General features: G+C 44.7%; 4 protein-coding genes and 1 pseudogene across 4 annotated transcripts; all 5 read right to left on the bottom strand.

Moving 5' to 3' along the window:
- Window positions 1-8,656: 8,656 nt before the first annotated feature.
- Window positions 8,657-12,998, bottom strand: LOC119525864 (TBC1 domain family member 25-like). The gene is made up of 3 exons (XM_037824664.1): window positions 12,859-12,998; window positions 11,281-11,390; window positions 8,657-8,984 (listed from the first exon to the last, which is right to left on the bottom strand). The coding sequence occupies exons 1-3, from the start codon at window positions 12,976-12,978 to the stop codon at window positions 8,675-8,677; spliced, it is 540 nt and encodes a 179-aa protein (XP_037680592.1). The 5' UTR covers window positions 12,979-12,998; the 3' UTR covers window positions 8,657-8,674.
- An 11,501-nt stretch (window positions 12,999-24,499) lies between these two features.
- LOC119525870 (EBP cholestenol delta-isomerase) lies at window positions 24,500-27,640 on the bottom strand. Its single transcript, XM_037824667.1, is given in 4 exon segments — window positions 24,500-24,968; window positions 25,585-25,715; window positions 25,843-25,879; window positions 27,329-27,640. Coding segments are annotated over 4 exon segments (693 nt in total). The 5' UTR covers window positions 27,630-27,640; the 3' UTR covers window positions 24,500-24,744.
- Window positions 27,641-29,552: 1,912 nt separating this feature from the next.
- On the bottom strand, window positions 29,553-39,480 carry PORCN (porcupine O-acyltransferase). The gene is given in 15 exon segments (XM_037824666.1): window positions 29,553-29,918; window positions 32,206-32,316; window positions 33,304-33,389; window positions 33,497-33,560; window positions 33,666-33,742; window positions 34,856-34,956; window positions 35,128-35,253; window positions 35,352-35,366; window positions 36,782-36,912; window positions 37,005-37,165; window positions 37,556-37,599; window positions 38,067-38,149; window positions 38,151-38,260; window positions 38,493-38,665; window positions 39,348-39,480. Coding segments are annotated over 14 exon segments (1,347 nt in total). The 5' UTR covers window positions 38,629-38,665; window positions 39,348-39,480; the 3' UTR covers window positions 29,553-29,816.
- Window positions 39,481-51,950: 12,470 nt separating this feature from the next.
- Window positions 51,951-52,473, bottom strand: LOC119525865 (annotated as a pseudogene).
- Window positions 52,474-62,065: 9,592 nt separating this feature from the next.
- FTSJ1 (FtsJ RNA 2'-O-methyltransferase 1) lies at window positions 62,066-70,643 on the bottom strand. Its single transcript, XM_037824665.1, is given in 15 exon segments — window positions 62,066-62,621; window positions 64,431-64,481; window positions 64,694-64,765; window positions 64,767-64,892; window positions 64,986-65,089; window positions 65,717-65,771; window positions 65,773-65,801; window positions 65,903-66,005; window positions 66,092-66,145; window positions 66,231-66,283; window positions 67,723-67,801; window positions 68,158-68,248; window positions 68,347-68,416; window positions 68,692-68,852; window positions 70,493-70,643. Coding segments are annotated over 14 exon segments (1,128 nt in total). The 5' UTR covers window positions 70,591-70,643; the 3' UTR covers window positions 62,066-62,621; window positions 64,431-64,448.
- Window positions 70,644-71,564: the final 921 nt, after the last annotated feature.

A 71,564-nucleotide genomic window follows, 5' to 3' on the forward strand; every position in this document is an offset into this window, starting at 1 on the left:
TTCCTACTACATCCATCAGAAATTAACAGACCATAGTCATTTCTGGGCATCCCCAGAACGTTAAATAGCTTATCTGTTCTTCTTGGATTATTGTTCCCCCTTCCTTAATTGCTCTCTACTGCTAGTTCCCCTACATTCTACATTATAAACCATTTGTTTTACATTTTTCAAAGTTCACATTAGTGGTAGCATATAATATTTCTTTTTGTGCCTGGCTTATTTCGGTCAGCATTATGTCTTCAAGGTTCATCCATGTTGTCATATGTTTCACCAGATCGTTCCTTCTTACTGCCGCGTAGTATTCCATCGTGTGTATATACCACATTTTATTTATCCACTCATCTGTTGAAGGACATTTGGGTTGTTTCCATCTCTTGGCAATTGTGAATAATGCTGCTATGAACATTGGCGTGCAGATATCTGTTCGTGTCACTGCTTTCCGATCTTCCGGGTATATACCGAGAAGTGCAATCGCTGGATCGAATGGTAGCTCTATATCTAGTTTTCTAAGGAACTGCCAGACTGACTTCCAGAGTGGCTGAACCATTATACAGTCCCACCAACAATGATAAGAGTTCCAATTTCTCCACATCCCCTCCAGCATTTGTAGTTTCCTGTTTGTTTAATGGCAGCCATTCTAACCGGTGTTAGATGGTATCTCATTGTGGTCTTAATTTGCATCTCTCTAATAGCTAGTGAAGCTGAACATTTTTTCATGTGTTTCTTGGCCATTTGTATTTCCTCTTCAGAGAACTGTCTTTTCATATCTTTTGCCCATTTTATAATTGGGCTGTCTGTACTATTGTCATTGAGTTGTAGGATTTCTTTGTATATGCAAGATATCAGTCTTTTGTCAGATACATGGTTTCCAAAAATTTTTTCCCATTGAGTTGGCTGCCTCTTTACCTTTTTGAAATTCCTTTGAGGTGCAGAAACTTCTAAGCTTGAGGAGTTCCCATTTATCTATTTTCTCTTTTGTTGCTTGTGCTTTGGGTGTAAAGTCTAGGAAGTGGCCTCCTAATACAAGGTCTTGAAGATGTTTTCCTACATTATCTTCTAGGAGTTTATGGTACTTTCTTTTATATTGAGATCTTTGGTCCATTTGAGTTATTTTTGTGTAGGGGGTGAGGTAGGGGTCCTCTTTCATTCTTTGGATATGGATATCCAACTCTCCCAGCCCCATTTGTGAAAAGACCATTATGGCTCAGTTCGGTGACTTTGGGGGCCTTATCAAAGATCAGTCGGCCATAGATCTGAGGGTCTATCTCTGAATTCTCAATTCGATTCCATTGATCTATATGTCTATCTTTGTGCCAGTACCATCCTGTTTTGGCAACTGTGGCTTTATAATAAGCTTCAAAGTCAGGGAGTGTAAGTCCTCCCACTTTGTTTTTCTTTTTTAGAGTGTCTTTAGCAATTCGAGGCATCTTCCCTTTCCAAATAAATTTGATAACTAGCTTTTCCAAGTCTGTAAAGTAGGTTGTTGGAATTTTGATTGGGATTGCATTGAATCTGTAGATGAGTTTGGGTAGAATTGACATCTTAATGACATTTAGCCTTCCTATCCATGAACATGGAATATTTTTCCATCTTTTAAGGTCCCTTCTATTTCTTTTAGTAGAGTTATGTAGTTTTCTTTGTATAGGTCTTTTACATCTTTGGTTAAGTTTATTCCTAGGTACTTGATTTTTTTAGTTGCTATTGAAAATGGTATCTTTTTCTTGAGTGTCTCTTCAGTTTGTTCATTTCTAGCATATAGAAACATTACTGACTTATGTGCATTAATCTTGTATCCCGCTACTTTGCTAAATTTGTTTATTAGCTCTAGTAGGTGTATCGTTGATTTCTCAGGGTTTCTAGATATAAGATCATATCATCTGCAAACAATGACAGTTTTACTTCTTCTTTTCCAATTTGGATGCCTTTTATTTCTTTGTCTTGCCAGATTGCCCTGGCTAGCACTTCCAGCACAATGTTGAATAACAGTGGTGACAGCGGGCATCCTTGTCTTGTTCCTGATCTTAGAGGGAAGGCTTTCAGTCTCTCACCATTGAGTACTATGCTGGCTGTGGGTTTTTCATATATGCTCTTTATCATGTTGAGGAAGTTTCCTTCAATTCCTACCTTTTGAAGTGTTTTATCAAAAGGGATGTTGGATTTTGTCAAATGCTTTTCAGCATCTATTGAGATGATCAATTGATTTTTCCCTTTCGAGTTTTTAATGTGTTGTAATACATTGATTGTTTTTCTTATGTTGAACCATCCTTGCCTGCCTGGAATGAACCCCACTTGGTCATGGTGTATGATTTTTTAATGTGTCTTTGGATTCGATTTGCAAGTATTTTGTTGAGGATTTTTGCATCTATATTCATTAGGGAGATTGGCCGGTAGTTCTCCTTTTTTGTAGCATCTTTGCCTGGTTTTGGTATTAGATTGATGTTAGCTTCATAAAATGAGTTAGGTAGTGTTCCATTTTTTTCAATGTTTTGAAAGAGTTTGAGTAAGATTGGTGTCAGTTCTTTCTGGAAAGTTTGGTAGAATTCCCCTGTGAAGCCATCTGGCCCTGGGCATTTATTTGTGGGAAGATTTTTGATGACTGATTGGATCTCTTTGCTTGTGATGGGTTGGTTGAGGTCTTCTATTTCTTCTCTGGTCAGTCTAGGTTGTTCATATGTTTCCAGGAAATTGTCCATTTCTTCTACATTATCCAGTTTGTTGCCATACAGTTGTTCATAATATCCTCTTATAATTTTTTTAATTTCTTCAGGATCTGCAGTTATGTCACCTTTTTCATTCATTATTTTGTTTATATGGGTCTTCTCTCTTTTGATTTTGTCAGTCTAGCTAGGGGCTTGTCAATCTTGTTGATCTTCTCAAAGAACCAACTTTTGGTGATATTTATCCTTTCTATTGTTTTTTTGTTCTCGATGTCATTTATTTCTGCTTTTTAATCCTGTTATTTCTTTTCTTCTATTGGTTTAGGATTGGTTTGCTGTTCATTTTCTAGCTTCTTCAGTTGATCCATTAGTTCTCTGATTTTGGCTCTTTCTTCCTTTTTAATATATGCGTTTAGTGCTATAAATTTCCCCTCAGCAGTGCTTTTGCTGCATCCCATAGGTTTTGGTATGTTGTGTTCTCATTTTCATTCGTCTCTATATATTAGCGATTTCTCTTGCTATATTTCTTCTTTAACCCACTGATTTTTTAGGAGTGTGTTGTTTAACCTCCAGCTGTTTGTGAATTTTCTAAGTCTCTGATGGTTATTGACTTCTAATTTTATTCCATTGTGGTCAGAGAATGTGCTTTGAATAATTTCAATCTTTTTAAATTTACTAAGGCTTGTTTTATGTCCCAGCATGTGATCTATTCTGGAGAAAGTTCCGTGAGCACTAGAAAAGTATGTGTATCCTGGTGATTTGGGATGTAATGTCCTGTATATGTCTGTTAAACCTAATTCATTTATCAGATTGTTTAGGTTTTCAATTTCCTTATTGGTCTTCTGTCTGGTTGATCTATCTATAGGAGAGAGTGATGTGTTGAAGTCTCCCACAATTATTGTGGAAACATCCATTGCTTCCTTTAGTTTTGCCAGTGTTTCTCTTATGTATTTTGTGCCACCTTGATTGGGTGCATAGACATTTACGATTGTTATTTCTTCTTGTTGAACTGCCCCTTTTATTAGTATGTAGTGGCCTTCTTTGTCTCTCAAAACATCCCTGCATTTAAAGTCTATTTTATCTGAGATCAATATTGCTACACCTGCTTTTTTTTGGCTGTAGCTTGCATGAAATATTTTTTCCATCCTTCACTTTCAGTTTCTTTGTGTCCCTGTGTCTAAGATGAGTCTCTTGTATGCAACATATTGATGGTTCATTTTTTTTGATCCATTCTGCGAATCTATATCTTTTAATTGGGGAGTTTAATCCATTTACATTCAATGTTATAACCGTGAAGGCATTTCTTGAATCAGCCATCTTATCCTTGGTTTATGTTTGTCATATTTTTCCCCTGTCTCTATTAATATCCTGTATTGTACCCATACCAAATCTCTTTAGTACTGAACCTTTCTCCAAGTCTGTCTGTCCTTTCTTTGTTTCTCTGTCTACAGGGCTTCCTTTGGTATCTCCAGTAGGGCAGGTCTCTTGTTAGCAAATTCTCTCAGCATTTGTTTGTCTGTGAAAAATTTAAGCTCTCCTTCAAATTTGAGGGAGAGCTTAAATTTTTCACACTCAGAATTTTAAATATATCGTGCCACTGCCTTCTCGCCTCCATGGTGGCTGCTGAGTAGTCACTACTTAGTCTTATGCTGTTTCCTTTGTATGTGGTGAATTGCTTTTCTCTTACTGCTTTCAGAACTTGCTCCTTCTCTTCCGTGTTTGATAGTGTGATCAGAATATGTCTCAGAGTGGGTTTATTTGTATTTATTCTATTTGGAGTTCGCTGAGCATTTATGATTTGTGTATTTATGTTGTTTAGAAGATTTGGGAAGTTTTCCCCAACAATTTCTTTGAATACTCCTCCTAGACCTTTACCCTTTTCTTCCCCTTCTGGAACACCAATGAGTCTTATATTAGGACGTTTTATATTATCTATCATATCCCTGAGGTCCGTTTCGATTTTTTCAATTTTTTTCCCCATTCTTTCTTTTATGCTTTCATTTTCCATTCTGTCATCTTCCAGGTCACTGATTTGTTGTTCAACTTCCTCTAGTCTTGTACTATGAGTGTCCAGAATCTTTTTAATGTGGTCAACAGTTTCTTTAATTTCCATAAGATCATCTGTTTTTTTATTTAGTCTTGCAGTGTCTTCTTTATGCTCTTCTAGGGTCTTCTTGATTTCCTTTGTATCCCATACTATGGTCTCATTGTTCATCTTTAGTTCTTTGAGTAGCTGCTCTAGGTGCTGGGTGTCTTCTGATCTTCTGATTTGGGTGCTTGGGCTTGGGTTATCCATATCGTCTGGTTTTTTCATATGCTTTATAATTTTCTGTTGTTTTTGGCCTCTTGGCATTTGCTTAAGTTGTTAGGGTTCTTTTAGGATTTGTAGACCAATTGAAGTCCTTATCTCTAATTTATCAGATCTACAGCTTCGTGGAGTACACTTTCTCTAATTAATCAATACAGTGGCTTTAAATTTTGATTGTTAGCGGCAGAACCAGATTTTCAAAGGCATTCTAATAGAACTGTAATACTCTAAATTTCTAAAACAGATGAGAGTAGCTCTGTTTGTTTGTTTGTTTGTTTGTTTGTTTATTTTTAGTTGAAGCAGAGCTGGAGCCTGAAAGCCCACTGTTCAGCCTCCACTTGATTCTTGTCAAGTTTCCATGGGCACTTCCATAAAACCCTACGTTTTCAAAAACATGGTTAAAATTATTAAATCTCTGCTTTAGATACAGCAGGAAGAGGCAATGGAATCTATACTCTGTACGTATCTACAATCACTTGTGTGTTTGTGTGTGTATTCTCATGAAGAGACTTGAGAGAATGGAATATATTTTTTAAAAAGTAGGAGGAAGAGTATTTCTAATATGCCAAAATCTTTTACCATTTGACTTAAGGCACAGAAACGTCCTAGGAACTTAGATGTTTTTGGTTGTCTCACCTGTAAAATTGGTCAATAACTGTTTGAGAACAGAAATGTAGACCAGAGGATCTATATATGTCTTTTCCATTTCACTAACCTTTGATTCTAAATGTACCTCAAAGGGATATTCTTCTGAAGTAAAATGTTTTTGATAAAGTAAATCACTTTCTCATTAACTTATACCTTTGAAGTTATTACCAATAATACAATTTTGATACTAAACCAAAAAAGTAATAATATGGTGTTAGCACAGCAATAGACAAATATATCCAATAAGTGGAATGCAATTGAAATCCTATAAATAAATTCAAGTATATTTGGAAACTTAATGTATGACAAAAGTGGCAATTCAAATCAGTGTAGAAAAGGTGGTTTATTTAATAAATGATGTTGGCATAATTGACTATCTGGAATTTAAAAAAAACTAGGTCCTCTATCACAATGTTGATGGTGTAGGGATTTAAATGTAAAAAAAAATAATAATTTCATTAGTAGAAAATTTAGGAGAATATTTGTATAAGCTTGTGAACAGGAAGATGTTCCAAAGTGAAATGAGAAACTCAGAAATCATAAAGGAAAAGACAGATAAATGTATGACTGCGTACAAATTTCAAATTTTGATATGACAATAAAAGATATGATAAAAAAGTAAAAAAAAAACACAAAAAATATATACTAGGAAAAATATTTGCAATATATATGACAGAAAGAGGATTACTATCACAAATGAACAAATTGATCAAAGATTTAAGCTTGGTAATTTTCACATTGTAGAGGTGACAGAAACTGGCTTCTTCCCAGAAGGAGGAACTGGGCCATCCAAGTGGTCAGAACATGCCAGTTGCTTTCAGAGCCATGAAAATGATCACAAGAATGACACAAATCATATTTATAACAACTCCCACCAGTAGACTCTCATTAACATCTCCTATGATAATACTTATGTTAAACATGTACTGTTGGGGACTGAATTGGGTCCCCCTCAAAAGGCATGTTTGGGTCCCAACCCCTGGGTCCTGTGGGTCTTGTGAGCCCATTTGTAAAGAGGACTTTTGACGATGTTTTTAGTTAAGGTGTGCCCAAACTAAAGGAGAGCAGGCCTTAATTCAGTATGGCTGAAGTCCTTATAAGCAAAGGAAATTGGTCACAGAAGGAGAAGCTATGGGGAGCAGCCAGAAGCCGAAATCACAGAACCCAGAAAAAAAAGAAGATGCAGCCATGTGCATTGCCATGTGACAGGAAAGCCAAGGAACTCCAAAGACTGCCGACCAGCCAGAAGATACCCACCCCAGGAAGAAGCAAGTCTCCTAGCCTCGGAACCTGTGAGCCAAGAAATTCCTGTTGCTAAGCCAACCCATTGTATGATATTTGTTTTATCAGCTAGGAAATTAAAACACATACAATTTGTGTATATGTATATGTATACACAAACAGAAATACACACAGGTATCTCTATATTTGGATACATTTCTGCATATGTCTGTATAATAATGTAATAATGTAAATAAAGGACCTGTAAGTTTACACATGAAACTGATCAAAGTGGTTCCTTCAGGGTAAAGGGGTAGGGGATCCAGATTAGGCACAGTTGTCCCAGGCGACTTCAACATTATTTGAAATGTTTTCATTTTTAATAAGGAAAGTGTATTTATTGGGTAATTAATATTAGTTTCTTTTAAAAAATGCAGCTCCAATCAAATTCCCATTGGGGTATGAATGGAATGATCAGGTAATTAAATTAAATGAAAAGAACAGTAAGTGTACAAGAATACTCGAGAATTTATAAAAGAAGATGACTAACATATCGTAAAGCTATAATGATTAAAACAACATGGAACTGGTGTAGGATTTAATAAAGAGATCAATGTAATAGAATCAGCAAGTCAGAAAGAGACTTGTGTATAGGCAGGGATTTGGTAACCAAAAGCTTCTTGTAAACAGTAGGGAAAAAATTGACTTATCAACTGAAAAGTTGACTTTCCATTTGGAAATAAGAATATAATTTTTTAAAAATTTATTTTTGCCAAACTGATGGGTGTCTGTCTCTGCCTACTAGCCTGCCTGCCTCTCTTTTTGCTTTCCTCTCAGTTGTTGTGCAATTGGGGTTTTCTTCACAAGTCTATTAGCGAGGCAGATTTGATTTCTTCACTGAAACAGTGCTACTGTGTCTATTTGACAGGTGAAGAAACTGAGGCTTGGGAATTAGTTACGTGACTGATCTAAGCACATATGGCTACTCAGTTGCAGAGGTTCTTCCATCTCTGGCCGCTGTCTTTTTCTGTTTCCCTGACTGCCTGTCTCTGTCACTGTCTTTCTCTCTGACTCTTGCTTTTCCCTCTTTGTGCCAATCTCTCTGACTCTCTTTCTCAAGGCTACTAACCTTATCAAGCCCCAAATTTTGTAGAGTTAGTTAAGAGCAAGGACTCTGGAGCCAGACTTCCTGGGTTCAAATCCTACTCTACCACTTCCTGTCTGTGTGACTTGGATAAGTCCCTTCACCTCTCTGAGCCACAGTTTCCTCATCTATAACAAGGGGATCACAATCCTTCCTACCCTGAAGGATTATTCTGACAATTCTGGGAATAAACATTATGTAACTAGAATGGTCCCCAGGTGTTCAATACATGTTAGCTATTCATATGTTATTATGACCTCAATGGAAATGCCTCAGTCATTCCAAGTAGGCATGTGAGTTCCCTGAGGCTGGGAACCATGTCTTCCATTCCAGGATTTTTTACTTAAAAAAATTTCATACCTACAATAAAGTTAAAAGAAGAATACTTTGATCACCCATACAACCTTCTTCTAGACATGACAAGACAGCAAGTGGCTGGAACATCAAGGGAACAAATGAGTGAGTGAGCAAGAGTGTAAACAAATGACCATGGGTGTAGAATGAATGAATGAATAAATACAACTACCATTATCATAAAAAGCATAGCTATATTTAGATAATTTTATAAGTAAAATATACAATACTACAGCTATATTGTTATATTACATTATATAATTATAACATACATGACTAGATTATATGCTATAATATTACAATATAATATAATTATTAGAGCTAACAATTTTTGAGCATTCACTATGTGAAAGAAATTGAGACCCAGTGGCCGAGCCAGGATTTGGATCTAGGATACCTTGCTCCCCAGTCCACCCTGAGGGAGTGTACTGCAATTGGTGGAGTCATGGGGAAAGTGTAGGTCCCAGAGCAGGGCTCCTGGGGCCCTGCGTACTCACTGTCCTCGCTGGGCCAGATGTCTACACGCAACTGCAGGTAAGGTTTGGAGGCAGTGGCAAAGGCTGTGCTGAGGTCCCAGTCAGAAAGTAGTGAGAAGTACGTTTCCTGCCCCAGCCGATCCCGGCCCAGGTAGCTGATCCCAAAGTTCTTCTTCCTGGACAGAGGAGACACAGGGAGGTCTCAGTGCCCCCAGTATCCTGGAAGCCCCGGGGACAGTTTCCAAAATGAGGTGGATAAGATAGAAAAGTGTTGGAAGCAACTCCCTCCTATATGCTGGATGTTGTGCCAAAGATTATGGGCAGCCTGAGGTTAAGTCATTTACACCCACTTTGTTACACAAACAGGGAAAAAGACACACATCTGCTTGTACCTGGGGGGCACACTGGAAACTGGTAAATATTGGTCCCCTCCGGGAAGGGTAACAGGATTAGTTGGGGATAAGAGTGGGAAGAAAGTGGTCTTCTTACAGCATAAAAAAACAAAATAGTCTGTATGTTTGTTATTTTTCACGACCAGAAATATTCATACAAAAGAGTCAAATAACAATTAAGAATTTAGTCTTAAACCAAGGGAATAGAATTGAGAGGCTGGAAATAATATAGCTATACAAACATAGCTATGGCTATTGACTTGCAAAAGGTATCAAGTCCACTCAGTGGGGAAAGAATAGTCTCTTCAACAAATAGTGCTGGGATCACTGGATAGCCACATGCAAAAGAATGAAGATGGACTCCTACTTCAGATCACATACAAAAATTAATTCAAAATGGATAAAAAATCTAAATCTAAGGGCTAAACCCATACAACTCTTAGAAGAAAACCTAGGAGAAAATCTTCAAGACCTGGATTCTTATATATGACACCAAAAGCACGAGCAAACAAATTTTAAAAAATAGACAAACTGGACTTCATTAAAATTAAGAACTTTCGTGCATCAAAGGATATTATCAAGAAAGTGAAAAGACAACCTACAGAATGGGAGAAAATACTTGGAAACCATATTTCAATCTGCAGAATATAAAAAGAACTCCTATAACTCAACAACAAAAAAGGCAACCCAATTACAAAATGAGCAAAGAACTTATATAGACATTCCTCCAAAGAAGATACACAAATGGCTAATAAACACAAGAGAAGACGCTTAACACCATTAAGTTATTAGGGCAATGCAACTCAAATGCACAATGAGATGCCACTTCACACCCACTAGGATGGCTATTATTTTAAAACTGGAAAATAAGTTTAATGAGGATGTGGAGAAATTGGAGCCCTCAGGCATTGCCAGTGGGAATGTAAAATAGTGCAGCCCCCTGTAGAAAACAGTTTGGCAGTTCTTCAGAAAGTTAAACATAGAATTACCATAAGACCCAATTCATTTCACTCCTAAGCATATACCCCAAAGAATTGAAAAGAGAGACACAAGCAGATCCTTGTAAGCCAATGTTTACAGCAGCATTACTCACAGTAGCCAAAAGGTGGAAGCAACCCAAATGTCCATCAACAGAGGAATGGATAAACAAAACGTGATAAATACACGCAATGAAATATTATTCAGTCATGAAAAGCAATGAAGTTCTGATACATGTTACAACATGGATGAACCTTGAAAACATTATGCTAAGTAAAATAATCCAAACAAATATTATATGATTTCACTTATATGAACTATCTAGAATAAGCAAAGTCAGAGAGACAGAAAATAGGCTAGAGGTAACCAGAGACTTGGGCGGGGGGGATGGGGAATTACTGCATCATGGGTACAAAGTTTCTGTTTGGGGTGAGGAAGAAGCTTTGGTACTGTATGTTGGTGATGGTTGCACAACATTCTGAAAATAATAAATACCACAATTCTACATATAAAAATGGTTAAAATTGGCAAATTTCTGTTATATACATGTTACCATGATAAAATTTTTAAAAAAAGAATGCATCGTAAGACATTTGCGAACTGTGCAAAGAAGTATATTGTGATGATCACTGAAACCACGGAAACATCCTAAAAACCCATCACTTTCGTAATGTTTGAGTTTGTTACCAAATGTGTGTACTCGTTCTCCAACAAAACCACCACAACAAAATATCACGCCTGCCCCCAAGAACCACCACTTTTCATCTATCAAAGTGGCAAATTTTACAGTGTTTTGTAATAACCAGTGTCTGTGAGGGTGTGATATGCTGCTGGTGAAAGTATAAATTGGTAAAACCTATCTGGGGAAGTATCTGGAAACATCCATGAATTTTTAAAATCACACACCCTTCATCTGGCAATACTACCACCAGGACTTTATCCTATGAGTAGACTTCCCCAAGTACTCCAAGTCACGCATACATGGTTGTTCACTGTGGGACTATCTGTAATAGTACAACAAACAAATGAACAAATACCCTACCAAACAACCTCTGCTGAGGTGGGTGGCCCACTGGCCAGTCCCCAGCATCCCCTTACTCACCCGTTCAAGTCAAAAGCTCGGATAAGGATGTGCTGTAACACGTCGAGTGAGGTGATCTGGGGGTCAACGGCAAAGGAGCGGAAGTCAGGTGGCAAGAAGCTCTCACATTTCTAGGGTGAGAAGACACAGGGTAAGCAGTCAGGGGCCACATCATCACGCTGATGCAGAGCGAGTGAGGAGCAGAATGGAGGGAGGCAAGGCCAAAGAGGTAGCAGGAGCAGATGGAGGGGGGCCTTTGGAGTGAGGACTCAGGTTTTTGCTCTGAATGAAGGGGGAGCCACTGGATGGTTCAGAGCAGGGGAGGGATGTGCCGTGACTTAGGATTTACCAGGATCCCTCTGGCTGCTCTGAGAACAGAGGAGGAGGCTACGCAGTAGTCCAGTCACCCACTCTTTCTTCTGCATCCCCTGAACTACCATTACCAGCAACATGATGATGTCCCGTGTAACCTCTATTAAAGCAGTCCTGTAGCCGCAACCAATCTAGCACATGGGTCTATAACACTCCCCTGCTTAAACCTCTTCAATGGCAACCCATCACCTGCAGGAGAAACCCCAGTGTCCTCAGCAGGTGGGCCTATAGGGCTCCAGATAGCTTTTCTCCAGTCTGCTTTTTAAACCTTAACACTCTAGTAGTACCAAACTGCTGGAAGTTACTTTGAACATATCAAGGCTCCAGGCCTCTGCTTGGACTGATCTCCCTGTCGATCATCCCCAATTTCTTCATCTGGCTCACTCACATCTCAGGTATCAGCTCTATTCTGAACCCCCCAAACCTCTACCTTAGCACTATTACACTAAAATGATCTGTTTACTTCTGCCCCAACCTGGTCTGAGCCATATCAAAGGCCCTTCACCCATCTACCCCACCACCCCTACCACCATCACCTTTAACCTCTCTGATTCACCTCCTTCCATTCTTCCCCCTCACTCTTTCCAGTTCAGCAATACGGGAACCTACAGAACTTGCCAAGCTCATCCCCACCTCCAGATATGCACATGACTGACTCCTTTTTATTTGGGTCTTTGTTCCTTCAATAACTCTTCTGAGGCTTTCCCTATACAACCTTCGCTAAAGCAACTCCCTAGCTCATCACTCTTCATTATTTCTTCAAGGCATTCATCAGTGTGCGAACATCTCATTTAGCTGTCTGTCTCCCCCGCCAAGCATGTCCGCTCATCCAAAGTAAGGACTTGCACAAAAGTCCACTCTCAACGCGGTGACTGACTTCAGAGCCCCTTTCTGACAGCAACAGCCGCCCTCTCCCTATCCCCCAATTTCTCAGGACCCCACCATTCAATTTCTACGGCCCCTCTTCTAACCCTACAGCCACTCCTCTCTACCCACAGTCTCCACTCATTTATTTCCTAGGCCCTGCCCCTCCATTTTCAATGTCCCCCGCCCCAAAATATGTCCCTAAGCCTACCAGCCATGGGGCCCGCCCCCACCACTCTGACCTCAGCCTCGCTTCTTAGGTAACGCCCCAAGCCTCAGGTCCCGCCTCCATTGTCGGAAAGCCATCGCCTTCCCCTCCCCTGGGATCCCCAAGAAGGCTGGCCGACCTGCCGCTGTCCTCACCTTGACTCGGAACCGCACTACCTCCCGCTCCTCCTCCTCGGCAGCCGCCTCCTGGGCCCCCCCGCAGGGCGGAGGCGCTCTGGAGCAGGCCAAGTCCGTGGACCCTAAGGGCATCGCCATCCCGCCGCCCGCCTCAGGACGACGGACCGTTGGCCCCCATCTCTCACACTGCGCGAACCCCAGAACGTAAGCTCCCGCGGCCCCACCTCGCGCCGGGGCGCAAGCACAGTGGGAGCGGCGCGACCCTGCCCCCCCCCACCGCCCCGCCCACTTGGCACGGTGAGGTGGGGGCGGGCTGTCACGTCTGTGCATGCGCCTAGGGTGCGGTTGTCACAGAAGTCAGGCGTTTAGCCTCACTTCACCTAGTGAGCAGGCGCCCAATGAGGTCCCGCCCGCCCTCATCCTGCCTTGGATTGTTTGGCCGCCTACTTCCGGACTCACCTACAGGTGTGTTAAAGTGACCACCTATTCTTCAGGCTACAGCAGTGGGCGGGGAAAGGGAGCTACCACGCGATGACGTCAGGCTCCAGGCCCCGCCCCTCTCGCTGAAGCTTCTGCTGCCGAATGATGTCATCTGTTTCAAATACCTATGGCCCTAACTTCAAATGAATCCGCTATACGGGGAGAAAAAAAAATCCTTTTTCTAGAGTTTTTTTTTTTTTTTAACAAAAAGTGAGCCCTATTGTGAACAATGACTGTGGTTAATTGTACAAATATAAGAATGTTCTTACATGAATTGGAACAAATGTACATCACAAGATGTTAATAATAGGGTGGTATATGGGAAAAAACCTAATACAAACTATGGACTAAACAGTAGTATTGTAATAATATTCTTTCATCAATTGTAACAAAGGTACTAAATCAGTGCTAAGTGTCAATAATAGGGGAATATAAGGGGAATGGGATTTTTTTGGAAGAAATGAGAATGTTCTTATATTGACTGTGGTGGTAAATGCATAACTATGTGATTATGCCAAGAGTCATTGATTTTACACTTTGAAAAAAAGATAATAAAAACATTGTGAGAACTCACGGAACTGTGCATTTATGATTTTTGTAGTTTCTGCAACTCTGTTATAGTTCATTAAGTAATTGACCAAAAAAAGCCATTTTTATGTTCTCTGGAAGCCCTACCTTCTTAAAGTTTGCCTTCATCTTGCTTAATCCTCACAGCGCTGAGGTTGGTCCTGTTACTAAATGGTATGTGTTCTGTAAATATCAGATGAATATAGTTTGGATGCCTTTGAGAAACTTTATGTATCTATCACAAAAATGCATAAAGGCATTATCTCCACTTTATTGCACAGTATCCATGCGGTTTGGACAAAATTCCCACAGCCTTTACAAATGTTATTTCTAACAAAGCAATCTTGTAAGATGCCTGGGGTTCAGCTACCGTTGCAGTGTTTTGCAGATGCTACCCTTAACGTCAACTTTCAAGAAAAGTCTGCAGTTCTATTTTGCTTTCTTTTAAAATAATTTGTTGCCTTGGTATTAATAAAGAGGCATCTCTGTTTTCTGGAAAGTATAAAAATAATGGGGAATTTTCCTCAAAAGCCAGAAGAGGGTTAATGGCATGTCTCTCCTCCTGTATGCCTGGAATAAACAACACCTATGGTTCTGCTGGATTTTCTGATGGCAACAAGGGGGTTGAGAGTCAGCTTCTCATTTCAATTATTATAGGGTGGGATGAGCAAACCATTAGTCTGGAGCTTGGAGTTTATCCTGAGGGCACAAGTTTTAGACAAGGGGTGTGTGTTGTGTCAGATGCCTCTGTCTTGGTTGGGGGTGAGACTTGGATGGAAAAATATGGAAGAGATCCAAAAGGAGCTCCTTGCTGTAGTCCTGGGGAGAAACTTCTTTTCATTTTTATTCATTCTTCCATTCCATAATACCAATCGTATGCCTAGTGATCTACATACATTCATTCATTTAATCCACATAACAACCCTATAACAGAGGTACTATTATTAGCATCTTACAGCTGAGAATAGGGAAGGCCAGGAACTTTAAAAATCACACGCAAGGTCAAAGGGGTAGTAAGTGGCAGAGAGGAGCCATTGCAATGGCTGGAAGGCAGGGCTGTCTTGGCATGTGAGGAACAGCAAGGAGGCCAGTATGCCATAAGTGGAGTAAACCAGGGGGTGAATCGTGGGATATGAGGTGAAATCGTAATTGGGGTGGCCTACATGGGACATGACTCCCAGGGGTGTAAGTCTCCCTGGCAAGGTGAGATATGACTCCCAGGGATGAGCCTGGCCCTGGCATTGTGGGATAGAGAAAGGCTTCTTGACCAAACGGGGAAGTGAAATGAAACAAAATAAAGTTTTAGTGGCTGAAAGATTTCAAATGGAGTTGAGAGGTCACTTTGGAAGGCATTCTTAAGTGCTAGCTAGAAGGAAATACCTGAAACTGTTGAACTGCAACCCATTAGCCTTGATTCTTAAAGACAATTGCATAACTATTGTCATGGCCCAAGTGGGCCTTTGCTGCTGAAAGGCCAAAGAGGATGCTGGGCACGTTCCAAAGCATGAACTTTTTATTCAGGGCTTACTTACAAGGAAATGGAAGTCGGTCACATTGCCTGGATTCAGGAGCTGCTCTGAATGGTGGTGGATTCAGAGCTAAATGTGAAGATACTCCGCCCTTTGGGGGGGTGGTGAACAAGCTGGTTTTAAGGGCTCAACATTCCAATGGGTATGAGAGCATAAGGTGGGAGCAGGGGTGTTGTAACATAGGAAGGGATCAATTGCAGTCAACAGGGAAGAGGGGAGGCTTTATAGATTATGTTGTACATAATAGTACCTCAGGGAGTTTCAGGGAGGAGGTAAGCTACAGATTACATTTAGCACTGGCAGCCTGATCCTACAAGGAGAGTAGGGTCAAACCTTAATTGTTCTAGGTCAAGCAAGCTGCTCTGTGCACAGGCTCCAAGGCCCTTGATGTAGGTCCTGGGCCCTGGGCTCCCACAATCCACCCTGTACCAGTTTGTATACATTATGTCCCCCCAGAAAAAGCCATGTGCCTTGATTCAATCTTGTGGCAGCAGACATATTAGTGTTGATTAGGTAGGAACCTTTGGATTAGGTTGTTTCCATGGACATGTGACCCATCTAACTGAGGTAACACCTTTGGTTAGGGTGTGACCTCTGATTGAATGTTTCCATGGAGGTGTGGCCTCGCCCATTCAATGTGGGGCCTTGATTAGTTCACTGGAGCCTATAAAACTCAGACAGAAGGAGCTCTAGTTAGCTGCAGCTGAGACACACATTTTGAAGACGTTAGGGCTGTTGGAAGCTGACACTGATATTTTGGGAACGCCATTTTGAAATGCAACCTGGGAGCAAGCAGATGCCAACATGTGCCTTCCCAGCTAACAGAGGTTTTCCAGGTGCCATCGGCCATCCTTCAGTGGGGATACCCTATTTCTGATGCCATAGCTAGGACACTTTTATGGCCTTAAGACTGTAACTTTGTAACCAAATAAATCACGTTTCTAAAAGCCAATCCATTTCTGGTGTTTTGCAAAAAGGCAGCATTAGCAAACCAGAACACATGCCTTCACAACAATTTCAATTGGCCATATGACAGACATTGAATCCACAGTCCATAGCAATACAGTGAACAGCAAAGTACAAGTAAACCAGTACATATGGACAGTAATCCTGTTAACAAGTGGCACATGGCCAAGTGTGCTGGTTTGAATGTATTATGTCCCCCAGAAAAAGCCATACTCATTGATGCAATCTTGTGGGTCAGACATATTAGCGGGGATTAAGTTGGAGGCATTTGGATTAGGCCTGTTTGCCATGGAACGCGCCCCACCCACTGTAGGTGGATAACTCTGATGAGCTAGTTCCATGGAAGCATGGCCCCACCCATTCAGGGTGGGCCTTGATCAGTGGAGCCATATAAATGAGCTGACAGACAGAGGGAACTCAGTGCAGCTGTGAGTGAAGTTTTGAAGAGGAGCTACAGCCAAGAGGGACACTTGGAAGAAAGCACAGGAGCTGCAGATGAGAGACAGTTTGAAGACGGCTGGAGAAGCTGAGAAGAGGACAAATATTCCAAGTGCAACTAAGCGTGACCATTTTTGAGGAACTGCAGCCTAGAGAGGGACGGTCCTGGGAGAAAAGCCGTTTTGGAAAACCAGAACTTTGGAGCAGATGCCAGCCAGGTGCCTTCCCAGCTAACAGAGGTTTTCTGGACACCACTGGCCATCCTCCAGTGAAGGTACCCGATTGCTGATGTGTTATCTTGGACACTTTATGGCCTTAAGACTGTAACTGTGTAAGCAAATAAGCCCCCTTTTATAAAAGCCAGTCCAGCTCTGGTGTTTTGCATTCCGGCAGCATTAGCAAACTAGAACACCAAGTTAAACAATTAAAACATTTGGACAAAGGATCATCAGGTAAATGCTTATTATTTTGTTTATGATCTTGCATGTGACTAAGGGCTTATGTTACATTTTGTGAGTTATCAGGTATATATACACAACACTGAATATTAATTAAAGCACAGGCACCAACTTATGCAGTGGTTACAATAACCAAAGCTATTCTGTTTCCTAAGACAACTTTCTTAAGTTGTGTAACTTCATCATTAAGCAATGATATAGCTAATTTTGACACATGGAGTGCTTGCACGGTATGATTAGCTAAAGCAGCTACTTGTTTTTCCATTACTATGGTGTCACCACCCGGGGCTAAAATTGCTAAAGGATAAAACCACCAGGCAGTCCATTTTATTCTGTATCTAGTTTTTACCATTTCCCAATTGCTGGGTGTATGTGGTAAAATGTCACAGAAGGTAGCAGGCATGTAGGGTTGCCCCCAGGTGCATCGTCCAATCCAGTCGTAGGGCAGGTAGGGCCAGCCATTCTGCCTGCAGGTCCAGAGCCATCCCTTAGGGGATGAACAAATTCCCGTGGCTAATGCTAACCATTTTGTCACTGAAAATAACTATTCTTTTGTAGGCTGATGGTCATGCCTCAGAGTTCAGGAGGCAGCCATCCCATTTATTTGTATCCTTCAATATGTTCCATACAAACTGGAGCCACTTTATCTCTGCTTACAGTCTTGGCAGTGAGCCATCCTAAACCATCATGTACTGAATACCCAAATATAGGCCAGGGCTTATTAATTTGTTCCTGGACCAGGGAATATATGTAAGAATAAGATTCAGTCTTGGAGGGAAAAATATTTGGTGATGCAGAGAAAGGGAAGAAGCCTTTCCACACTTGCCGTTGGTGAGTGTGTTGCCACATCAGCATGGTGTCCCAAGTCGTCTGGTTGGCAGGAGCAAGAGTCCACAGGAGGCCGGTGGTGCCAGACAATGGCAATTCAGTGCATACCCAGCATTGAGACCTTGTTATGTGTGGAGGTTACTGCAGATGCCCACTGTAGAAATGTATTTCCTACAGTGCCATGGACAAAAAGAAAGATGTTTATGGGGTACAATAAGAGGCAGAACTTGGTGGTCTAACGATATACAAGCTACATTTCCATCAGTGGATAACAGTGTCCTAGGTAAGGGGTCATTATTAGGGGGTCTTAAATACCATATCTTTTCCCCTTGGGGTTGCAAGGACTCCCAGGGTTTGCATCCATGGTTAACTTAGGCATAATAAGAGTCCATAATGTCATACATACAGTACTTTGAGGTATAGGGGGCCCCGGGTTAGCAATGTATAAAACCTTTGGCATTTTTTAAATAAATTGTGGTCTAATATTTAGGTTTGGGGTGATCCCAACCCCCCATAGGCTTAGGACACCCAGCCACTGAGGCTGCATTGGCCCAAACCAGGGCCAAACGACCTTATTTCCCCCAATTTCTAGTGCTTGTGGCACAGGCAAGAGTAAATTGTTACCGTTACCTTGCTGTTGTTGCAAGGTAAAGGTCCCTTTACCTGAATCCGCAAAGGTTGCATGGGCCCAGTGGTTACCATCTCAACTGGAGCACGGGCAGCTACCCTAGGCCTGGAGTTGATATTGATTAGTGTTGAATACAGTTGTTGAGTGTATTGCTGTAGGGAATTTTTATCATCCTTCAAGTGTTCTTTTAAAAGGCTGTTCATTCTCTCAATCAACCCTGCCAGTGGGCAGGTGGAATGTCCAGAGGACAACAATGCTCGTCAGCCCAGGCTTGGGTTAGGTGCTCAGGAAACGGGGTCCCTCTATCATTGTCCACATGTATGGGGACCCTGAAGAATGCACTCAATTTTTCTAGGCTATGTACTACAGCCCAATGGTTGGACTTGCCCACTGGGAAGTAGCAGTCCTGTAGCCATATCTACCATGGTGAAGGCAGATTTTGCCCCTTTGGACAGAGGAAGGGGGCCAATATAATCTACTTGCCACTAGGTGACAGGGATCTGGTCTTGGCCAATGTGTCCAAGTCAGTGAGGAAGCATTCTGGGCCATCAGAGAGAGTAGGAGGGGCAAGCATCCACTACTTCTTTTAATTGGTGTCTGGTGATGGGTAGTTGAAACTGCTGCACCAGCCTCCGCAGGGTCTGATATCCTCAGTGCCCTGTTTTCTGATGCAGCCACTCAGCAGCTTCAGGCGTTGTTGGTACTAGGCTGTGGATTTTTGCTAGGGCGTTGGCTTCTATGTTACCTCATAATGAATTGGTGTTGTGGGTAGAGACATGAAAAATGGTTACCTTGCATTTGTGGCAAGCAGTCCAGATGTCTTCCCACTTTTCTTTTCCCCAGAGTGGACGACCGACCACTGTCCATTGTTCTTGCTTCTCGGCTGCCATCCATAGTTAAGCCCCAGTTCACAGCCCAGCTGTCTGTACAGTCAAAGCGTCCCCTGGTTCGTGGACAATGACCATTCATACAGCCTACAGCTCAGCCCACTGGCTGCTTTGCGAAGTTCCAGTCTCCCACCAGATGCATCCTCCTTCCCCATAATGTTGACACCTGTTTCCAGTATAAACAAGTTAGGGTGGTCACTGCCCAGATATCCCTGTTGACTGAGACAGTGATCAAACAGGAGAGAGGGGTAGCAACTGACAAGATAGGATTTAAGAAAGGATTACGGATACTGAATCTTTATATATGTATATTTAGTTTCTGGGGTACTACAATAGCTAGAAGGAAATAACTGACATGGCGGAACTGTAACCCATAACATACTTTGAAATTTGCTCTATAGCTACTTGTTAAATCGAGTTTGAAAGTTATCACCTTTCTGTATACAGTTATATTTCACAATAAGGAAATAACTGAAATTGTGGAACTGTGACCCACAATATTCTTTGAAATTTTCTAGCTACTTGTTTAATCATACTTTGAAAGTTATCACTTTTCTGTATATATGCCATATTTCATAATAAAAAATGTAAAAAAAAAGCACATGAAAAGATGTTCATCTTCATTAGCTATTAGGGAAATGCCAATGAAAACCATAATGAGATATCATCTCACACCTATAAGAATGGTCACTATAAAACAAACAGTAATCTGCAAATGTTGGAGAGGATGTGGAGAAATTATGTTCTAGTTTGCTAATGCTGCCAGAATGCAAAAACACCAGAAATGGACTGGCTTTTATAAAGGGGGTTTATTTGGTTACACAGTTACAGTCTTAAAGCCATAAAGTGTCCAAGGTAACACATTAGCAATTGGGTACCTGGCCAATGGTGTCCAGGAAACCTCTGTTAGCTGGGAAGGCACATGGCTGGCGTCTGCTCCAAAGTTCTGGTTTCAAAATGGCTTTCTCCCAGGACATTCCTCTCTAGGTTGCAGTTCCTCAAAAATGTCACTCTTAGTTGCACTTCGGATATATGCCCTCTCTCAGCTTCTCCAGAGCAAGAGTCTGCTTTCAAGGGCTGTTTTCAAACTGTCTCTCATCGGCAGCTCCTGTGCTTTCTTCCAAGTGTCCCTCTTGGCAGTAGTTCCTCTTCAAAACATCACTCACAGCTGCGCTGAGTTCCCTCTGCCCGTCAGCTCATTTATATGGCTCCACTGATCAAGGCCCACCCTGAATGGGTGGGGCCACACCTCCATGGAAATATCTCATCAGAGTTATCACCTACAGTTGGGTGGGGCGCATTTCCATGCAAACAACCTAATCCAAATGCTCCAACTTAATCCCCACTAATATGTCTGACCCACAAGATTGCATCAAAGAATATGGCTTTTTCTGGGGGACAAAATACATTCAAACCAGCACAAATTAGAATACTTATTCACTGCTAGTGGGAATGTAAAATGATGCAGCCACTGTGGGAGACATTAGAAAACTAGATATCGAATTACCCTTTGATCCAGCAACTGCACTTCTTGGTGTATACCAAGAAGATCTGAAAGCAGTGACGCCAACAGATAACTGCATGCCAATGTTCATAGCAGCATTATTCACAATTGCCAAGAGATGGAAAGAATCCACTTCAACAGAAGAGTGGATAAATAAAATGTGGTATACACATACAATGGAATACCATGCATCACTAAGGTAGAATGAGATCCTGAAACATGGGCAACATGGATGAATCTTGAGAACATAATGCTGAGTGAAATAAGCCAGACAGAAAAGGACAGGTATTGTATGATTTCAGTGATATGAACCACCTAGAAAATATAAACTGAGAGTTTTAAAATGTAGAATATAGGTACTTAGAGATAGATGGAGGCTAGAGAAGGGGGAGTGGTTACCTAATACGTACAAAATGGTTAATGAGGTTGAACTTACATGTTTGGGAAAGGATAGAGGTGATGGTAGCTCATTCTTGGGATTGTAAGAAATAGTAACGTATTGTAGGTGAATTTGATTGAAATTGGTTGTTTCAATTCATGTATGTAAATAAGTTACTGCATGAATCACTACAAATATTTAAAAAAAATAGAGTATAGGCGAAAAAACAAAGCTGTTGCAAACTGTGGACTATGTGTAACAGTAATATTTTAACATTCTTTCATCAATAGTAACAAATGTAGTATACCAATACTATGGATAGACAATCAGGGGGTGGGGTGGGATAAGGGATAGGAGAGGATTTGGGTTTTATTATTTTATTATTTCTGTTCTGGAGTAATGAACATGTCCTAAAATCAATCACAGGGATGTATGCACAACTATGTGATGATATTGTGAGCCAGTGATTGTATACTTTGGATGGTTTGTGTGGTGTGTACATATATCTTAATAAATTGGAAAGAAAAAGTAATTGGGGTGAGATCAAGCAGAGTCTTGGCCTCATAGTGAGTGTGCTGGTTTGGATGTATTATGTCCCCCAAAATGCCATTATCGTTGATGCAATCTTGTGTGGGCAGACGTATTAGTATTGATTAGATTGTAATTCTTTGATTGGGTTGTTTCCATGGAGATGTGAGCCCCCCAACTGTGAGTGGTAACTCTGACTGGATAATTTCCATGTAGGCATGGCCCCACCCATTCAGCTTGGGCCTTGATTAGTTTACTGGAGCACTACATAAGCTCAGACAGGAGTGAGCTTGCTATAAACAAGAGGGACACTTTGAAGAATGCACAGGAGCTGAGAGAGTAGCTGCAGATGAGAGACAATTTGAAGATGGCCGTTGAAAGCAGATTTTTGCTCTGGAGAAGCTAAGAGAGATAAACGCCCTAAGAGCAACTGAGAGTGACATTTTGAAGAGGAGCTGCAGCGTAGAGAGGAATGTCCTGGGAGAACGCCATTAGGAAATGCAACCTAGGAGCAAGTGGATGCCAGCCACGTGCCTTCCCAGCTAACAGAGATTTCCTGGACGCCAATGGCCATCCTTCAATGAAGTTACTCTATTGATGCCTTACCTTAGGCACTTTATGGCCTTAAGACTGTAACTGTGTAACCAAATAAACCCCCTTTATAAAAGCCAATCCATTTCTGGCAGCATTAGCAAACTAGAATAGTGAGACATTTAAGAAAAGGTAGACTCTTAGCACAAACAGAGCCAGGATTTGAACTGAAGTCCTGCTCAACACAGGTCACCTGGCGCCAGTCTACTGGTATCCACAGTTTTCTTATTCATTATTTGCCTTCTCCTAAAAGTTCATCAAATAGCCAAGGTGAATGATAGGGAGACTAGGGTGTGAGTGATGAGGAGTCTGTGGTTGAGTGATGAGGGAGCCTGTAGGGTGAGTGGTGGAGGGGCTGTGGAGTGATGGAAGTTTGTGTATGGGGGAATGATTGAGATCTCTGTGGTGACTGAAGGTCTTTGAGGTGAGTATTGGGGATTGATTGAGATGAGTGATGGCAGCTGTGGGGGTGAGTGTTGGGGTTCCTCTGGGTTGAGAGATGGGTGGTCTGTGGGTGAATGAGGAGTCTGTGGGTGAGTTATGTGAGGTCTGAGGGGTGAGTGATGGGGATTTGTAGGGTCAGTGATGGGGGATCTGTGAGCTGAATGATGAGGGGGTCTGTGGAGTGAATGATGAGTGTTCTGTGAGATGAATACTGGGGGATCTGTGGAGTGTGCAGTGGGTTCTGTGAGCTGAATAATTAAGAATCAGGTCAATTATGGCATTTGTCTGGTGAGTGATGGGGTCTATGGGGTGAATGATGGAGGACTGTGAAGTGATAGTTTTGTGGAGTGAGGGATAGGTGGTCTGTGGGGGAACGATTAGTCTCTGGGGTATGTGATGGAAGGTCTTTAAGGTGAATTGGGGAGTGATCAGGGTGAGTGACGGGGGTTCTGCAGGATGAGGGGTGGGGGGGTCTGCAGAGTAAGTGATGGGGGTTTGTGGGGTGAGTGATAGGTCTGTGGGATAAGTGATAGAAGGTCTGAGTGGGGTGGGTGATAAGAGGTCTGTAGGGCCAATGCTGGGGCATTAGAGGGGTGATAGGGAATGTGCAGGGTGAGTGATGGGGACAGTCCATGGGGTTGAGTGTTGGGGAGTCTGTGTGGTAAATGATGGGACGATCTGTTAAGTCTATGACTGGGGAGCCTGTATGGTAATAGGGGATCTGTGGGGTGAATGATGGGGGTCTATGGGGCAAGGGACTGGGATTATGTGGGGTGAATTATGATATCTGTTGAACAAGTGATGGGGTATATGGAACTGATGGAGGACTGAAGTGAGTGATGTGGGGGTCTGTGGAATGAGTGATGAGGTATCTGTGGGGGGAGTGTTGAGCTGTGTGGGGTGAGGGATGGGGGGTCTGTTGGGTGAATGATGAGTCTGTGAGGTAAGTGACCTGGAGCCTGTTAGTTGAGTGATCTGTGGGGTGGGTGTTGAGGTATCTCTGGAGTGAGTGATGGATGGTTTGTAGGGTGAATGACGGGGAGGGAGGCGGGTCTGAGTATCAGCAATGGAGTATTTGTGGGGTGAGTGATAGGGATGGTGTGCAGTATTTGATAGGGGTTCTGTGGGGTGAGTGATGGGGGTCTCAAGGATGAGTGATGGGATATCTATAGGATGAGTGTTCGGGTGTATGTGGGGTGAGTGATCAGGGGTCTGTAAGCTGACTGATGGGGAGTTTTGTGGTATGACTGATTGTGGGGTGAGTGATGTGGTTTGTGTGGTTAGTGATGGGGTTTGTGGGGTCTTGGATGAAAGGTCTATGTGATGATGATGAGATCATGTGGGCTGGGAGATGTGGTCTGTCGAATGACTGATGGAGGGGTCTTTGGCTCAGCCATGGGGCACTTCTGGGGTTAATAAAGATCTCTCAAAGTTAGTATCAAGATCTTTTATTTCCTGATTTTCAGGATTTGCTGCCACCATGGACCTCCTATGTCCTCTTCTCCCTTTGTCCTAATGGCTTCTGCCAGTAGCGCCACATAGTTATCACACCACACCCCCATTCTGCCTGTAGTTCTTTCTGTTCTTTTTGTTCCCATCCATCAGTCTAAGGGAGCAGGATGTGACTCTTCTAGCAGGAAGTGAGTTCCACATCAGCCAGCCTTCAAAACCCAGTTGTTAGTTCTGCTTGCTCTTGGCTTTTGTGGCCTTGGCATCCAGTGTACTCTGGGCATGAGTGAGCTGCTTCACAGAATCAAGCACAAGCACCCCAGGCAGTACCAGCCAAATTGCGTTCAAGAAGACAAAGTAGAACCAGAAGTAGAGTGGGTGGCCCAGCTCCCCATGCGGGAATCAGTCATATTGCTCTGTCAGGAAGTAGAGTATATCCCTGTAGATCTGGCCTGTGGGAAAGAGGAGGAGAATACCCCATGAGGAAGTGGGAGCTATTCTATGCTCTCTATTCCAAGGCATTTTCCAAAATTATCACTCAAGCTCTCAGAGGTCAAGATTCCTGAATTCAGAGAACTAAGAATTCCGAAATCAGAGAGCTGAAAATTCCAGAAGTCAGAAAGCTGAAGATTTCTGAACTTGAGAGAGCTCATATCTCTAGGATACTCTGCAGTTCAAAATAGCAGAATTCAAGACAGCTCAGGATTCCAGAACTAAAGAGAACTTGCATTTCCAAAACAAGAAAAAGCAAATGATTTAACAATATAAGAGGACTGAATCTCAAATGAAGGCAGCTCAGAATCCTGATCCTGGAGGAGCCAGGAGCTTCCCACCACCAGGGACCACCTCACAGGAGATGGTGTGATGGAGGAGGATAAATGAACCTTCCCTGCTCTAAAGTGCAGGCTCAGAGTGGGGCAGGGACTGCCCCAGAACCTCAGGGGGTTTGTGATTCAGTCTGACTTGCTCCTGGATGAGCACGATTAAGAGATCCCACTCAGAGAGCTGACCCTGTGTCTGTGGCTCCCCCACTGACCCCTCTGTGCTCAGTGTAGGCCCTCTCCTCACCCAGAGAGACCATGAGCTGTAGGACAAAGTGATGCAGTTGCTGACAGAGAAAGGCAATCACTATCCACAGGCTGAGTGGTCCCCATATCCAAGCTGTGACAGACTCCATGCATACCATGAAGCTGTTATTCCTGTAGGAGAAAGGATAGAGGATACCTGGCATCAGTGCACACTGCCCACAGGGCACCTCATTAGTGCTCCCTGACTCACACCACCCCAAAGCAATGTAGGTGTCTCATGATAAAGGCAGACACTTACGTGATGTATTGGCTGTCCCCCTTGGCATACTCTTTCCCTACAGAAAACAAGAGAGATACATGAAGAATAAAGGCAGGAAAAAGAACTTACATTTGTGAAAGCTGGTGGCCCCTGTGAGAAGGAAGCCTTCATAACCTCTCCATGCCTTAGTTTCTCCATCTGTAGAATGGGGTAGCTATTTGGATTCTACAAGTCAACATACATATAATAATGTGTGTGAGCCTGGCAAAGAAAACTAAGTGTTGCTGTGACTGTTTGGTACTCCGTAAATATCTGTGGAATGAAAAGAGGCAGGTGTAGTTGATGGACTGAGTGAAAGAACCAAAGAGAGACAGCGAGCAAGAGAGAAAGGGAGTGCATGAGTGAGTGCACAGTTGAACAGATGAATTATGAATTATAGATGAATGAAAAGGAGAGCAGAGAAATTACTAAGAAAAAGATGGACCACCTAATATAAGATAGGCAGGAGACTATTCTTCCCAAGAGGATTTCCAAATGTTCAATAAACATACGGGAGGTCCTCAAACTTCCTTTAGTCAAGGAAAAGCAAATTCAAACTGTAACGGGATACTGCTCACATCCACCAGAATAACTAAAATTTAAGAAACACCTGATGATAGCAAGTGTTGGTGAGAATGTGGAGGAACTAAAGCCTCAGATACTGCTGGTGGGAATGTAAAAGGGTACAACCATTTTGGAAATTTTGGTAATTTCTCATAAAGGTAAGTGCATGTAACATAGGACCCAGCCAGTCCCCTCCTACCTAACTCCCCTAGAGAAATGAAAGCCTGCGCACACTCAAAACTTCTATTAAGAATGGTCACAGCTGCTTTATTCACAATGCCAAAAAGGAGTATTGTTTATAACAGCAAAAGATTTGGGGGAAATGCACATCAATAGTGGACAAGTCAAATAATTCTGAGACATCTACACTTTGAAGGCTCTTTATGAACCGACTAGGAGGGACTTCCAGGATACACTGTTAAAAAAAAGCAAAGTTCAGAAGTGTATATAGCATGCTACCATTTGTGTCAAAAAGGGAGAAATAAAAGCAATAATGATAATAATGATAGTAGTAGTAGTAGAAGTAGCAGTAAACAGTTGTATGGCATCTACTATGTGCCAAGCCCTGTTCAAAGTGCCTTATGTATATTTGGATATTATTATTATCCTCCTTTTACAGCTAAGGAAACTGAAGCCTCTATGTATAATTTATGGGCACATAACTCTAAAAGGAATCCTAAGATTATTAGTAGTGGCGATTTGTGCGTTTGGGGGAACTAGGTGGCTAGAAGGCAGATTTTCACAGAGCATCTCTTAAAATGGTGTGTTTTTTGACCCCTGTGGCATAATGACAACAAAAACAAAGTTAAATAAATTTTAAAAATAAATGAATGGAAGAAGAGTTGGTGGGTGAGTAAATATCCAAGCCAACCCTGGCCCAGAAAACGCCCTCCCACAGCCCATGAAAGAACTCAGGACTCACAGAGTTGGGATAAGAAAGCTTGATCTCCAAGGATATCCTTGTGGTAGAGGGAGAACCACCCTTCAGTTACCAGGTGAATGAAACCGCACACTGTGAACCAGCACAGGGACAGTCGACGCCAAGTTCCCAGTGGAACAACTGCAGCTCGACCTGACAACAGCCATGTGATCACGACTATGACCCCTGAGATGGAGAAGAGGCCAGTGACAAAATGCCAGGCAAAGAGGTCATTAGGCACAAAATTGTCCAGCTTCAGGTGCCGAGGCCAATATGGGTGCAAGGGGCTGGCCTTGGTGGTCATATCTTTGTAGGCTGTGCCTGGTTAAATAGAGAGGAGAAAAAAAGGAACAGATAAGCCTGGCAAATGGAAAGCACAGAAGGAGATAGCAAAATCAAATCCAAATACTTCATTAATCACAATAAATGCAAATAGACTAAATTCACCAGTTAATAGATGGATTAAAGATAACCTAATTATGTGCTATTTTTAAAACATGACTAGAATACAAGACCACAAAAAGACTGACAATTTGTTCCAGCTCTCAGGGAGCCATGAGGTAGCCAGAGGAACCACACTTGGTCCCTGCTCTAAGATGATCACAATCTGGGGGCGGGAGACACAGGGAAGGGAGACACAGGGAACCACGCCTGGTCCCAGCCCTCACAGTCTGCTGGGCGAGGCACGGGAACCAGGCTTGGTTCTATTACAGGGATCACTGTCTTGCACTGTTCAATGGAAAGCTATACCCTTCCCCGTAGTCCTGGAAACCGCAACTGGGAGGCGGCAGGAGAATGATCAGAACCACGACCCTCAGGACCAGAGTCTGCAAAGACAGAACCTCCCTTGCAGTAATGGCTAATGCCGACAACAGCCAAAAGGGTGAGGAAGGTGGAAGGCAGCAGTCTTCCGCGCGGCGCTGAGGAAAAGTGATAGACAGCAAATACAGAGAAAACTAATCAGAACCAGAACCCTCAAATCCAGCCGCCCACTGAGAGAGCGGTTTTTCTGTCTTCACGAAAACCGCTTAGTGGGGAGCTTGGCTGCAAACAAGGGGATGGAGTGGGGGACTGAGCGGAGGCCACTTACCCAGCAGCAAGGTGACAGCGGCGCTTCCCACAGGTTCCCGACCCTCCCTAGATAGGCACAGGTCTCCAGAACTTGGATTGGAAAGCCTCCCTACACCGGTGTAGTGGGCCAATGGAGAGGCTGGGAAGCGGCCTGTCCTGCTGCCAACCAATGGCAGCTCTCTGAGAGCTGTCTGTCCCGCCCCCATGAGTGGCACCATTTTCGCTGTTGGCTGAGAAGAGTCAGCAGACGGGAGGAGTCAGGGACCAAACAAGGACAGCTAGTGAGAGCGTATCAGTCAAAACCCGGAATCATTGAGATGATCATCCTCCCCGTGCATCTCTTGGTAAACCCGCATCACACTGGGGACCAATCACCTCCGCTGTCGTTTTTTAGGCAGAGCAACTAATCGGATCCCCACACCGACCCCCACTCCTAATGCCCGAATGGTCAAGAAAACTGTTAATACGACAGGCAGATCAATAGATCACGTCCCGTACACTGCTCTCTGCCCCTAGTCGCCGCCCCTCAGTCCTTAGGCTCTTCAGCGCTCAGAACTCCTTTAGTCCTAATGGCAGCGGGTCATCCTCAAAGATCTGGCCAGAACCCAGGCCCCTCAGTCCTGCTGGCCGATTGGCGTGGAGACCCTCAATTTCCCCCTACCGCCTCTAAAGAGCCAATTCAGAACTCCATAACCCTAAGCCAATGGGTTCCCACACCGAGCAATCAGTCAGAAGTCAGACCCACTCCAGACCTCCCAACCAATTAGAACCCAGAACCTTCAGTACTAAGGACCAATAAGCATCAACCCCTCATCTGTCTTCCCTTCCGTAATGTCTCAGTCAGAGCAATCCTGTGGAATGTGCATCCCTCAATTTCCAGCCAATTGGTATGGGCTTCCTCCTCATCTAACTGTCCCATCCGTGCCCATGCCACTGAAGTCCGTATGGACCAGGACACTGCCACCCTCGGCCTCATTATCCGACCATGAACCAATTATGAATCATAAATTAACTATGAACCAATCACAACCTGCTCCCTCTTCCTGGTTTCCAGCTTCTAAACTTTTATCCATGCTGTATCCCCTTCCCACTCACTCCTAGTCCCCTCTAAGCAGTAAAGAAAGAGTCTATCATAGCTTTTCTAGTTTTATTTGACAATAACAAACTATATAAAAAGGGAAAAGGAAGGCGGGGAGGCCCTGATCTCCTCCTCTCTGCTTCCCCATGCATCTTCCACCCCTGGGCCCCAGCAGGGAACACTCCCTCCCTGCCTTGTGGTGGAGTGGGGATAATCAGGCATGGAATGCTGTGTGTGTGTGGTGAGTGGGAGTGTTGGGGGTCAAGGATGGAGAGGAGCCTGCCCTCAGCTGGCACTCTGAGGAGGGATCTGGCGGGGACTGTGAGGGTCCACAGATGTGCCTCAGCCTATGAGGTGGCAGAAGATCCAGCATCCGAAAGTGACCCAGTGACTGGCCCAGCTGAGCTCTGACCATTTGTGGACAGTGTACACCATGCCATAGCCCTGTGGGAGAGAAAGAGGCGATGCTCACACTCAGCCAGGACGAAGAGGGTCTCAGGAAAACCCATCTTTTGCTTAAGGACATTTCTGTGAGTCCCCACAGAAGAGCCTGCATATGTATAAAACGTAAACCAGATTTAAAATTTTTTGTTTTCTTTTGTGTTTTCTTCTTAAAAAATCACTTTATAGCAAATTTTCAGAGACAGAAAACAGATTAGAGGTTACTGTGGGGAAGAGAGAAGGGAGAGTGTTTGTAAAAATAAATAAATAAGTAAATACATAAAAGAGCCTTTAAAAAATCACTTTAAAAACAAGACCTGTAATCTCTGACCTGTAATCTCCCTAATCTATTAGCGATTAGCTGCTAGATATCAGCTTTTTAAAAAAGACAAAAATTGGCACAGGAGGTGAGTAGGCAATTCCCAGTGAAGGAAAAACAAATAGCTCTTAAACATATGAGAAGGTGCTTGGCTTCCTATCTTCCTCCTATCTGGCAAAAATATCCAGGAAGTTTGAAGGTTCCCCTGTGTTGGTGGGGCATCAAGCACATTTATACATTGCCTCTGGGAGAGCAGAACAGATCCTGCAGTTCTAGCTGCACCTGGGTGAGTCCACGTGGATAATAGGTTACTTACTGCAGTGTCACCTGTAATACGAAAGGACTGGAAACCACTTGAATGCCCACCAGTAAGGGACAAACCAAATAAACTGGGTCACATCCTCACAATGGAAAAAAAATTAACAAGAATGCTCTCTTCATACCGACGTGGAAGAGTCTCAGGAATTATTATGTGCACAACAGTGTCTTTCAGGGTAAAAACCAGAAGGAGGGCATGTGGGGCTCCTGCGCCCCAGGGTGGTGGGGCTGGTGAAGGACTGTGAGGCCTCCCGGAGGCTCACCTTTCTGTACCACGTCACTCACTGCATCCTGGCACAGGACCCCGAAAACCAGGTACTGGTGAAGTTTTACAGCCATGCAGAGAGGACCACAGTGATGTGGCTTGACTCTCTGTCATGGCTGCTCTTCCGTACTCATCCCAGGCCTGGCTTGCACCCAGCAGCAGAGATGGCACAAGGGCCAGAGCTGGATAGTGGAGAGTTATGTAGCATGCTGGTGCAACCAATGATTTCTCAAATGATCCCAGGCATCTGCTCTGGGAAGTCTGGCCTGAGGCCCTGATGGGGAGCCAGGAAGATACCAAATCACCCCACCCCATGCGAAACACAACACACACCAGTCCAGACCAACAGTCTTGAGGAGAAAGTGCAGCCTCAGAGTCCCAATCACCAGTGTTTGACTCATCCTATCTTCCAAAAAATAAAAAATAAAAAAATAAGTCTGAATTCTGTTTCAGAAAAAAAAAAACAGGGGAGGTAATTAAAAAATATATATTTTTATTTGCTTGCTTGTCATGTTTAAAGTTTGGAAGGATATTTTAATACAATGGATAAAGGTGGTTACCTGTAAGAGGGGCAGAGCACAGTACTGGAAAGAGAGGGCATGGGGTGGGAGCAAGACATTTCCCAGAATATCTTGAAAAGTGTTTGATATTTGAACCAGGTGCTATGCACTAACTATTTAAAGATAGTTTTATAAAAAGTTATTTAAAACTTTCATTAAAGAAGAAGCAAAACCCAGATTTTGCACACTCAACCTGAATAAAAATTTTAAAACTTGTTTTTAATGACAAAAACAATGCGATAAAGTTTGATTTTCAAGAAAAGGGTCAAAGTTGTTCTAAAAAGAAGTAAAACCTGGATTTTGCAAGAGCCAAATGAATAAAAGTTATTTTCAGAATTGTTTTTAATTTTATAAAGAAGGAACACCTAGAATTTGCATACTCAGCATGAATTAAAATGATATATACACTTCAATATAAATGGTTAAAGTAGAAAAACCCAGAGTTGGCACCCTCAACCTGAGTAAAAATAAAATAGCTTTTTTAAAAAGTAAATAAGAACAAAAACCCAGATCTTGCTAATTCTACCTCGGCAGAAAAGACATGAAATAAAAATTAATTTAAAAAAAAGGTCACACCTGGGTTTTGTCCTCCAGCTCCATAAAACACATCTTTTGATTTAAAATAAGTAAAACGCTGATTTGGCATGCTTCGGCCAAATTAAAGGCCCAACAGTGCGAACAAACTTGACGAGCACTGGCTGCACAAGGTAAAGGGACGCAGCGTGAGAGGACCTCACGACTCGGCTGCCTCACCTTTGTCCTCCCGGTTACCATGACCTGGTAGCACCATCCTGGTCTAACCCTTCTGTCCCCAGGGCCCCACCTCACCTGCTCCTCTGTGGTGTCATCCACATCAACATCGAAGAGGGAGCCCAGGTAGGCCAGGTAGAAGATGGCCAGGGCCCCAAAGAGCAGGTTTAAGGCTCACACCCCCAGGCCCTGTAGAGGACAGATGGATAGGCTTGGCAGCCGACCTACTCTCTGTCACCATCCACCTCCCAACCTGAGCAGGGGAGTCCAGGGAGACACACAAGGTTCAGTGGGTCTATGAATTGAGGGTGTCCAGGCTGGGGGAGATGAGACTACCCAGGAAAAATGGTGGGTTGTTGAGTCAGGGCTTTATGGTGGTGAACACAGATTGTAGGGAGTCGGGGACAGATACAATTGTCTTTGCTTCTTATTGCAGACAAAATGAAAACAAAACCAAAATGAATGCCGGCTATGGCCTACAGGGGCCTGAACGGAGTGGGCCACCAGCTATGTCTCTGCCCATGCCTCCCTCCACTGTGCCCCTTGCTCCCTCTGCTCATGATACACAGGCCTCCCTTGCTGTTCCTCCAGATTCCAGGCCTACTCCCATCTCAGGGCCTTTTCCCTGGTAGCTCCCTTTGCCTGGAATGGTTCCCTCCCTCACCTGGTAGGTTAAAGAATGCCAAAGTCACCTCACGCAGGAGGTCTTCCTTGATCTCCCTATTTGACACGGAAACTACCTAGACCCTGTTATGTCCCATCCCCTTTCTCTTCTTTCTCTTCTCCTTAGCATTTATTGCAATCTAGCTGACTATCCTACTTCACTGACTTATTATTTACCATCTCCCCTTTAAAACTTTATCCCCGCCAGGGTTGGGATTTTGACCCTGTTTTGTCCAGCCCTGCATCTCTAGCATCTAAAACAACAGTGCCTGGTACCAGCAGGTACACAATAAGTGTTCACTGGGGAAACAAATCTCAGGCGTGTATACACAGGCACTAAATAAATATTTGTTATTGAAATGGATGCCAATGCATAAAGGTGAGGTTATGACGATGGCTCAGGGACCAGAAGAGGAAGCCAGGCCCTTGGGGACAGAAATAAGATGGGGACAGAAGTATCACTTTCTTTGAGGGGGAGTGCTGGGCACGAGGCCACCCAGGCTGAACCCTCACTGAGTGATGCTGGTGTGAACAGTCTGGTGGGCACCGTTTCGACAAGACACAGGCACTGAGGATTTGAGCCAGGCGCTTCCTGAGGACTGGGGTGGGTTGGGGGATGCGAGGTGGGCAGGTCAGCCTCAGGGGATGGCGGTTCCAGCCCCTTGCCAGCCTTCCACCCTGTCTATCGGCTGAGCCTGGCACTCACCGTGCTCCACATAAGTGATAAAGGCCAGGGACAGCAGCACCGCAGCCAGGTGGAAGCTGAAGCCCTGGGGGCACCCAGGGTGGGAGTGGGGGTGCAATGAGATGAGTGAGGAGGAAGCCCTGCCACCCCTCACCCAGCTGCCACCCAGATCCCATTCCACCCTGCTCACGTGCAGGAGGGCGCTGGCTGCATAGATGACCAGCACGGCTGAGAAGGTCCCCAGGCGGAGTGCATTCTTGAAAATGTCTGGAGGGAGGAGACGTGGATCAAAGACTCCTGAGATCCCCATCCACCCCTGCTCCTTCCTGGATGGCTGTAGGGCAGGATGAGTGAGACCTACAACCTGGTTGGAGCCCCCAAGTTTAAGTCCTTATGATGGCCTCAAACTTCACATGCCCCCCAAAACAGAACTCGCGACCTTCCCTTCCAAGCCACTCCTCCCCTAGTTCAGTCAATGTCAACTCCACCCTTCCACTTCCTCAGGGCTAAAACCTCAGAATCACCCTTGATCTACCTGTTCCCCACCCCCCTCCCCCCACAAACACAGCAACTCTTGTCAGTTTCACCTTCAAAATTTTATCCCAAATCTGAGTTCTCCTCACCATGCCCACTGCCCATTGCCACAACTATCTGCAGTGGCTTCCTGGCTGCTTCTGCCCTTGCCCCTTCCCCAGTCTGTCCTCACAGCAGCCAGACGGATCCTGTTACAACCCAAGTCAGGCGTGGCCCTCCTCCGCTTTGGAGCCCTACCATGGCTCCCAGCTCACTCAGAGAAAAAGCTCAAGTCTTCGTCATGGCCCACAAGGGAGGCCCCTACAGGATCTGGCCACCGTCCCTTCTTTGACCTCCCCTCCTACCACTGTCCCCCTCACTCTGCTCCAGCCCCACTGGCCACCTCACTGCTCCTCAAACCCACCAAGTAAGCTCCCACCTCAGGGCCTTTGCAGGGCTGTTCTTCCCATCTGCTGCACTCTTCCCCTACAAATCCACCTTGCCCCTTCCCTCACCTTCCTGGAGTCTTTGCTCCAACACCACTTCCTCAGGGAGACTGCCGCTGGCTAATTTATTTCAAACTGCAACCTGCCCCCCACCTTCTGCCCCCCTCCCCCAAGCGAAACTCCGAAATCACCCTTACCTGCTTTATTTTTTTCACCTAGCACTTATCACCACCTGAACTCATGTGTATTTTTTTCCCTTATTTACTATCTGTTCCCCCCACCCCGCTAAAATGCCAGCTCTATGAGGGCAGGGAGTTTTGGTCTTTGTTCCCCTGCTGTATCTGCAGGGCCTAGTGCACAGTAGGTGCTCAGAGAATATGTGTCGTATGACAAACCCCAGAGCAGCGACTTGGTGACTCACAGTTATTTAGCCAGCAAGTCATAGGCAGGTTCCAGCTTGTAACGACTTCCACCATTGACCGGGGCAGCTCCAAGTTCAGTGGCTTGGACACTGTCAGGTCCCTGGGGGCAGAAAAAATATCCCAATCTGCTAGGGATCTCAACCATCTAACTTTCACATTTTTGTCTTGGCCTTTCCCTCCCCCACCCCCACCCTGGGAGTACCCTCCCTCCTCCCTGCAGCTCCTCTAAGCAGCACCCTATGGGACAGGGGAGCCCCCCAGCCCTCCCCACCATTCCAGGTGATCCTTCTCCTCGGTGAAGCCGGCCCCTGCCAACGTGGCCGTGGCCTCGGATAGAAAGCCCACAAAATAGTTGCTGAAGTGGAAGGAGACAGCACTTTCATAGGCTCGCAGCCACCTGGGAAGGAAGGAGAAGGAGAGAGAAGTGTGACACCCAGGCCCTGGCATGGTACCCCACCATCTGTCAGTGTTCCCAGCCCCACTCTGTGGACTCACCTTACCGTGGTGCCCCTAGGGACCCCAGGAGTCGAGAGGGCAGCAGAGAAGAAACAGGAGGGAGTCGGAGAGGCCCTGGGAGCTGGCCTGAGGTGTTTATAGACAAGACAGACAGAAACACAGTGGCAAAAGAGGTGGACTGGGATGGGCAACATACAGACACACACCATCGGACAGTCTCCTGTGGATCAAACAGCTGAGTGAGCTGTCCTATAGCATGACATGGTCCTGCCACCTGACATGGCCAGACATCCAGACGCAGCCATCATCAGGGGCCTGACCTCACAGCCCCATACCCTGCCATGACTTTGAGGCCAGACACAAGCATGATCAGACTCCCAGCCTTGCAGTTCTGTAACCCGATTCAGTGACCACAAGGCAGACAAAAAAGCCCTTTAGTTGGCCACAAGAAACCACTGAACAACCCATCCCCCCACACACACACCTGGCACACACATACAATCCTACAGTCAAGCACAGTCACCCTATCAGTGGCACAATCAGATGCTGTCAAAAACACGCAGCACCCTGCAGGGGAAAAAGCACATGTCTTGGAATTAGGCCTAGGTTTATGGCCTGGCTGCTTAGCTGTGTGACACTGGGCAAGTCCCTCAACTGTTTGGAGCCTCATTCAGCATCAGACATAATCAGTGGCCATCAGGGTGGTGGTGGGGTGGTAGGTTTGTGAGGAAGTGGTGTCACAATCAAACAGCCAGATCAAATCCTATAGCCAAACCAGGGGCAGACAGTCGATCCCACATGTCATTGGTTATGACCCCTCAGCTAGACAACACCAACAAGCCAGACAATACGCCATGGTCAGATACAGACAGGTCAGAATCAGCAACACAGTATTATCCAGTGATGGTTATCCAGCCTGTTATCAATGATGGCACGGCCAGATGGCTAGGACTCACAGTTCCACGTTTGGGGAGGCAGCTGCCAGTAGGCAAACAACCCATATGTACCCCTAGACAGACAGGTTAGCATCACCAACCAACACAGACCCATCACTCCCCACCAGTTACATAACTTGTTTCTAATGGTGAAAGCAGCTGAACAGATGGACAGCCAGAAACAGTTCGTATCAGAGCACCAGTTGTACATGGAGTCACACACTGAGCCAATCTCGGTCAAACAGCCAGCCACAGACAGACACCCACTCTCTGTCTAGTCACGGGGTAGACAGTCAGACAGATGCAGATTTCCAGAACCAATCAGTCCCTGATTGTGGCCCCACCCCCCCCCCCCATTCCCCAGTCAGCCCCACTTGCCCTCAGTACCTGCCCTCTTTTACCTGGCTTTGCATTTCTTGCTGTTGTAACAGAAGACAAACAGAAGAATTAAGAGACAGGCTCAGTGGTGGGGAGACCCCAGGTCCTTACCCAACCCCCTCACTGCAGAGCAGAGGCCTTGAAGGCTGTGCTCACTTGCAAAGGAGGAGGTCACCATCGAGGGGGATGAAGTACGGGAAGAGGTAGGGGCCCACACAGGCGGACAGCACAAGGCATAGCAGGGCCAGCACCAGGCTCCATGCCACCTTCTGCAGCCATCGGCGGCTCTGTTGGGGGTGAGGGTGGGTTCAAGGCTCCATGAGCACTGCCCCATGGCGGCCCCCATAATCCCTGCCCACCTGTCCACCCAGGACCTCACCAGCGGGTGGCCTTGGAAGGATATCCAGGGCCCAAAGACGATGGCACCCACAAAGTAGAGGTAGCCCATGAACTCCACGGGGGAGGGCACTGCACCCACTTCACCCCAGTCGAAGTCGAAGCCCAGAGACACTGCCTTCATGGCCACAATCATCTGGGCCCCTATGTGTGGTATCCAAGGTCAAGGCGAAGGACAGAGAGCAGGTCAGCATAGGTGGGGGGGAGGTTGTAGATTGGGGACACCAGGTGAGAGGTGGTAGGAAAAGGGGAGTATAAGGATGGACAAGTGGGTAAGTGGGCTCAGGACAGGTAGACACCCTGACTCAAGAGTCAGGCATGTATATGACACGGGACAGACAGACTTAGGGGGTGGCGGTGGCCAACAAACATGGTGGAGAGAGACATGGACACAAGAGGAATCTGAAGCTTGCATGTCCAGTGGGGTGGGCAGACTCAGGAGGAAAGTGGGGGAAAGAAACAAGGTGGGGGGAGTCAAGAGGTGTGGGTTGGGGCAGAAGGGCTGGGGCAGGTGAGAGGGGCAGGGCTTCCTACCTCACATCTTATGCCATGTCACAGTGTCCACCATGTGCATCTCACTAAGGTGGGGGGGGAGGTGGCAATCTTGGCCCTAGGATCCCCATGGCCTCAGAGACCTCAGAGGGTGGAGACCCCAGGTGCAGAGAAGGGGTTATGCCTTCCCCTGTCCTGCAAACCTCAGGAAGGAATACATTTCCTGGGCTTCCTCCTTCAGGGGAGCCCATGCCCTCCCAGTCCTGTACAGCCTTGGAAAAGAGCAAGCCTCTCATGTTTCCTCCTCCAGAGAATCTCACACTCTCCCTATTCTGTGTAACCTCATGTGACAACAGTGTTTCCAGATTCCCTTCTCCAGGGTCATCCAATACCCTCCCTGTTCTGTGCCCTCTGATAAGAGAATGATTCTCCCAGACTCCCCTCTCCAGGGAATCCCACAACCTCCCTGCACTGGACAACCTCATGGGGAGGGACCTGGGCCCCCCACTCACCTGTCTGTTAACAGCGTGAGGACGAGGATGCACACCCATACCCCATGAGTAGGTAGATGAGGATGGTGATGGAGAGGAAGACGCCTCGATAACAGGAATGTCGGCAGAGGAACAGCACGAGGTTAGCATAGGAGGCTGAGCAGCACGACCCAAACCTTGTGCAGCTTGAAGAAGTGGTAGAGGCTGAAGAACCTGCCTGCCACGGTGCTTGCATGTTTCAAGTAGGATGGCAACCCTTGGGGTGAGAGAAAACCAGAAAAGGGGAGGTTGGTGGGCTGGTAGAGAGGGGGAAGTCCACCTGGGCAGAGGGCACAGCCTGGGCTTGGCCCGGTGGGGTGTGACAAGGCTGGTCACAGCGGGGCCTGGCTTGGCATGGCAGGATGTGGCAGCGTAAGGCTTGGCAGAGATGAACGTGGCAGGTGTGATCCAGGCTGGTGTGGTGGCACGTGGCTGCGGTGGGGACTTACCAAGCCACCAGAGGAGGCAACAGGCAAGGCAGATGGCATGGAGCAGCCAGATCTGGTCAATACCCTGCTGGGCAGTAGGCAGGAGACAGCCCTGAAGCAGCTGCTGGAAAAACTCCTGGCGGCTGAAGGTGGCCATCGCAGACCCCCACAGATGGATGGACGGATGGAGAGACCTGTCAAAAGGGGGGTACACAGAGGGAGCTGGGACGTCCATGGAGGACCATGCTCAAGGTCTGATTTGAGTACTCAGATTTCAGTCATGCTGCCAGACTCAGGGTACAAGGTGGGCCAGGGGCCGGAGGAGGGTGTGAGCATCAGAGACATCAGACTGAATGGCCATCTGTGTGTGGCAGGGGTGTTGTGGGCATGCACACACACAGACTGACTTGCAGTGAATGAAGGACCTGGGTCTCTTGTATGCTGTGAACAGCAGGATCCAATGGTGACCGAGAGGTGTAATTCTAGGCCTGTATATTAAATAGGGGGCGGGGGCTTCCTGATTGCCAAGGAATAGAACCAGCTTGGGTCACTCTGTATGGCGGGCAGGGAGGGGGATCCTGTGGCTCTTGTGGGGGCCGTGTGCATCTCTCCTTGTATGGATTGGCAGGGGTTTGGGGGCTGTCCTGTATCCCTGTACGCCCCATCTCGCACCCATCCGTCCTCTGGCGACTGCCAACAAAGCCCGGCCCCGGTCCAGGGCTGCAGGGAAGTGGAGGTGAGGGGGAGGACAGAGTGGAACGAGGAGTTGCAAAGGTGATGGGGAGGGGGCCCCAAGACCCGCGCTGCAGACCCCCGCGAGGAGGCCAGATCAGGGATGCAAGCGGAGTTGCCGCACAAACATTTTTGGCAACCTACCTGGCAGGAAGGAATTCGCGTTCCTAGGGGTCGTGGACGCACCGTCGCCGCCACTGTCGCCGCCTCCTCCGGGCAGCCTACCCCGCAGGCCGCAAGGCCGGGACCAGCTGCAGCTCCCAGGGCGGCGCGGAGAGCGGACCCTTTAAAACCCGGCTGGCTCGGCCAATGAGAGGGCAGGCGCGGGGCGGGGACGGGGAGGAGTGGTGTGAGAGGATAGAGGGGAGAAGGAACGGGAGTGTTGAGAGAAGCAGGAAGCCGCGGGACGTAGGCGCGCAGAGCCTTGGTGCATGCACCTTTCTGGCTCCTGAACTGGATCAGGGCTGGGGATTCCGTGGCCCACCAAGAACAACTTTTGGAATCGCCAGATTCTGGTCCTTGGAAGCTGCGATGGGAAAGATGGGGGAGGGAGGAAGAAGGAAATTCCCCTCCACCCGACTCTCGTTATTCACAGGCGCGCGCTCTCTCATCGCTGTGTCCCCATTTCACAGAGGGGAAAATAAACTGCGGTCTCTCCTTCCTTCATCTTTGAGGGAACTAAAAGGAATGTCCAACCCTATCCAACCCCAGCTCCACCAAGCTTCTTCCTCTGAGGCTGGTGCCCAGGGACCCACCAGATACATAAATAAGGACTGTGTCACCCAAAGCGCACGAATTAGACGCCCGCGTTTTCTCTAGGGAGACTACCTGTGAGCTTGTCGCTGAGAACTGATTTGCCGGCTTAATTCCCCAGCAGACTCGACCGGGCGTTGAAGGTGACCCCAGCAACCTAGTGAATGCTCTTTGTGAAACCCGAAGAAGGCTATTACGCGGCGCCGCCGACCAGGAGCATTTATACACTTTCGGAAAGGAAGATCTTTATTGGGCTTTTTCTGCACCACTAAGGATTTATGCAGCACCTGCTGTCTGCCTAACCCTACAGAGTCTGGGCACTTCACTCTGCCCCTAGGCTGATGAAGGGCCTCTTTTTCCAAAGGAGCATTTGTTTGGCGCTTACTGCTTGCTTAGCTCTGATGGTAAAAAGGGAGGAGGAACCCCAGCTTGACCTGAGGCGCTAAGAAAAGCAGGTTATAATCAGATTAATACCTGTTTGCATGGAACCGGGCGAGTCATGTCTACCGGGCTTCAGTGTCCCTACCTGTTAAACAAAAATAGGAGTAGCAGTTCTTTGCTTGGAAACACCAATGGCAATCGAGAAGAGATGTATAAGTCTCCTCTTAAAAAATATTAACATGAAATTAAATGGAGTTTTAGCTCACAAGTTAATACTTATGTATTACAAATGAAAAAATATTTAACACAGTAGGAATAAATAATGATACAGATAGATTATATATTAGATACAATGCATAGGCTAGATGCACAAATACCAGTTCCTTTCTTTAACAGCAGAATACAGGCCATAAGTTCAATGAATTAGACTTCATTTCAGTTTTTTTTCCTCAAATTTCAAACACACTCAAGTCGAGTCAACAATGGCCCCTCACCCACATACCCATCACCCAGATTCAATCATTCTCAGGATTTTACCACATTGACTTCATCTACCCTTCTTTTTTACTTTTTCTTTTGTTTCCCTTGCTTAACTACTTTGAAGCAAATCCAAGACATCTCCCCTACTCAAAATGCATCTCCAAGAAATACGGACTGTTTTCTTTTTTTTTATGTAACTTGAGTGCCACTATCACACCTAACACAACTTAACAGTAATTCCTCAGTTTCACACCATCATTCAGCTCATACTCAAATTCCCTTCATTAGACACTTACTTTTGTCTTTTGTTTTTTGAGATGTGTGTTTCCTGATGTATCCCAAGCACCTAGCACAATGTCTGGCACATAGTAAGTCATCAATAAATATGTATTGACTGAGTGAATATTGATTTGTAGGAATTATTACCTATTTTTCATTTAATCCATACCTATTCCAGTGTGCATTTTTAAGAGATAAGGGTGCTTTCAAAAACACAAATAATACCATTATCACACCTAAAATACCAACTTAATTCCTTGATAACATCAAACATTGAGGCATGTTCCATTCTCAAAAAATTTTAAAGAGTGTTTTGTTGTTCTAATCAGGGTCCATATACAGTCCACCCATTAGAATCGATTAATTCCTTTCCTTAAATCTCTCTCTCCCTCTTAGCTTAATTCAACTCAGAATTTTTATTTTACTGTGGTAACATATATATAACACAAAATTTGCCATTTTAACCATTTTTATATGTATAATCCAAAAGCATTAATTACTTTTACAATGTTGTGCTACCATCACCACCTTCCACTATGAAAACGTTTTCATCAGCCATAACAGAAACTCTTTACCCATTTAGCAATAATTTCCCATTATTCCTCCCCCTAGCTCCTGGTAACCTCTAATTTCCTTTCTGTCTCTGTGAATTTGCTTATTCAAGATATTGTCTATAAGTGGAATCCTACAATATTTGTCTTTTTGTGTCTGGCTTATCTCACCCAGCATAATATTTTCAAGGTTCACCCATGTTGTAGCATGTATCAGAACATTTCTTTTTATGGCTGAATAGCATTCCATTGTACGGAAGTACCACATTTTGTTTATTCATTCATCTGTCCGTGGACACTTAGGTTGTTTCCACATTTTGGCTATTATAAGTAATGCAACTTTGAATACTGATGTGCAAATATTTGTTTGAGTCCCTGCCTTCAATTCTTTGGGGTATATACTTAAGAGTGGAATTGCTGGGTCATGTGGTAATTCTGTGTTTAACTTTTTGAGGAACTACCAAACTGTTTTCCAGAGTGGCTATATCATCTTATATTCCCACCAGCTGTAAGTGAGAGTTCCAATTTCTCCACATCCTCATCAGTATTAGTTAATTTCAGTTTTTAAAATATAAGTCATCCTAGTGGGTATAAAGTGGTATCTCATTGTGGTTTTGATTTGCCTTTCCCTAATGGCTAATGATGTTGAGCATCTTTTCATGTACTTATTGGTCATTTGTGTATTTTCTTTGGAGAAATGTCTATTCAAGTCCTTTGTCCACTTTTCAATTGGGTTGTTTGTCTTTTTTATCCCCTCTGAGTTGTAGGAGTTCTTTATATAGTCTGGATATTGAACCTTATCAGATATATGGTTTCCAAATATTTTCTCTCATTCTGTAGGCTGCTTTTAACTTTCTTAATAATACCTTCTGAGGCACAAAAATTTTAAATTTTGATGAAGTCCAATTAATTTTTTTTAATTTGGTTGCTTGTGCTTTTGGTGTTATGTCTAGGAATCCATTGTCTAATACAAGGTCCTGGCAATTTTCCCTGTTTTATTCTAAGAGTTTTATGGTTTTCAGTCTTATATTTAGGTTGTGAATATATTTTGAGTTAATTTTTATATATAGTATGAGGTAGGGGTCCAATTTAATTCTTTTGCTTATAGATATCCAGTTTTCCCAGCACCATTTTTTGATCCATAAATCTCTTTTACTCTATAGGCTCACCCTCCATCTCATTCTCTTTCTTTTCCTTACAAGTTATTTGTTGAAGGAAATTGGGTCATTTGTTCTGTAGTTTCTCACGGTCTGGATTTTGCTGCTTGTATGCCAGAGGACCTTTCCACTTGTTCTTCTGTCCTCTGCATTTTCTGTAAATTGGCAGTTGGATCTATAGGCTTGATTAGATTCAGATATGAGGTTCTTTTTTCTTTTTGTTGTTGGTGTTTGTTTGTTTGGGCCAGACTACTGTAATGATTAAATTTTTAAAATACATGTTATTATGTGGAATAAAAGAATTCCATGCTTGATTATTTAACACAGTTTCATCCATTTTGGATATGCACCACACACTATGTATTCTTTTGGTTCATTCATGTTGTTGGGTATATGGATAGTTGGTTCATTCTCACTGCTGTGTGGTACTTTATTGCAGAATATATCACAAATTATTATCTATTCTACTATTGATGGGCATTTGGATTTTCCCACTTTTTGACTATTATAAAAAGTGCTCCTATGAATATCTATGTTGAGCAACAGAATACCTGCATCACGAACTTTACTAGATATTGCAAAATTGCTTTCCAAGTACCAGTGTATACTTCTACCAAGTTTGTTCAAGAACCTCCTTCTCTATATCCATAGTTGGGATTGTGGGACTGCTCAATAATTGCCAGTCTGGTGGGTATGAAATGTACCTCATTGTCACTTTAATTTTGCATTTTTCTGATGACTAAAGAGATCATGTTATCTTCTCCTATATTATACATATTGGCCATTTCAGGTCTCTTCTGGGATTAATTGTTATGTCTGTTGTCCATTTTTCTATGGTATTGTTGTCCTTTTCTTATTGATCTGTAGACATTCTTTATACATTCTAGTATCTCGATACTCTTTGTCACACACATCAAAACACTAGATGGAAACAATCAGGTCTGTGAAGCTCAGGGTCATGCATAGTGTGAATCTTTCCATTTTAAATGCCAGATTTTGCAATGAAGAGAAATATTTCTAGTAGTTACTGCAGGAAAAGGGGTTGAGAACAAGTCTCTATTTTGTTTCATATTTTTAATCACTGGAGCTTAGTAGAGAGTGGACACTCAATAAATGTCTGTCACGTTTTAGAGCCTTTGTGGCCATTCTGGGTTATAGTTTCTGGGGCTTTTTAAAATATTTATTGATTTTTAATTTTAAAATAAATTTACAGATTAAATTTTCAATAATATTGTAAACTTATAAATATTTGAAAATTTGAATTATTCTGGAGCGTTTTGAATGGTCTCCTCATGCTTACAGAGATGTAGCACAATGTTGTGAGTGTGATGAACAGCACTGAATTATATACGTGAAAGTGGTTAAAAGGAAAAATTTCAGGTTGTATATATGTTACTAAAATAAAAATTAAAAGATAAAACATACAACTGTATAACACAGTGAACCCTATTGTAAATGATGGACTATAGTTAATAGTACAAGTGCAAAAGTGTCCTTTCATAAATTATAACAAATATGCCACACTAATGCAAGGTGTTAATAATAGGGCAATATATGGGAAAATACACCTAATGTAAACTATGGACTATAGTAAATAGTACAATTTTAATATCCTTATATCAATTGTTACAAAGGTAGCACATTAATGCAAAGTGTCAACAATGGGGGTTATATAGGAATGTAGTACTTTTTACATGACTTTTATGTAAATAAACAACTTCTACAATTACAGATAGCTTAAAATAACCTGTCCACAAATGCTCCTAGCAGCATTATTCACAACAGCCAAAATGTGGAAACAATACAAAGGTCCATCAACCAATAAATGGGTAAACAAAATGCTGTATATCCATATAATGGGAATGTCATTCACCATAAAAAGGAAAGACGTACTGATACATGCTCAACATGGATGAACCTTGAAAAAATCATGCTAAGTTAAAGAAGCCAGACACGCAAAAAATACATATTGTAGAAGTTCATTTATATGGAATGTCCAGAATAAGAAAATCCATAGAGACAGAAAGTAGACTAGTGGTTGCCAGGAGAGTGGGGAGAGGGAGAGGGGGAGAGGGAAATGGAGAAATGTGCTAATGAATATGGAGTTTCTTTTAGGGGTGATGAAATGCTTTGAAATTAGATTGTGGTGATGGTTGCTCAACTCTATGTCCACTGAGTTGTAAATTTTATAAGGGCAAACTTTAGGATATGTCAATTACATCTCAGTAAAGATGTTATTGAAAGCAAAACAAAACACAACAATGACAAAAAACCAATGAGATCCCATTTTCACTTACTGGACTGGCAAAAAAAATGCCAAGCCTCCTAATAACATATTCAATAGATAGATAGATAGATAGAACATTATTTTTTTTTCTGAACTATTTGAGAGTGGTGCAGACATGATGCCCCTTTAACCAAATACTTCAGAGTGAATTTTCTAAGATCAAGGACATTTTCTTTAATTACCACAGTACAATATTCAAAATCAGGAATATACAGTGCTAGTTTTTAATTTAAAGACTGCATTCAGACTTTTGCCAATTGTCCCAATAATGTCCTTTGATAGGAAAAGGAAATGCCAGGTCACAAGATACATTCTGTTATCCCATATCTTTAGTCTCCTTCAATCTGGAACAATTCATAGTCTGCACTTAACTAATGATCTTGATGTTTTTTAAGAGCACAGGCCAGTTATTTGGAACAATGTCCCTCAGTTCAGGTTTACCTGGTGTTTCCTCATGATTAGATTCAGGTTTTGCATTTTCAGCAGGAATTCCACAGAAGTGATGTGTCAGTGAGTAAGGAGGCACAAGATGTCGGTTAGTCCCCAAATTGGTGGCATTACCTTTGATCATTTGGTTTAGGTGGTGTCTTCCAGGCTTCTTCTCCATTGTACATTTACTATTTTTCTCTTTGTAATTAATAAGTATCTTGTACAGAGATATTTTGAGACTATGCAACTGTTCTCTTTGCTAGAGCGGCCATTATGCAAAATACCAGAAATGGATTGGGTTTTATAAAGGGGATTTATTAGGTTACAAATGTACAGTTCTAAGTCCATAAAAGTGTCCAAACTAAGGCATCAACAAGAGGATGCTGTGCTGGTTTGAATCTATTATGTCCCCTATAAAAACCAAGTTCTTTAATGAAAAAATCTTGTGGGGGTACACTTATTAGTCTTTTTGATTAGGGTGGAGCCTTTTGATTAGGTTGTCTCAGTGGAGATGTGACCCACCCAACTGTAGATAAGACCTTTTGAGTAGATCACTTCCATGGAGGTGTGACCCTGCCATTCCAGGTGGGTCTTAATTAGATCACTGGAGTCCTTTAAGAGAACATATTTCTTCACTGAAGAAAGGCCAACAGCAAAATTTGTTCTGGTTTGCTAAAGCTGCCATTAAGCAGAATACCAGAAATGGATTGGCCTTATAAATGGGGTTTATTAGGTTACAAACTTAAAGCTCTAAGGCCACAAACATGTCCAAACTAAGGCATCAACAAGAGAATACCTTCACTGAAGAACAGCTGATGGTGTCCAGAGCACCTCTGACAGCTGGGAAGGCATGTGGCTGGAGTCTACTGGTCCTTTGCTGCCAGGTTGCATTTCAAAATGGCTTTCTTCAAAATGTCCCTCTCAGCTTCTCTGAACTCCTTCTCACTGTGAGCTCTCTTAAAGGACCCCAGTGATCTAATTAAGACCCATCTTAACTGGGCAGGGTCACATCTCCATGGAAATATTCAATCAGAAGGTCCTACCCCACAAGATTGGATTAAAAGATCATGACTCTTTTGCAGTCCACAACAGCTTCAAACTGGCACATTCCACACTCTGGACCCCAGAAAGACATATTCTTTCCAAATGCAGAAATACATTCATTCTACCACAATATCAAAAAAGTTTAAGTCTTTTCAGTAGCAATAGATAAGTATGAAGTCTTATCAAAATCAGTTACAGGCATGTTGTCCTAAGGCCATATTCCCCTCTGGCTATGAACCTGTGAAACTCAGAACAAGCTATCTGCTTCCAACATACAAAGGAGGGATAGTTATAGGGTAAACATTCCCATTGCCATAGGGGGAAATTGAAAGGAAAACAGGTGTCACTGAAAACTGCAGGGCAAACACCATTAGATTGCAAAGTCTGAGAGTCATTTATAGAATGATGTCTTATCTTTGGGGCTTGAGAGAGCAGGAGTCCCACTCTTTCTAAGGGACTTTGTGTCATGGGGTGATGGCTGCAACAAATCCACGCATTGGGGAGACCAGCTTGTTCTTGGCCCCACCCTCTTCAAGCATCGGAGGGCCACCCAGACTCTCTGCCACTTCTGGGGCACATGTTCAATCCCTTCAGAACAGTGGGGTGGTGGCCGGGCTCTCCCCAATCCCTGGGGAATGTGCTCCATCCTCTCTGAGGCCTGGGGTGGTAGCACTCTTCCTGAGCATCGAGGCAGAAGGTCTACCCTCTGCCTCCAGAGCAAAAGCACCCTTTCCATGTGCATGGGTTGCTCTGCTCTCCTTTCCAAGATTTCTTGATGTCAGACCTAGGCGTCCATAGTTCTACCTTCTCTGAAGAAATTTTTTCCTTCAATCTGTCATTTTTCTGTCCCTTTTAGTCCAGACTGGCAGTGGTTCCATTTATACAGATCTCACAAAACATTTGTTGGCTTGGCATGCAACATACAGGGGTCAAAATTGTCAGACAACAGGACTTTCCACAAATCCTTTCTGGATAACTCCATCTCCAATCCTGACTTGTACTGAAATGGCTGGCTGGTTCCTGGTTTCATTAAATCCTCATGTGGTGCACTGTACTCTGGGGTCTCACTTTCTGGAAGCCCAGAATTTTCCATACCATCAATTTCTGGTTTCTTTGTACCTAAGACTTCAGTTCTCAGCTTATCTCTTTCCTTTCTCATTTTACTATAAGTTGCAAGGAAAAGCCAGGCTACATTTTCCACATTTAGTTTGGAGATCTCTTCAGCTAAGTATCCCAGCTTTGTCACTTTCAAATTCTGCCTTCCATCTTACACCAGGACTCAATTTTGCCAAATTCTCTGCCATGTTAAAATAAGGATCACCTTTCTTCCAGTTGGCAATGACATATTCATCATTTCTGTTTAAGGCCTTATCAGAAGTATTTTTAGAGTCCATATTTCTACCAACAGTCTCTTCAAAGCAATCTAGGCTTTTTCTATCAAGCTCCTCACAATTCTTCCATAATCTTCCCCTTATCCATTTAAAAAGCCGTTCCAACATGTTTGGTATTCACAAACTCAGCAGCACTCCGCTTCTCTGGTACCAAAATTTGTTCTGGTTTGCTAAAGATGCCATTATGCAAAACACCAGAAATGGATTGGCTTTATAAATGGGGTTTATTAGGTTACAAATTTAAAGTTCTAAGGCTATAAAAGTGTCCAAACTAAGGCATCAACAAGAGGATACCTTCACTTAAGAACAGCTGATGGTGTCCAGAACACCTCTGTCATCTGGGAAGGCATGTGGCTGGCATCTACTGGTCCTTTGCTCCCAAGTTCTGGTTTCAATCAGCACTTCTCACTGCCATCCAGGAGTCCAAGTTCGTTTTAAGATGGAGGGAATTTAATTTCACAAGGACTGAGGTGGTTTTTTTTAAACTGCAAATTTCTTTAGATATATTCACATACCATAAAATTTATCCAAAGGATACAATGTCTCATAGTATCATCACCTGGTTGTGCAATCATCATCACACTCATTTTAGACCATTTTCATTTTTGCTCCCCAGAGAAAAATAACAGATAGATATAAAAAAGAAAACCCAAACCACCCCTGACTCCTTATCTCCCCCTATGATTCTTTTTCATTTTGCCAAATTTATTAAAATAAGAAAGCTCATCAGTTGTACATAGAAATAATCATTTACACTAAGTGGTACTAGAGCAGAAGGGCAGTTATAAATATATTTTTTTAAATCACAAAATATATTGGTAAGGCACTAAATCCTGTTTCATGTTTTCAATAAATACGCTGTTTTGTAAAAAGGAGGTAGTGAGTACCTCTGATTAAATGTATTCAGGCACTACACTACTTGTGCTGGTTTGAATGTATTATGTACCCCAGAAAAAGCCATATTTTTTGATGCAATCTTGTGGGGCAGACATAATAGTGGGGATTAAGTTGGAACGTTTGAATTAGGTTGTTTGCATGGAGATGCGCCCCACCCAACTGTAGATGATAACTGATGGGATATTTCCATGGAGGTGTGGCCCCACCCATTCAGGGTGGGCCTTGATCAGAGGAGCCATATACACGTGCTGACTCAAAGAGATGGAACGGAGTGCAGCTGTGAGTGACGTTTTGAAGAGGAGCAAGCTTGCTAGAGAGGAACGTCCTGGGAGAAAGCCATTTTGAAACCAGAACTTTGGAGCAGATGCCAGCCACGTGCCTTCCCAGCTTACAGAGGTTTTCCGGACGCCATTGGCCATCCTCCAGTGAAGGTACCTGATTACTGATGTGTTACCTTGGACACTTTATGGCCTTAAGACTGTAACTGTATAGCCAAATAAACCCACTTTTTATAAAAGCCAATCCGTCTCTGGTGTTTTGCATTCCGCAGCATTAGTAAACTAGAACACTACTAAAGACAAATGCTTCACTGTGGTCACTGTATGTAATTTATTCTCAAAAGAATTTTCGTTATCTAAGATTAGCATTTTTTAAACTGAAAATAAGAAAAAAAATCACAGTTTTCTTTTTCCTGTTTCAGTCTCTTCCAGAGTGACCTATGTATAAAAGGTGCTGTATCTTCATATACTCCATGGCAACAATGAAATATGTGTAAGTACAAAAGATTGCCTCTCAGGAAATAGAGCTATCAGAGGGGGGTATCTCAGAGCAGCTTGGGAAAAGTATTTTTTTAAAACTGCAATAAAATCAGCTGAGTTTAGAAAACTCTGGATCTTTGGTGTCCAAGAAGGCTGCTTTGTAAATGCCCATTGTTCCAGGCTGTGTTAAGCAGCTGAGGGGACTCGAACCCACGTCCTGTGCTGTATGTTGTAGCCAGCACCAGACTGGCAGTCAAGTGGCCCGGGCGCTTGTCTGGTGCCATTGTTAGTTCCTAATAATACTAATTCTTTTTTGTAACAATACCAAACAGGACAAAGCATGTGCATTGTCTCAGGTTGATCACGTGTAAAATGAAAAGGTTGAATTAGATGTTTTCTGAGGTCCTTTCCAGCTCCAGCACCCTGTGACTCTCTGAGGGTGTGAACTGTTTTTGGTTAGAGCTGATACTGCTGCCACATAGGCCCAGCCTCTCTGTAGGACACAATAACCATAGCAAAGAGGGGAAATGAACTTTCCACAATGTTGCCAGTTTGAGCCCTGAGGCAAATCCTTCATCAAAGCACTCTAAGTGATTAAATTAACAGTTGCCATTTAACTGAAGTTACATTATTCACAGAAAGCCACTAAGATTTTTCATCTTTTTAGATAATATAACTTTTGTGACAGAGCTAGATTGCATAGACCTCTGAGATAAGATTCACATTTGGTTTCTCCAGTCAGGTCTTACTTCAATGCACAAGAGTTTGGGCAGTAAGGCTGAATGAGGTAAAATAGCAAGAATCCTGACATGAGCCATGCCTCAATTAGGGTGACAAATTTCTTTCCTTCTTTTGTCAATTCAACAGAAAAGGCTACTCATCTGATGTTTTTTTACTACTGGCGTATGCCCCTGTGGCGGGAGCGTAGGTTAGCAAGACGTAAGCCGGCAAGTAAACTGTAGGTAGTAAAAACTTTAAGAAATCTGAGACCTACCTGTTCAGATGCAGTAAAGAATATAGCCAAATTTCATTCTGAATGTATAATTATCACTTTCACCTGGTAAGATTTAGTCTTCAGTTTAACTTGTTTTTCTAAACAAATATTGAAGTTGACTTTAGTAATAGACACAATTTTAACCTAGTTATAAAACTAATTAAAAAATCAGCCATTGATAGAAGTAAATACTTGAAATTATCAGACTCCAGCCCAATAGCCTTGACTCTTGAAGACAACTGTATAACAATGTAGCTTACAAGGGGTGACAGTGTGATTGTGAAAGCCTTGTGGATCACACTCCCTTTATCCAGTATATGGATGGATGAATAGAAAAATGGGGACAAAAAACTAAATGCAAAATAGGGTGGGATGGGGGGGATGATTTGTGTGTTCTTTTTTACTTTTATTTTTTATTCTTATTCTTTCTGGTGTAAGGAAAATGTTCAAAAATAGAATTAGGTGATGAATGTACAACTATACAATGGTACTGTGAACAGTTGATTGTACACCATGGATGATTGTATGGTATGTGAATATATCTCAACAAAACTGAATTTAACAAAAAAAAACTGATTACAGCAAATGAAACACAGGTGTTTCAAAAATATACAAAAATAGCATCTTGATTTCTGTGAAAATGCATTTCTCTGCAATTCCTGAATAGCTCCAAATTATATTAACTCTGAGCATCTATGTTTACTCTGGGTTTAGACTTAATCTTTGAAAAAATATGTTCTAAACCTTTGCCATCACTGTCTGTATATCCAGCATCAAAGCTGTGATGAAGTTGTTCCTACTTAGACTTTTATCTCGATTTCTCTCTTGCACAGTCGTTAACACGCATGTTTGTCTTCTATTTTGTTTACTCCCACTCGACTGCATACTCTGTGGAGGGCCTGATACAGATGTTACTTGATGTTATTTAATAGCTACTGAGGTCAGACAATCCAAGGCCATCATTATGCTAAAATTTAAGATACTTACGGAAGTTCACAGACACTTCCAGAATTAGTTTTACCTCCTACATGGGAACATATTCAAGAAACCCAGAACGGGCTTCCCGGTGTGACTCAACTCTTCCCATTTATTAATCCCTATTCACCAGTGGTGCAGAAAGGGGGCTCTTTAACAAAACACTATACATAACACCTCTACCAAGCTATACATAAACTTTTTTTTTTTGTAGTTAAATGTAGAAGGTTGATTTTTTTCTACCTCTTTCTTCCTCCTTTTTCACTGGCCTGGGAGTAGCCTGTATCTGCCAAACTTCGGCCAGAGAAAAGGATTCAGAGAAAATAATACAACCATCAATCAGAAAAAGCAGGGGTGACAAAGCAAAATAATTAAGCCATCGCCTTGATTGTGCATTCCTGTGCAAGGTGCCGTGACTCACCATAGCTGTAACAGTTGATTTCACTTGCCTTGCTGCAGCTGATGGCAATAAGACCAGTTTCACCACACCCATAGCACTTCACTTTGCTGATGGCAATAAGACCAGTTTCACCACACCCATAGCACTTCACTTTGGTGCCATCTTTTTGCATGCTTCCAACTTCTCCGCAAGAATAGTACTTCTGCTCATCTGTGTGGTCACAGTCATGAGCCAGATGGCCTAGTTTGCCACAGTTGTAGCAGCACTGCTCTTGCTCACTCCTGGGGCTCCTGGCAGTCCTTGGCAAGATGACTAGACTCACCACAGTGATGACAGATGTATGGAAGAGATGAGGAAACAAACTGGAAACCTCTATCCGAGGTAAAACCACCTCTACCATGGCTTCTCATTTCAAGACTGCAGCCTTCTCCAGTAGGGCATTCCCGGGCCCAGTGGCCAGATCGTTCACACTTGAAGCACTCATTATTGCTCATGGCTGCAGTTAGATCTTCTCTGGAGTCTGAGCGGACCTGCAGCAGCAGAGACTCGGCCGCAGCCCCGAGGAAGGAGGCTTGCAAGGGAGCGGCTGTTTATTTTCAACATCCTTGCCTGTGCCACATGTGGGTCTGCACATGGCCCCACACACGCCACTGCACACTGTATACATCACATTTTGTTTATCCATTCATTCGTTGGTGGACCCTTGGACTGTTTCCATTTCTTAGCAATTGTGAGTGATACTGCCATGAACATCTGTGTGCAAATGTCTGTTTGTGTCCCTGCTTTCAGATCTTCTGGGTATATACCGAGTAGTGGAATTGCCGGATCATAGGGCAATTCAATAGCTAGTTTTCTGAGAAACTGCCGAACTGTCTTCCACAGCAGCTGTACCATTTTTCATTCCCACCAGCAGTGAATAAGTGTTCCTATTTCTCCACATCCTCTCCAACACTTGTAGTTTCCTGTTTGCTTAAGAAGGCCATTCTTATAGGTGTGGATGATATCTCATTGTGGTTTTGATTTGCACTTCCCTAATAGCTAATGAAGATGAACATCTTTTCATGTGCTCTTTAGCCATTTGTGTTAAGGACTGAGTCTTACAGAGTGATTTAATTTCACCAGCATTGAGGGAGTGATAGCTGGAACATATGCTTACCGTAGCTGAGCTTAGCAGTCTACTCTTTATACTTAGTTCTAGAAGGAAAATAATCAGCCCTTCTCAGTTCTACTTACAGGAATCAGATAACAGAATAGCACCAAGAACACCCTGTAGTCCAGTGTATCAGTGACTTCTTCCTCAAAAGACAAAAGTTTGAAAAGAGAAAGACCCTGAACATAAGAGCGTGCACGTCAATATCCAAATCTAATCACTGAAGCTGGAACAAAAAGAAATTTGCCTGTGCTCTCCTCACAAAGATCCAACATCATCGCTGACCATACAAGAATTAATCATGCAGCCATTGCTTAGTTTTTGACCCCTACTCCCTTTCCTTTACCCATAAAAACCCTAACTCACATCCCCACTCTGAACTGGGTTTGGCAAGATTCCTCCAGTTCTTTTTTTGCATACTTGCAATAAGTCATCTTCACCCTGAGAGACAGGTTTCTCCTCTGTAGCCTGGGATCAGGCAGGCCCTTTTATTGGAAAGATCTGTGCTTGAGGTATCATGAGCCTCCCATACAAGGCCTCACACCACTATAGGAGCCACCCATTTTACAGATCCAGGAACAGAGGCTCAGATGTGATGAGTAAACTGAGGGGCCTTCTATGGATACACATCTAGGATTGCTGGGGCTTTCAGGCAGTCCTTAGAGATCAAGCATTTGTTTCTCTCCGGGACCCTGGATCTCCCAGAAAATCTGATAAAAACTAGGCACCCTTTCCCTGGGTAAACACTGAGAAATACAAAGGCATTCCCTGACATCTGGGAGCTGGCCTGGCCCTCACAGTTAGACCTTGGCGTTCTTCTGCTGAACATGAACAGTTTCACAGAGCAGCATCAGACAAGGCCACTCTGTGACTGTGACAGTTCAAGACAAAAATGAGACCAGCCTATAATCATGTCTGGACACAGGCAAAAACATGAACTTTGGCCATACCTCTCAAAATGACCAAATATCCTCCTATCCTGGCTAATATCCTGCTTCTTTGACCAATTGCAACTTTAGACTCCCTCTGGCCTTCCCTCCTTCTCAATAAGATATATTAAGATATACAATCATAGAATGACCTCAAGAACAATCCTGAGCAGATCTCTGCTTCCTTAACCCTTCCCCCAGTCACCTAACATAAGCCCAAATCCTATAATAAGTGCTTTCTGCCATCCTTTTACTGAGATACCCCCATGTTCCCCACAATGTACATTGTCTCCCTTTGCAATGAGCAATAGCCTCAACTTGCTCTACCAGGTGTGTTCCTGGTGGTCTTTGACTGGAAGATTTAGAGAGCACTTACAGAGATTGCTGCAAGTTCAAAGGCTCTTTGGAATCCCATCTATGGATGACCCTAGTCCATGGATTCCTAATTAAGTGGCCTTGAGCTTCAGCCATACCCTTAAATGGAGTCTGGAGAGATAAAGTGACTTCCTCAAAGTCCCACTGTGAACTAGTAGCCAGCTGGAAACTGGCAACAGTGGCTACTGATCCCAAAGTGGCATGCGTCCAGGAGCCACAGGACTTGTGCCCACACCCATCTTGGCCCAGCCAGGCAGGCCCCAATGTGGGTGTGACAGCATCCTCCCTGCCTGAGTCCTAGAGCTACCCAACAGGATTTGCATGTGCTCACCACTGAAGGATGGCTTTAATCCCTCCTTGCCCAAGCATTCTTCCTATAGAATAGGGCAGTAGGACCCCAGGTTGAAGTTTGGGGATAAGGGAACCCTCGCACCTGGGTTACCCTTTGGAAGGTTCAAGCTGTGAGGCCTCAGCTCAAAGGAGCCTCATCTTCTCTGGTCTGGCAGCTCTGTGTTCCCAAGTCCAGACCCCCTCAGACCCTGGCACCAGGAGCATACCTCATTTCCAGCTCTACATTTGCCTTGACACACCTCCCTACCTTTGCCCAAGCCATGTGCTCTGCCTGGTTTGCCCTTCCTTTCTTTCTCATCCTTGGGTTTTCATAATTTCCCTTTAAGATCCAGCTCAGTATCCCCTCCAATCTTTCCCACCTCTTGCCCCCAGGACTTCCACACCCTGGACAAACCCAGTCTCCATAACCCGCATCACACAGAACTGTCTGATTGTCTCCCCACTAGACAGGGCCTCACCTCTGTCCTGTCTGGGGCCCCCAGTGCCAGCACTGGGCTGGGCTTCTAGGAGATAATTGGCAAGTGTTGACTACAGGACTCCATCAATCTGCTGATTAGTGGGGATAAGGAAGGGGTAGGTGCTGCTGGCATTCAAACTCTTCTCCACCAACCCTCTCCCTGCCTGGAGAACACTTGGGATTGGCCCAGCAGAGGACTCTCTGACTTTGGGGGAGGGCACTCACGCTCCTCCTCAGCCTGCAGCCCCATTGCCCTCAGCTTCCCAGCCCAGCCCACTTGCAGGCTGCTGCCCCCTACTTCCTTCCAGAGCCAGCTTGGGCCTCCTCACAGCCGCTTGCACTCCAGGGCCTCACTGCATACTGTCCCCTGCCCCCAGGTCCCTCTGCCACCCCAAGACCTAACTGCCCCAGCCTCATGTCCAGCTGTCAAGGCTGAGGGCATTTCTGCCTGGGTCTGACACCTGGAAGGCCGGTGTCACTGGGCAGGGGAGGTTTGTTCATTCCTCGAACCCCATCCCTTGCCAGAAGCGTCATTCCTAGGACACATCCTCAACTGTGCTCCTCGCTCTTGCTCTCTGTGAAAGACAGTTCCATCCCAACAGAGACAACAGCACCAACTGACCTAGTATGATGGCTTCTTAGAAGGAAAAATCAGCCACACTCAGGAAAATTCAGAAGCTGCTGCCCTTGAGGAAATTCTTAAGAGTCTAAGACCTTCTGGTTAGAGCCGCTCAGCAACTCATTGGCTCCCCGGGCCCGTGTCTGTCAGCACTCCCTCCCCTCCTCTCCCCTTGGCAACATGGCCATGTATCCCCTGAGCCTCCCAAGCCCTGTGGGGACATTCCTGATGTCCCCAACCATGTTGGGTCCATTGCATACATCCCCAGAGAGTGTGGTGTGGATCAGAGCTTCTGTGCACCAACCAGCCATCTCCACACCCATCGATCCATCTACCTATCCATCTCAAGGACAGTTCCTAAAAATGGCATCCTTCCTGTGATTTTTTTTTTTGTTTGTTTGTTTCTTTGAATTGGTGGCTGGAGGCTGGCAATTTTCTTTACGGACTGCAGCAAGAGCAGGCCGGCTACCCCAGGCTTCTGGCCGCACTCTTGGGGTGCCAGCTCTTTTGCTCAAAAGCTATATCTGGCTTCCCAGGGCCAGGAATTAAAGGCCGCTGATTAGCTTTCCAGTGTCAACTTCTGCCTCAGTCCTCCATCCACTCTAGGCTTTAATGGCCCAGAAAAACATACCTCCCTCTTTAGAGATCCTTCCTCAGTGTTAGAAATGGATACTCAATGAATACACACCTGCACAGCAGTTTTGGAGCAGAGGTGAACTGACATGCTGACAGCTGGACAGAGAGTACAGATGAAGGGAATAGAAAAGCCTGGAGCTCCGATGTGCCTGGAAGGGTCATGTGCCTTCAATAGAGACATCACATGGGAAAGAGGTTGCTTTCTCTTCTAAGACTGCCTTTATGCCCTTAGGTCCATTGAATACTTTGGAAGTCTCCCCAGACATGGCCTCCACTCCTCTGCCACATCACCTTAAGTTCTCTATTAGATTAAATCATTTCCAGGGAGACTTTGCCTTCCCCAGACAGCCTCTGCTGCGAACATGTTTAACTGCTTCTGGGAGTCATTTACACTTCAGCATAAATTAACTTTTAATCTGTCTTGGAAGGCAGAATTTTGGGGGGCTGGGAGAGACAAGGTAAACTTAAGGCATAATACTGAGGACTTCCAAATGGTAGATGGAGAAGACTAAAGCTCCCAGTGATTTTTTAACATTTTTTTTTGTGAAATATAACATATATGCATAAATGTGATAACTTTCAAAGTACAGTTTAACAAGTAGTTACAGAGCAAACTTCAAAGTGTATTACAGGTTACAGCTCCACAATTTCAGTTATTTCCTTCTAGCTCCCCTAATACACTAGAGACTTAAAAATTATCTATATAATGATTCAGTAGTCATGATTCTTTGTTAAATCCTATTTTGTCTGTTGCTGCTCCTCCCTCTCATTTGATCACTATCTCAGTCTTCACGGATATCTGGGCAGTGATCACTCTAACTTGTTCATATTGAAAAGGGGTGTCAACATCATGGGGAAGGGGGATGTAGCTGGTTGATGTTCTTGAAGAGGCTGCTGCCTCTGGGTTTTGGGAATTATCTGGCATAGGACCAATCTGGAGGTTTTAAGTTTCTGAAAAGTAAACTTAGTGAGTGAAACTTTTATGGAGTCTCTGATAGGGACCTGGGTCTTCTTTAGGGTAGTCAGGAACACTGTTGATTTGGGCTTGGCATTCTGTGGCCATTTGGAATATCTAGCTACAGTGTGCATAAAAATAACCTCCAGGATAGCCTCTCGACTCTATATGAAATCTCTTAGCCCCTGAAACCTTATTTTGTTACATTTCTTTCTCCTCTTTTGGTCAAGAAGTCATTCTCAATCCCTTGATGCCAGGGCCAGACTCATTCCTGGGAGTTGTGTCCCACATCACCAGGGAGACTCACTCCCTGGGAGTCATGTCCCATGTAGCAGGGAGGGTAATGAATTTATTTGCAGAGTTCCCAGTGATTTTTACTTAAGGATTCAGCCTGCTGTAGTGATTCTTGCATTCCACGCGTTCCTTTTGTCAACTCAGCACCCATGCCCTCTTCTATCAAACACCACCCTCCATTTTCTTTTGAGAATACAACCTACCCACCTCAGTGCATGTGGTTCTTCTGGGGCTAACGCAGAATGGACCTGTGACTAGCCCAGCCAATCAGCGCAATCCATCATCCTAGCCACAGGGATTGGTTCAGGAGCAGACATGTGACCAAGCTATGTCACATGACCTAAAACAAGAACTAAAGGAAAAGTGGCTTCCTGGTCAGATGGGGCTCCTAGGTGTTTGGGTGCATGTGAGACAGCTACCATGCGAAGAGAGCCTACTGAGGGTGAAGCTGTCAAGGAAAAAGCAGAGCCGACTCATGGAGAGATGCAGAGTTCTTACACATGGTGTCACCCCCGAGGCTCACTCTACCCCATGTCCCTTCAGTTACCTGAGTAATTCCCTTTTTACCTTAAGCCGTACAACCCATCCAAAGTGTACAATCAGTGGTTTACAGTATCATCACATAGTTGTACATTTATCACCACAATCAATTTTAGAACATTCTCATTACTCAGAAAAAGAACTAATGTCCCATACCCCTTACCCTCCCCCCGCATCATTGATCCTAGCATTGGTGTGGTACATTTGTTACTGTTGATGAAAAAATATTAAAATATTACTGTTAACTCTAGTCCATAGTTTGCAATAGGTGTGTTTTTTCCCATATACCCCTCTATTATTAACTCTTTGTAATAGTTTTGTACATTTGTTCTAGTTCATGAAAAAATTTTTTTATATTTGTACTATTAATCACAGTCATCATCCACCACTATGTTATACAGTCTCATGTTTTTAACCTCTAGCTTTCCTTCTGGTGACATATATGACTCTAAACTTCCCCTTTCCACCACATTCACACCCAATTCAGCACTATTAATTATACTCACAATAATGTGCTACCGTCACTTCTATCCATTTCCACACATTTAAATTCAACCTAGTTCAAAATTCTGCACATCCTAAGCAATTGCTCCCCATTGTCTAGCCTCATTCTACCTCCTGGTAACCTATATTCTAGAGTCTATGTCTATGAGTTTACATATTATAGTTAGTTCCTATTAGTAATCATACAATTATTTGTTCTTTCATGTCTGACTTATTTCACTTAACATAACAACCTCAAAGTTTCATCCATGTTGTCATGTGCTTCCAGACTTCATTCCTTCTTACTGCTGAATAGTATTCCATCATATGTATATACCACATTTTTTTCATCCATTCATCTTTTGATGGACACTCGGGTTGTTTCCATCATTTGGCAATTGTGAATAATGCTGCTTTAAGGGTCTTTTCATTTCTATTTTAATGTCTATTATTTGGCTCATTATTCTTTCAACAAATATTTTATTAAATACCTACCATGTGCTGGGCATTGCACCAGGAACTAGAAAGAGAAAAGAACACAGCAGACAGAAGTCCCTATGTTCAGGGACCTCCAAAACACAATATTATTACAGACAATGGAAAATACCAAACAAATGTGTCAGGTCTTTTATTTGTCCCCCCCAAACCAATCTGCCCCCCTGCCCTGCCCTGTTCTGTGACCCAGGAGGTTGTCACTGTGGACTACATTCCTGGACTCTGCCCCATTCTGGCTTATGGCTGGGTTTGGCCAATAAGGGGTGCTGGTAGGCAACTGGCCAATGGGAGGAAAGAGAAACCTGGCTCTCCATTGCTCACTCCCTCGCAGCTTCAGCCTTGTGGTTCTGGCTGTGACTGGGCTCCAGCTTCCCGGGGGGATTCTGGGAACACTGCTCCCTTCCCTGCCCCTTCAGGCCTAGCAGTGGCAACAGCTCCCCATTGAGGCCAGTCCCTGAGTATCTCAGGATCCTTCTTTGGGATTACTGACTCTTCCCCACACCCCTGTAACTGGTCCCTTCATAAGTCTTTTCAAAATTCCAGCTGAGTATGCTTTGTGTTTCCCCCCCAGAACCCTGTCTGGTCCAACAAGTAGATAAACAGTATATGATCAGGAAGTGCTAAGTGCTATGGAGGAAAACAAATGCAGGGATAGAGAGTGACGGGGTGTTACTTGGGACAGAGTAGTCAGGGAAGGTTTCCTGAGGAGGTGATCTTTAAGCAGAGAAGAAAATGAAGGGGTAACCATGTAAATAGCAGCTATGTAAATATGAACTATGTACATATCCTGGGAAAAGTGTCCAACAGGTGCAAAGGCCCTGAAGTGTGCAAGAGGAACATCAATGAGGCTGGTGTAGTTGGAGAGAATGGAGCGAGTAGGGAGAGCTTGAGAAACTGGCAGGGCAGGAATTACTCCACTCATTTGGTGAATGGGGAAAACGGGGGTCCCGAGAAAGGCAAGGCTGACCTGAGGTCCCGCAGTGACATCATCTTGACTCAATCGCCATGCCCTCTCCCCAACATGTGCTGAGTTTCTGGGGTTGGGGGGGAGAGGATAGGAGGAAGGCCAGAACCCCATCACATACCCCTGAGAGAATGCACAGTCCCTGAAGGAAGTCTGCCAAGGGGCTATGCTGCTGGCCATATGTGCTGGGCAGAGGCCCCTGGGGCCCTCCAAGGCTCAGCCCGATCCCTGGCCTACCATTCAGGAACTTCACTCTGTCTTCACAGCAGCCAGAGGGATCCCATTACAACCCAAGTTGCATGGCCCTCCTTGGCTCAGAGCCCTCTCATGGTTTTCTCTAAGCTCCCCTCTCACCCTGAGAGAGCAGAGACCCTACTCTGGCTCCACCTTCAACCACTAACCCCCTTGCTCACTCTGCTCCAGCCACAGTGACCTCCTCCTCCCTGTTCCGGATACACTTCAGGCATGCTCCCACCTCAGGGCCTCCCACTGGCCGTTCCCTTCACTTGGGATGCTCTTCCCCCAGGCATGCCCTGCTTGGGTTCACACTGGCTGGCATATGGATCTTCCTAGGGTCACACAGTGTGGGGTGTGTACTCCACTGGGGATACAAGGTCTGGAGTGTGGGCACTCATGGTGTGACAGACTGGCATGAGAAGGCTCCTGAGGTCACAGACACTAGGATACTTTGTCTAAGCCACATACTTTGTGGCTCTTGACTGTGAGGTCATATGGACTGGGGATAGGACACAGCTTCCACAACAAATTTGGGTATGTAGGTTTCTGGTGTCACAAGCAGGGACACACAGCCTGGAGTATGTACACTCCCGGGGTCACAAAGACAAGTGTGTTCACAGTCACACAGTCAAACAGAATGGGGTCCCAACACTGTGGTCACAAAGACTTTGATGAGGACACTTCTGGGGTTAAACAAACTGGGGTGTGGCCACTCCAGTGGTGACACTGGAATGTGCACATCCCTGGGGTCTTAGAGACTCCAGTGGGGACACTCTTCAATTTGCACTGTAATGGGTGTGCATACTCCTGGGGGTCACACACTGGGGAGTGGCCACTCCATCTGTCACACAGAGAGCAGTAGGCACCCTCCTGCTGTGTGGAGGTGTGGATCCCTTTGTGGTCATACTGACTTGGGTGAGAAGACTCCCAGGTTCAAAGCACTGCAGGACAGACCTTCCTGGGATTATACAGACCCGGTGTGTACATTCCTGACCTCCCTGAGTCTGAGATGTGGCCATTCCTGGTGTCACAATAAATGTGTGGTGAGCCTTGAAGTCAGAGACTGAAGTGTAGACACACCTGTAATCACACACTCCAGAATTTAACCACCCAACTAGGGATTGGACATTGCTTCTGTCAGACTTGAGGGTGGATGATATTCTCAGGGTCACAGACTGGGGTGTAGCTCCTCCTGAGGTTTTAGGGCAAGGACATCTCTGTGGTCACAGGGTTGAGGATGTGGATAGCCCTGGGGTCACAAAGACTAGGGTGTGGTATTCCTCCAGGCAAAGAGAACCTGAACTTCTAACAGGATTAAGCTGCAGAAAACTGTTTTCCTTGTAGCTGGTGAATTTCTGTCAGCTCCTGTTTGCTAAGTTCTAGACATTTAGGATTGCAGCCCAGGCAGACTTTCTGATATTTTTTTATAAAGAGGCGTTCTTAACCTATAAAATGTGTACTGGCAAACTTTTTGGCGTCTGGTGAAATCTGTGGACCCTTTCTTCACAGGATATTTCTATAGAATTATAATGGAAACCAATGAAACTGAAATACAGTTATCACCATATACATTAAAATGAAATAAAATTGGGATACAGTCATTACATGTATTTCTTTGTTAGTACACCAAATCACAAGATCCATGATTCAAAGTAATACTGTGAGCAATATTTCAAGAAACCTGTAACAACTGCAATGTAACATAAAAAGTAACCGTAATTTGCATTGACGAGAAAGTCACAGGTATTACCCTTTTACTGTCATGATTTGTTGCCAGCATTCGTAATAGGGAGTAAAGCTAAATTTCAGTTGTATCTGTGAAAATAAAGATGCAATATTTTCCTCCATTAAGTTCACAGATACCCCTGCCTTCTATTCTGGTTACAAACCCCTACTTGAGGGATAAATTCAGGACACTCCTGGAAAGGTTTATGTAGAGAAGAGGCCAGACCTCATACTTGAATTTCCACTGCAGTGCAGATGGACATTCTGCAGTATTTCTTTCCTAGCTGTTTTTGTGGGTGGTTGTAGCAGATTCCCATGTGGGGCTTGTAGGTTCAGGCCATGTTGATGAAATAATGATACCTGAAAACAAGTTAATCAATGCAAGTTTCAGCTTTCCTGATGGCTTCAGAGTTGTGCCAGTTTGCTAGCAAACTGAAGGGCAAAGAAAAAGAAAATTTTACACAAAAAACCTATTTTCCCACTTTCTTCTACTATAAACACTGTTCACTAAGCTAGTAGCATTTTTGTGATGGTTTTCCCTACTTTTACTGTGAACTGTGTAACGTATAAAATACATATGTTCAGTTTATGAGTAACTATAAAGGTAAACAATATATCTGTGTTAGATTGTGTAACTGTAGAATGTTCACTGTCATTGCTGCATAAATACGTCACGATTTAATTATCCATTGTACAGCTGGTGCATGTTTGGGTTGTTTCTAGTTTTGTGGGTACTACAGATTGTGCTGTGAGGATTCTATTCATTTCTTAGGAGTGGATTTGGCATATATGCAGCTTTGATAGATAATGCTTAAGTTTTCCACAGCGACCGCACCATTTTACACTCCCATCAGCAGTGAACAAGGGTTCCAAGTGTTGTATATCCTTCCAAAATTCAGTATTGTCAATCGTTTTAGTTTCAGTCAGCTTGCATTCCCCTGGTGAGGACTTTTCCATGTGTATATTGACCAGTCTTAGATCTTCTTTCTCTTATTGATTTGTAGGAGCTTTTTTTTTTTTTTTTTGTCTTAAGGATACTATGTATAGGGATTGAAAATATCTTTTCGCATTGGGATTTACCATTTCACTTTTTGAAAGGTGTCTTTTTTTTTTTTTTATTACCGGAAGGCTTAGTCTGATTTACCTGCTAAACCATTGTCAGAAAAGGATGTCCTCTACCTCTATTATCCCGAGGATAATAATCTCTCCAGTACCAACAGACTTAGCCCTCTCTGCTATAGGTAAACTGGCCCCCTCACTGGTCCTTAAAATATACCAGGCAGTTCCACCTCAAGGCTTTTGTGTTTGCCCTTTCCTCTAACCAAAATGCTCTTCTCCTAGACAAACATATGGATTCATTCCATCACCTTCTTCAGGTATTTGTTCAAATGCTACCTCCTCAGTAAGGCCTTGTATGACCACTCTTTTAAAAACTGCCAACCCTAGTACAACTGATTCTCTTTAGGCTACTTTACTTTTTTCTATTTTTCATATCCCTTATTGCCTTACATTACACATGTACACAGAGCAATGCTATATATAAATATGTAGTATTTTCTCTCTCATATATATAGACTGTGTGGAAACTCCTGCATTCAAAGAATGTTTTTATCTCTTTCCCAAACTAGAAGCTCCATGAGGGTCAGGATATTTGTCTGTTTTGTTCCCTGCTATTTCTTCAAACCTAGGACAAGGTCTGGTATACATATGTGCTCAGTAAATGTTTACCAAATGCCTGAATATGTAACATGTAAGATGCTTAAAGTAGTTCCTGGCATATAGCAACAGGTACTTAATAAATTTTTGTTGACTGAAATTTTATCAGGTGAAATAAAAATTTCAAAGGTGAAATTTTACCGAGCTTTTGCTTAAGGGTACCCTTTATGCAAGCTCTTCGATATAAGGCATGGAAACTCCTGCATTCAAAGAATGTTTTTATCTCTCTCCCAAACTAGAAGCTCCATGAGGGTCAGGATATTTGTCTGTTTTGTTCCCTGCTATTTCTTCAAACCTAGGACAAGGTCTGGTATACGTATGTGCTCAGTAAATGTTTACCAAATGCCTGAATATGTAACATGTAAGATGCTTAAAGTAGTTCCTGGCATATAGCAACAGGTACTTAATAAATTTTTGTTGACTGAAATTTTGTCAGGTGAAATGAAAATTTCAAAGGTGAAATTTTACTGAGCTTTTGCTTAAGGGTACCCTTTATGCAAGCTCTTCGATATAAGGCAAACTTACCTTCATGTGTTTCATGTGTTAAGGTGAACAATTCATATCACTGTCTTCCACCTATCAAGGAAAAGTAAAAGACAGCCTTAGTTGAGCTTTTCCATTTATCATGCTTAGTTTTACCCACTGATTTCCATAGGTATTGGGAGGCAGGGAAGAGAACTCTGGCTCCAGAGACCACATGAGCTGAGTGGGGAAAGAGGTACACCAGGAAGGGGTCACTGTGGGCTCAGAGAGAGGGCACTGAGGGCCCTGGCCATATATTTCCAGACCTCAGAGGTCAGCAGAGTGTGGCACTGTGGGATGTCCATGGGCGGGGGCAACATGTCCACTATGGTGATGGGGGCAGTCCTGGGGGCGGATCTCCTTGGCCAGCCGCCCTTTCTTCTTTAGCCTGCAGGCCTCCTGGTATGGCGGAGAGATGGGGGGCTGCGTGGGCGGGGTGTACTTGTACTCTGAGCCATCTTCTAGCTGCGGGAACACATGAAAGGAGATGGTGAGGACCTCGGTACCTGGGACAGCCTCTCTTCCCACCACCCTGTCTACTGTTGCTGGGACACTCACGTCTAGTGGGTAGCTGCAGTCTGAATTATAGGAGCTCAGGTCCCCACAGGTCACAGATGGCACAATGATGCGGGTAGGGCCATCCAGCTGGTTGAAATCTGGGTCTGAGGAGCAGGGAGACAATATACTGAGGATGGTGGCTGTGATGCCCGGGACCAGTCCGGACCCAGGACCACACAGCCTGCTACCGACTCCTCCAAGAGGATGCCTGACTGGTTCTTCCCAAATTGCCACCAGCTACTCTCACACCCTGGCATCAGCATGCTTCTGTTTGGTTTGGATCACTTCCTCAGGGAGGCCCTCTAGAACCCCTGCTAAAACATTGGGTCCCCTGCTCTATTTTCTTTCACAGCACTTATCTCCACCTGGCATGCTAGCATATGCTGTTTGTATCTTGTCTCGCTCGTATGTCATCTCCACAAGGCAGGCTCTTTGTCTTTTTCAACCTGGGGCGAGGGAACCAACCTTCTGGGGCAACATTTCCACACAGGGGTGGAGTTTCCACCTCGGGGGTGGGTGTGGGGTGGGTGGGTGGCTGGGTCTTCCTGGGTAGAATTTCCTTAAGCAGGTGGAATCCCCACTGGGGCAGGACTCAGGATCCTCCTGGAACAAAACAGCCATAACGGGGGTGGAATCTTCCCAGAGGGTTGGGGCTGAGGCTCCTCTTGGGACAGAATTCCCAAAAGGGTGCCAAATCTCCCCAGGGACGGGCCCAAGGCTCTTGTTCTCACCATAAGAGTGGTCCAGCAGGGGTTTGGTCAGGTCTGGCACGAAGCCCTCAGGGGGGGTCATAACCCTGACAGACAGCGAAGGCCTCTGTGGTTGGAATCAGGAGTGAGGGGCAACTGCCACCTCTGCTGGTATAGCGGCATCCCCAAGATTCCTGCCTGCCTACCTGGCCCATCCACCCCACTGACCAATGCTGGAGTTCTGGCTGCTTCTGGGCTTGGCACAGACCACGCTGGAGAAGCAGACATGCAGCTGGCTGTAGATCAGTGTCACGTCGCGGCCTCAGAATATCTGCAGGGCAGGGAGTCAGAGGTGGAGGGGCAAGGATGGCCCTCAGGGACCCCTCCCTATACTCCACCAACCTCCCCAAGACTCACCTTGGCCACAAAGCAGCCCCCAGGCTTCAAAACATGTGTTCCGAAGTTCAGAGCCTGTGGGCAGGACAGATGGCTAAGGCTGTGGTAGAGACAGCCAAGAGGGGGCCAAACTAGGGCAGGGGAAGCCAGGGTTACTCACAGCTAGGAGGAGCTGGGCCTGCATGTACTCATCAACATCATGGAGGCCAGTTACTGCAGCAAGAGGAACAGTGTTAGGGGGAGGGGGCATTGAAGTTTTTGTGTCCTTTTGTACCAGTGAGATTAGAAAGCTAAACTCAACCTTCCCCAGGCTTTACTATTGTTAAGGTTCTGGATGCAAATTAAATATCTGCCAACTGGATGCCTATTAGGAGCTCCCCATCCTTAGGAACTCATTTTAATTCTCACAGCAATCTCATGCAAAAGTATCACAACCATCACTTCCATCTCCAGCTCAGAACACTCCTCTGCACTCCAGACTCAGATCAAACTAGGCATCTGACGTCACGTGTCCCAAACCAAACTTCCAGCCTTCCTTCCCAAACCTGCTCCTTCCACCATCTTTCCCATCTCATTTGATCCCTTCCAGTTGTTCAGGCCAAAAACCTCAGTTATCCTGGAACCGCCCCTCCCTTGCCTCACACCCCCCATTCAAGGCATTGGCAAACCCTGCCAGCTCTGCTGTCAAACAGGATCCTGAATTCACTCATTCCTCATCTCCACTGCTGCTATCACTGTCAGCACTCATCTGGACTACTGCAGTAGCCTCCTTCTCACAGGTCCCCCCGCTTCCACCCTCACCCATCACACTGCTCACTGCAGCCAGAGGGATCCAGTTACGACCAGGCACAGCCATTCTCTGCTCAGAACCCTCTCCTGGTTTTCTCTGAGCTCCTATCTCAGAAAAAAACAAAGTCCTCACCATGGCCCCTGAGGCCCTGCTGGATCAGGCCCCCTGTCCTCTCTCTGATCTTACCTCCCATCATTGCCCCTCTCACTCTATTCCAATCACATTGGGCTCCTTGCCATCCCTCATACATGCCAAGCACACTCCCGCTTCAGGGCTTTTGCACTGACTGTTCCCTTGCCCAGGCTGGTCTCCGTCCGGGCATACTTGAGGCTAACTCCCTCGCCTCCTTTAGAAGTTCGCGCTAAAGTTAGTGAGGCCTTCCCCATCCACTTTATGTAAGATTCCAATGTGTACTCCTCCCTGCATCATCGACTTCCCCATGGTACCTCTATCACCTTTTAACAAGCTACACAGTTCAATCATTTACTTTGGTTCTTTTCCATCTGCTCCCACTAAAACATCAGCTCCATGACGTCAGGGATCACTGGTATTGTTTTCACCAATGTTTCCCAACGCCTAGAATTGTGCCTGACACATAGTAGGTGCTCACTGTGTACTGAATGGATGGTTGACTGAATGAACAGTAAAATGGAATTGGACAACAAACACAAACAGAAAGAGTGAGGTGGGGCGGGGAGAAGACAGAGGCAGAGAGCAGGCTCGCAGAGGTGGGGAGAAGCTGACAGTGGAGAAGAGAGGCAGAGAGTAGCTGAAGAGGTGAAAGAAGTCAACAGAGATGGGAGATACAGAGGAGGATACACACAGGGGTCCCCTGCTGGGCCTCCCGACTCCTGCTGCTTACCATCAGGAGCCCCATCGCACACCACTAGGTCTGCGGGGTGGCCCTCAAAGTGCTGGATGATCTCCTGGGCAGTGGACAGCTATGGAGAGAAGGAGAATGAGTGGCTCTAGGCTTGTTGGCTACTGTGTCTGAACTCCACCTGCCCAGAGCCTTGGCCTGCAGTTCCCGGAGGAGACAAATTCTCAGGCTTTGCCCATCTAAGACTGGGCTCCATCTCTGGGGACCCAGTTTCATTCTCTGCAATGATGGCCTGCTGGCTCTGTTTCGCCACAGTCACACTCTCTCACTATGTTTATGCCTGTCACTGTCTTTCTCGGTCTTTGTTTCTCTTTCTTGCTCTTTCTCTCTCTCTCTGTCTCTCCCCTCTATTCTGTAGTCCCAAGGTGAGGGCCTTTGCCCAGGATACCTCCTGACTACTCCGGGCCATGGATTCACCTGAGTGATGTCCCCCTGTATCTGTAACACACCTGGCAGTGGAGCCATAGCTTGCAGGTCTACAGCCACCACGTGGCTGGAACCCAAGCTCCTGTGGACGATACAGCCCATGTTAGCCTCATCTTCCTCCCTGGGCCCCTCCACTCAGCCCTCTCTCCCTCGCCCTCCCACCTGGGACCCCATACTCACTCAATCTTCTGGCTCAGTACCTGACTCCAGCTACCTGGGGCTGCACACAGGTCGACTGCCCGGGTCACACCTGGACACAGAGAGGAAGACATACTACTTAGCTGCGCCTGCCTCTCCAACTGAGGATCCTGCAAAGTTCACCCATCTCCCCTGGAGAGTCCCCACATCTAGCCACTGCCCACATACCCAACTCCTCTCAGGGATTCTGCCCATTTTCCTGTCTGTCTCCCTCCCCCAGAGACCCTCCAAGTCAGCCCACCTACACAAGGAGCCCTGTAGCCCTAGCCCACTTGTTTCTCCCCCTCACTCCTCTATCCCCCAGTGACTCGCCCACCGGGTGGAGACCTTGGAAGAGTCTGAATTCCTCATCGAGCTGGAGCAGTTTGAAGGCACTGCGGGCACGCCAGCCGCTCTCCTTGGCCAAGCGGTAGTACACATCCCGTTTGTCGTTCGATGTCCGTCCCATCTCATACACTCTGTTTGTCCAGGGACCTGCTGACAGAAAGCTGACACCACCCTGTATCAGTACCTGAATGGGGGGAGGGTCACCACCTACCTCTGCAGAACATCAAGAACCACAAAAACCAAACTGGGTTCATCTGACCCACATGACAGCCCATTCAGCAGACGGGAGGACTGAAGCTTTGTCACTGATCCCCATAAACCCCAAAGGACCCCATGTCTGAGCCCTGGGCACAGAGTCCTCATCACTGACCCTGCAACCTCTCTAACACTTAGCTCATAGATGATCCATTACTGTTCCTGTCACCGTACATCACTGCTATCCACACGCCACGTATTAAACGCTGCAACTCTCACAATCAACCTTTCTCTGACATCTCATCTCCATTAACATCTCACTGACTGTGCACCCCCATTGTCCCCACTGCCCCTAAATTCATATGCCCCTATTAGTCTCCCAATAATCCCTCACTTTTGCCCCCACTACCCTCCTAATATTGCCTCATTGCACTCCCTATCCCCTTAATCTCTCTCTGCCCTACCCCATTTCACATTAATCCCTCAAAATGATTAAGCCATCAGTAATTTCTTTATTACTACATACTTATCCACCCCTAGAAATGCCTGGACATACTACATCCTTCTCCACTCCCAGAAATGTCCCAGAAATCAGGCCCTATTAGTTTCCACTAAGCTTTCAATTACCATGATTTATCAGCTCATTAACTCAATTCACCCCATTCACCATGCCCCAATCAATCCCTCAGCTCACACCCCCCTTAGCTCCCTATCAACCTTTCAACTATTGTGCCTCATGGACTACCCATTAACTCCTCCATCACCACCCAATGACATTCATCCCTTGATGATCACTCTATCAGCTCCTCATTCTCCCTTCACTGCCCAACCCTGCCCCCCACTAACTGCTCTTTGATCATGCACCCAAAATGTACTGTTACCCTCTCATTGCTCACTCTGTCCCCATCAACTCCTGGATGACCATCCCCCACTCACCCACCATTAACCTTTCCACCAGACACGCCCCATCAGCCTCTCATCTCTCTGAACTCCCCCATTAATGCCTTGATCATTACACCCCACAGGCCCCATGAACCTGTCGACTAAAACATTCCTATCAGCTCCCGTGAATTCACGGATCAAGACCCTGCCAGACGTCCACTACCCTCACGCTGCCCACCCAACTCCTCTCCCATTAACCTCTGCCCTCTAACCTTTGACCACACCCTCAGTCCCTCCGCATCAATACCTCAAAGACCATGCCCCCTCGGGACCACCGGGAACCATCCCCCACCTCGAAGACGGCTCCGCCAACATCTGGACTCCTGTACTCCACCGCCGGCCCCCCCCATGGGACTCCCGAACCCACTCAGTACAATGGTCTCCTTCTGCAAACAAACTTTGGGTTTGGAGCCCACCCAGTGCCAGCGTCCGGGACTTCCCAACGGCACGGACAAGGGCGGATCTCGGCTCTCCGCGCCGGCGGGAGAGCGCAGGCGCGCCTCAAGGGTGCCAGACACCCTACTTTGGCTTACCGAGCGGGGAGAAACGGAAGGAAGGAGGCTGGTCTGCCAGCAGCCCGAGCCTCGGCGAAAACGCAAAAGGGTGGGAAATCGGAAGACTTCAGTTTGTGTCCCTAGTTTACCCGACTGCCTCTAGCGCATGCCTGAGGGCTAAAGCGGCGTGGCATGCTTGGCACTGCGGGACACTGGGGCCGGGGAGAGGTCTGGACCCGACGTGCACGTACAACGTGAGTCCCATCATCTTGCGTCGACGTGGCTAGTTATGTGAATTGCCGTTTCCAGTCAGCAACGCGCACTCGGTAGCTGAAACATCGGGAGGCACGAGAACTAGCTCTTTCTTCTTTTGCTCCAGGCTAAGAACTATTTAGTCCACCGTTGTTCTCTTGGACGGAGGTGTGCATTGATCCTGTGAACTACATTTCCCATGATGCAAGTAGCACGACGATATCCGGGCATTTTAGGCGTGCTGCTGAGCAAAATTATCGCGAGGTTGGAGAACTTGAGCGTAAGGAAGGTGTAGGTGGGTGAGCGCGTTGATTCTGTTTTGTTCCAATATCTCGTTCCCTCTCCGCTGGTTGCTAACGCTATCTGGATTTTACCATCTCAGGACTTCAGTTTCCCCATCTGTGAAATGGGGTCAATAAATACTACAAGGCTTTTCAGGGTTATCGGCAGGACTGGATAGACGTAGCTTAGCACACTGTGTGGCCTCTCGTAATTCTGTGTTCTTAAACATTTTTGAATCCATCCTCCCCCCACCCCAAAGATATATATCGCAATCTAGTGCACAAACACAAATATAACGGAAACATTTATTATAGTGTTTACCATGTACCAGGCACAGGCTCTAAGTGCTTTCAGTGTAATGTTGGTAAAAGTTAACAACTGGCTGGGGGCGCCAATTTCCATAGTCTACTTACTCTCATCTTGGCAGATTTCAAGTTAACTAACGAGTAACCACTGAACATGGGGTTGGGAAGAGATGCAGTGAGCGTGCCGTTATGTATTTCCACCATACAGCTAGAATAGAGGCTAAACAACTTCAAGAGCAGAGATAATGGTGAAATGTAAGAAAATAATTAGGATGTGACAAGTTTCGAGTACTTATCACTGTTTAAAAAATAGAATTTATTTAGTTTTAAATGTATGCCATATAATTTTTAGTAATGGCTAAAACCAAGTTGCAGAATTCCTGAAAATTTAATAATCTGCTTC

Source organism: Choloepus didactylus, assembly GCF_015220235.1.
Source record: "Choloepus didactylus isolate mChoDid1 chromosome Y unlocalized genomic scaffold, mChoDid1.pri SUPER_Y_unloc1, whole genome shotgun sequence".
Classification (NCBI taxonomy): domain Eukaryota; kingdom Metazoa; phylum Chordata; class Mammalia; order Pilosa; family Megalonychidae; genus Choloepus; species Choloepus didactylus.

Excerpts from the sequence above, each read along its gene's own strand:
- LOC119525864 (XM_037824664.1), bottom strand. The coding sequence starts at position 12,978 with ATGGCGATGCCCTTAGGGTCCACGGACTTGGCCTGCTCCAGAGCGCCT. Across the intron at positions 11,391-12,858 it reads TAGTGCGGTTCCGAGTCAAG|AAATGTGAGAGCTTCTTGCC; the intron begins GTGAGGACAGCG and ends TTCTCACCCTAG. Across the intron at positions 8,985-11,280 it reads CGAGCTTTTGACTTGAACGG|GAAGAAGAACTTTGGGATCA; the intron begins GTGAGTAAGGGG and ends TCCTCTGTCCAG.